The sequence below is a fragment of the Papaver somniferum genome, chromosome 10 (assembly GCF_003573695.1).
Source record: "Papaver somniferum cultivar HN1 chromosome 10, ASM357369v1, whole genome shotgun sequence".
Lineage (NCBI taxonomy): Eukaryota > Viridiplantae > Streptophyta > Magnoliopsida > Ranunculales > Papaveraceae > Papaver > Papaver somniferum.
This window is the reverse complement of record NC_039367.1, coordinates 136,109,343-136,181,431: the sequence shown is the minus strand read 5'-3', so window position 1 is coordinate 136,181,431 and position 72,089 is coordinate 136,109,343. Positions and strand designations below refer to the sequence as shown.

General features: G+C 35.5%; 2 protein-coding genes and 3 long non-coding RNA genes across 19 annotated transcripts in view; 1 reads left to right on the top strand and 4 right to left on the bottom strand.

The window, feature by feature from the left end:
• The first annotated feature begins 25,986 nt into the window (after nt 1-25,986).
• LOC113318915 lies at nt 25,987-32,372 on the top strand. 10 transcript variants are annotated; one of them, XR_003344953.1, is made up of 10 exons: nt 25,987-26,134; nt 26,565-26,629; nt 26,772-27,325; nt 27,849-28,179; nt 28,614-29,324; nt 29,445-29,539; nt 30,044-30,167; nt 30,908-31,095; nt 31,185-31,432; nt 31,712-32,372. It is a non-coding gene; the product is annotated as an uncharacterized LOC113318915 (long non-coding RNA). The 10 variants fall into 10 exon arrangements; XR_003344947.1 differs by having other exon boundaries at nt 30,031-30,167; XR_003344950.1 differs by lacking the exon at nt 28,614-29,324 and having other exon boundaries at nt 26,772-26,968; nt 30,031-30,167.
• Nucleotides 32,373-40,007: 7,635 nt separating this feature from the next.
• On the bottom strand, nt 40,008-40,376 carry LOC113318837. Its single transcript, XR_003344888.1, has 2 exons — nt 40,335-40,376; nt 40,008-40,176 (listed from the first exon to the last, which is right to left on the bottom strand). It is a non-coding gene; the product is annotated as an uncharacterized LOC113318837 (long non-coding RNA).
• A 139-nt stretch (nt 40,377-40,515) lies between these two features.
• LOC113318836 lies at nt 40,516-40,952 on the bottom strand. Its single transcript, XR_003344887.1, has 3 exons — nt 40,891-40,952; nt 40,725-40,815; nt 40,516-40,601 (listed from the first exon to the last, which is right to left on the bottom strand). It is a non-coding gene; the product is annotated as an uncharacterized LOC113318836 (long non-coding RNA).
• Nucleotides 40,953-42,692: 1,740 nt separating this feature from the next.
• Nucleotides 42,693-56,638, bottom strand: LOC113318835. 6 transcript variants are annotated; one of them, XR_003344883.1, is made up of 8 exons: nt 56,240-56,638; nt 56,000-56,052; nt 55,757-55,857; nt 55,177-55,362; nt 54,883-55,066; nt 54,546-54,793; nt 54,019-54,120; nt 42,693-42,826 (listed from the first exon to the last, which is right to left on the bottom strand). XR_003344883.1 is itself a non-coding variant. In XM_026567088.1 (2 exons), the coding sequence occupies exon 2, from the start codon at nt 52,776-52,778 to the stop codon at nt 52,023-52,025; it is 756 nt and encodes a 251-aa protein (XP_026422873.1). In that variant the 5' UTR covers nt 52,779-54,120; nt 54,259-54,275; the 3' UTR covers nt 51,590-52,022. The 6 variants fall into 6 exon arrangements, 1 of the variants encoding a protein (XP_026422873.1); XR_003344885.1 differs by lacking the exon at nt 42,693-42,826 and adding an exon at nt 45,758-46,267; XR_003344884.1 differs by lacking the exon at nt 42,693-42,826 and adding an exon at nt 51,590-52,996.
• A 13,654-nt stretch (nt 56,639-70,292) lies between these two features.
• LOC113316245 overlaps nt 70,293-72,089 on the bottom strand; it is a 2,320-nt gene continuing 523 nt past the window's right edge. The window contains exons 2-4 of the mRNA XM_026564464.1: nt 71,970-72,056; nt 71,474-71,701; nt 70,293-70,673 (exon numbers count right to left, since the gene is read on the bottom strand). Of these exons, the coding sequence (XP_026420249.1) occupies nt 70,293-70,673; nt 71,474-71,701; nt 71,970-72,056 (696 nt within the window). The remainder of the gene's footprint in view (nt 70,674-71,473; nt 71,702-71,969; nt 72,057-72,089) is intronic.

Genomic DNA, 72,089 nt, shown 5'->3' with positions numbered 1-72,089 from the left:
AACTTCCTGTAACTTTCTGGTACGTCGTTAGACTTCTTGCAACTTTCTGGAAATTCTGAAAAGGTTGTAAAACCTTCTGTGACCTCCTTAAAGGTTGTGAAACCTTCTGTAACTTCTGAAAAGATTGTGAAACCCTCTGTAACTTTTTGTTCACAATGATTTTGAAACCCTAGTTTCGAAAATCGTTTGAGAACGACTTCTATCAAATGGGGAGCACGATATTTTCTTCGTATCCCCTTGGTCGGCGCCAAAAGATGTTGGTGTAGGATCAAAATCTTGCAGCAATAATGTCTCAGCGAAATTATCAACAACACAACACAACAGCGTTGCAGAACAATTTAAGAAATGACATAATAAACGACGTCAGCTAAAATCATGAGAAAAATGTGATGGTCTTGCGAAAATTAGAAAGTTTGCGAGAATAACATTTGTAAGTATGCGAGAATGTCGCAAGACATATCCGAAAATAAAGGACAAATTAGTTGTCATCCACTATGTACTTCCCTATAAATAGTCGTTCAGTTGTAAAGGAAAGGGGGAGATCTTTTTCTGGGTGAGAAGCAAGTAAATAGGAGAGAGAAAATCTAGAGAAGTGGTTATTCTTGATTCCTTTATCTTTTCTTGTAAGATTTTTCAAAGATTCATCAATAAAATTAAGATTGTTAATCTAGAATGAGTTGAATGTTAATGAAATCATATCAGGGGTGCAGTGTAGGATTTCCTGCAACTACATAATGGCGCTAGAAACAGGGAGGATGAAGATCGAAAGTTGAAGGTTGTTGTTGAGATTATTCAAATCAAGAAAGTGATTAAACAAATCAGTGAACCCGTTAAAAGAAAAATGATTAGAGTCAATGAAGATGACAAAATATTGGAGTGTAATGTGATTACAAAAACAATGGATAATGAATTCCATGAAAACATCAAAGGAAGAATACATAAACGAAATTTTGAAGGAAGGAAGGTTATGGTGGTAGAAAAGACATCCCCCTTGAAAGATTAGGAAAAGAAAAAAATCACATTCATGGCGGCAGAAATACCAAAAGAAAATTTGAACCACACATCTCCATTGGTTATTACAGTGCCTATTACGCAAAAAGAAAAGGGGACAACAACAAAATCCACAGAAGAATGGATATTAAACATAACTTTAATCGATACAGGAAGTTCAGTGGATATAATATTTTATCATGCGTTCAGGGGAATGGAATTTAAAGATGAAGAAATGTCCAGTTCAACATATCTTGTTCATGCCTTTGGAAAATCCACAACAAAACCTAAAGGAGAAATAGTGGTACGAATTCCACTAGGAGAGATTGAAACACACGTGACACTATACGTGGTGGATATGGAATCGCCATATAATATGTTGCTAGGAAGATCATGGATACATGCGATAAAACATGTAGTATCAACGTTGCATCAATGTATTAAATTCCCCACACCAAATGGAATAGGTGAAATCAGAGGAGATGTTGACAATGCGAAATTATGTAATCAAATTGAAGTAAAGTATTATGAAGGACGAGAAAAAAAGAAACAATTTCGCAGAAAGTTAACAAAGGAGGCAAAGAAAGAAGAAGAATTAAGAGTATACACGATAAGGGAAAAAGAAGGCAGGGGAATACCCAGAAATTTATGAAGAAGGAGAAGGACCTGTGAAAACAATAAAAGAACCAACATCAATGGGAGAACCCAAGTCCAGTTACAATGCCGCAGAACCAACAAAAGAAGTAAACGTTGGGACTATATAAGAAGCTCTAATATTGAGAATTGGAACCAATATGGATGTAGTAGAAGAAGAAAAAACTGTTAACCTTTTGTGAGAATATAAAGACGTTTTTGCAGGGAGCATGGATGAGATACCAGGAATAGATCCATCAATTGCAGGTCACAAGTTGGAGATTAACAAGAATGTAAGACCATTTAAACAAAGAATAAGAAAAATTACAATAGCTTACCATTCCCAAATAGAAGAAGAACTACAAAAAATGATTGATGCAGGAATCATAAGAGAAGCTAAATACTCAGAGTGGATAGCGAATATGGTCATTGTCCCAAAGAAAAACAAAGGAATAAGGATTTGCATAGATTTCACTGATTTAAACAAAGCTTGCCCTAAAGATAGTTTTTCGTTACCAGATATTCCTCAAATGATGGAATCCGCAGCGGGAAATGATAGGGCATCGTCTTTAGATGGGTACAAAGGATATAACCAGATCCCTCTCGCTAAAGAACATCAAGAGCATACTGCTTTCTTCGCCCCTAGAGGTTTATATTGTTACACGAAATTGCCATTTGGTTTGCGAAATGCGGGAGCGACATACATAAGAATAGTAGAGAAGGTGTTCGCGAAATGGATACACAAAACATTAGAAGTATACGTGGACGACATGTTAGTAAAAAGTAAAGAAGCCAAATACCATGTACATGACCTGAGGGAGATTTTTGAACAAATGCGGCAGTATAACATTAAACTGAATCCTGAGAAGTGTACTATTGGAGTTGCATCGGGAAAGTTTGTAGGATACATTGTATCAAAGGAAGGAATACAGGTTGATCCAGAAAAAGTGAAGCAGTTTGTGACATGCCAACACCAACAAAAATAAAAGATGTACAGAAGTTGAATGGAATTTTATCTTCGCTGGGGAGATTCATTTCGCAATCATCTGACAAATGCAAATATTTTTTCGATATACTCAAGAAGGGTGCGAAACACAAATGGACTGATAAATGCGAAAAAGATTTTCAAGGGATCAAAGAACATCTTATGAATACAACTATTTTACAAAAAGCAGAATCAGGAGAAGAATTATTGATCTATCTTGCGACGACGTCGCATGCATTAAGTGCCGTGTTATTGCGAATAGACGCAGGAGTGGAGAAACCCATCTATTACATTAGCAAAACTTTTAATATTGCCGAGAAGAATTACTCAAAGATTGGGAAGCTAATATTAGCATTATTTTATGCATCATTTAAGCTGCGCATATATTTTCAAGCGCACAAGACAAAGGTATTAACAAAAGTACCAATTGAATCAGTGATGAAGAATTAAAAAAGATCAGGAAGAGTGGAGAGATGGAATGCACAAGTAGTCCACTTTGATATTAAATATGAAATTTTGTCTTCACCAAAATCACAAGTTGTTGCAGATTTCTTGGCAGAATTTCCTTTAGAAGAAGATGAAGCGGTAGAAGAAATGATGGATATAGAAGAAGAACACGGAGATCCAAAAGACTTATTAACAGAACCAAATAGATGGGAGATATTGGTAGATGGATCATCAAATGGAGAAGGCAATGGAGTTGTAATTGTTTTAATTTCTCCAGAAGGAGTGAAGATGGCTTTTTCATTCAGATTGGAATTCGCATCCACTAATAACGAAACAGAATATGAAGCTGTGATACATGCCTTAAAGTTCGCAATAGAAATGAAACTAAAAAAATGCCAGGATCACTAGTGATTCGCAGCTAGTTATTCGCCAAATAAAGGGAGAGTACACTACAAATGAACCATCCTTGAAGAAATACAAGAAGGTCGTTGAAGAATTGTCAGCGAAAATCCCAAAAATAAAATGGAGGCACATTTCAAGGAAGGATAACAGACTCGCATACACTTTTGCTTTCATCTCAAGCATGATGACAGATCCAACTGCGAGATGCATAAAAATACAAACACTTCAGTCACCATCAATCAATAAAGAAGAAGAAGAAGTGAACATGATGATAATAGACGGTGAAGAAGAAGAACAAACGAACAATATCGCAGATTGGAGAACAGAACTTCATGCATATTTGGCGAACTGAGAAACACCAAGAAATAGATTGGAAGCACACAAGTTAAAAATCCACGCAACGAATTATGAATTAAGAGATGGGTTGATATACCGAAAATCCTTTGATGGACCATCACTCAGATGTTTGACACGAGAGGAAGGAGAAAAAATGTTAAAAATGTTACATAGTGGGGATGCTGGCAATCATAGCGGGGGAAGATCTTTGGCACATAGAGAAAAAATGCAAGGCTATTACTGGCCATACATGCACGAAGATGCGAAACAAATATCAAGACGTTGCGAAGATTGTCAGCGACATGGAAAGAAAATACATGCACCTGGAGAACCATTATCATCTTCAACCAGTGTGTGGCCTTTTGGAAAGTGGGGCTTAGATATTGTGGGACCATTTTTACCAGGTTCTGGACAAAGAAGATACTTAATAGTCGCAACAGATTATTTGACAAAATGGACAGAAGTGAAGGCAATACAACATATTCGCGACAAAGATATCTTTACATTCATATTCGAAAATATCATTTGTAGATTCGGAATTCCTGCGCAGTTGGTATCTGATAATGGGAAACAGTTTGAAGGACATAACATAGAAATGTTACTTAATGCATTTAAGATAAAATGTGGAAAGTCTACTCCTTTGTATCCACAAGCTAATGGGCAGGTAAAGGCAACAAATAAAACAATTGCAGATATATTAAAGAAGAAATTGGAAGGACATCCTAGAGCATGGTGCGAACAAGTACATAATGCAGTATGGGCTTATAATACAACTAGAAGAGAAGCTACTAGAATGTCACCTTTTTGTTTAACATACGGAGTTGAAGCGGTGTTACCAACAGAAGTTGTTATTCCGACAACAAAGAGAGAAGCTTGGGAGAAAAATCTTAGTGCAATTTTGATCTTAAACAAACTTGATGAATTAGAAGAAACAAAAGAAAGAGCTTTACAACATATGGAGAATTATCAGCGATGATTAGCCCGAGAATATAATAAACGTGTCAAAGTACGAGAATTCCAACCTGGAGATTTAGTTTTGCGAGAGACACCAATATATCAGCGAGAAAATGGTGGAAAAATAGCAAAAAAATGGGATGGACCTTTCATTATTAAGGAGATAGTTGGAACAGGAGCTTATAAATTAATGGATCCAGAAGGTAGATATGTTGGTCACAGACTTGATAGACCATGGAACAGATTGTACTTAAAAATATATTATCCGTAAGAAGCTTTGAGAAGTTATGGATTCTGAAAGAATAATTGCGAGATTATTCGTATCAAAACAAAATCATGATGTGCGAAACTTTCGCAGAGATAATCATAGAACAATGACATAAAAGAAAGAAGCGAACCTTTATGGCGTACACCCTAGTTCGCGAATAAAATTTCGCAAGAGGCAAATGTAAGACCTAAAGTACGTCATATAAGGGGATACCTGTTCCATGGCTCAGGGAAAGGCTACACCGCCACCGGAACCAGAGTCATGGAGATTTGGGGTCAATAAATCCCATCCGGGAGAGGCACCTTGGATTCTCAGCTTAAGCATATGACTTAGGTTGGGCGACTAAGGTAATAAGGACTCTCCCAAGGAGTGCGGAATCTGATCCAGGCGCCGAGGTACACGGTTGAGTCAAGAGTTCCAGGGGCGTTTGAAGCGTACCTTGACATTCTTGACAAGTCTTGGCTTATACTGCACTCGGCCCGAAGAAAACCCCACTTAGGGTGCAGTCTCGTAACCATAATCCATATAGGTAAAAGGGATAAGAGGCTGCGAAAACAACTGGTTGTTGTTAAGACTGGATGGGAGGAGCTAACCTTTTATGGTAGATGTACGCCTCCTTGAAGGGGCAACCAGAGGGGAGATAAGGGCGGCACCCTCCATTAGGGAGCTGATAAGTGTCTTAAGACGCAAATGTCATGAGGATTTTTACTCGCAAGGGTATTAAGGCTTGTCATATTTTTGCAACAATCCTGAAGAGGCAATAATACAAAAGAAAAAGATAAGACGAGATCAATGGGTTTTCGCATGAAAGTGCGAAGACGTCTTGCGCTTTCGTCGCAAGACGACAATGTCATGCGGATTTATTTTCGCAAGAATATTTAGGCCTGTCATATTGTTTGCAGCATTCCTGAAGAGGCCATAATACAAAAGAAAAAGTTAAGGAAAGATCAATGGGTTCTTGCATGAAAGTGTAAGAACGTCCTGCGATTTTGTCGCAATGACAAGAGGTGGCATAATACAACCTTTAATTAGGAAGGAAAAATAAGACCACATGACAAAAAAAAAATATTTATAAGTATTCATAACATATCATTTCTCTCAAGAAAGATAATGAGAGGCAAGTATGGGAATCAATAGACAAGAGGCATTATCTTTCTCACAAGCAAAATACTAAAAGGGAAAATTGATTCCAAAGTTGGTTGAAGAATATTATTCGCAAAAAATAATAAAGATGAGACAATTCAAGAAGATAGAACGAAATAAGAAGCTCATGCTTCAGTATTAATTCCAGTATAAGGAGATAATAGACGTTCTTCGCCAATGTTCTCATTATCGCCAACTTCTCCTTCTTTTCGATTTTGATCTTCACCTTGATTAGCACCTTGATTATCGCCAGCAATTACTTCTTCAGAAGATATTTCTTTTTCGTTTTCATCTTGATTAGCACCAGCAGTTGCTTCCTTAGAAGGAATCTCTTCTCCATCTTCCAAAAGACTATCCTCTGCACCACTTTCATAATCATAATCACTATCAGCAGGACGAGGAACTTCATCATCATCTACTTCCAAAGGTTCGATTGATGTAGGAGGAAGAGATTTAGACAATAAAATATCATTTACAAGGATTTCAGCCCGGAGATGAACTTGACAAAGAAGTGCTCTCTGATGATTCCTATCTTGAATATCCTTAAATTAAGCAACATCATCAAGTCTTCTTTCTGCTCGGTCGCGAGAACCAGTAAGGACAGAGACGAGTAATGCATTTTCTTTGCAAATTTTTGGCATATTTAGCCTCCAAAACAGAAATGGAGGAATGAAGATTTTTCTCAGACTCTGCGAAAAGTAGAATACAAAATTTCAGTAAGATGAAGAACTCAAAAAGATATGACAAAGAAAAGATAGTTAAGGCAGTCAAACTATTATGACTATCTTCCTTTTTGCGAAATAATATGTTGAATCAAGTTCAGCCAACTATTCTCCCAACGGCCCATCGCATCATCAAATTTATCTCCAACTAAACCTTTAAGTCGAGACTGAAGATTTTTCTCTTTAGAAATAAGAAAAGCATTTTTCTTTGCAAGAGAAGAATAAGATTCTTCTAATTTGGAATATTGTTCTTTAAGTTGATTCGCCTTTACACTTAAAGCTATTCTACCTTGAATGAGTGTATCTCTTTCAGCGATAGATGACTTTGTTACTTCTTTAAGTTCATTTTTCAAAGAGAGAAGAGATTGCTCTTGGTCATCACATACCTTTCTGAAGGATGCTAAGTTGTTGCGAAGATATCGCCATCTTATTTAAACAAATTCGTTTCTCTTGAGATAGAGTTTTATTCTCATCTGATAAAGATTTCATCCCAAGATTAGCTTTAGTTAAAGAATAAGAGAGGCGAGACATTTCATTACTTAATAAAGCTTGCCTCCGAATTAATTGGGTATTTTCATTGGTAAGATTATTTATATGATCGACAGAGTATGAATAGAGGTTATCTAATTGGTTATATTGATCCACCAAAATCTCTTTATCAACACGGGCTTCTTCAACAGCAGATTCAAATTGATATCTCTCCATTATTCGTTTCTGGTTTAAGGCTTAACATGCGAAAGAGGGATTTCAAGGATAATTAAATATGGGAAGAATAAAATCATTAGAAAGGAAAATTGAAGACACATATAAGGAAATCATACCTCTCAGTTCATCATTTTTCTTGCGAAGATTGTCGCGATCCAGCGAAACATTCTGAAGCTTTTGATTTTCGAGACGAAGAGCATTACACTCTTTTTCCAAAGCTGTTTGCGAAGCAGCTCTGTCAGAACCGAAATACTTACTCAGAATTTCGCAAATACCAGACTTGACAGGATCAGTGGGAGACTTCTTGCCATTATCCAGGACTTCAAACAAAACTTTGAAAGCAATATCTATTCCTTCCACGGTTTCTTTCGAAAAGGGAAGAGGCTCTGGTAGAGAAATGGCAATGATAGAAGGTTGAGAAACATTATCAATAGGAGGAGAAGAAGTTTCATTCATAGAAGGATCAATAATGGGGGTTTCAATCATTGAAAGGTCAGTTGAAGAAATGAAATCTGAGGCAGCCTTTTCGCGAATTGGAGATAATGGTTTAACTTGCGAAGATGTTGCAGGAGATTTAGAAGAGATAAGTAAGTGGAATGAAACATAGGTTTCAACGGTTTTAAGGTGGCGAGATTTCTTGAGAGGTTTATTGACATCCTTATCACCCTGCGAATTACAATCCAGATAAGAAACAGAGGCAACAATATTGTTATTAAAAAAGAATAATGTTTCTTACTACCTTCTGATTCGCGTACTTTGTTTTGTGTACAACAATCTTATGATGCGATTTGGGAATATTAGGATTCTGAATCGTAAATTTGGTGTTGGAGGCGTTTTTGCTGAAATAACAACAGTATGGGAATCACACAAGCAACATCATTAAATAAAGCAGTAAGTAAGATCAATTTCAGCAAAACCCATAAGAAAGAAAAAAGAAAACTAACCTCGACGAATCCATGGAAAACACCAGCAGGAGGATTAATTCGTAACAATTAAGAAAGTTACGAACAGTGAAGATCTTCAGAGGGAACAATATGGAGATGAACATGAAAATAAAAAGAGTAAAAGAAGAAGAAAGAAGAAAAGTTGCAATGGCAGAATTTACGGAAGAACAACAGAGTTGCAGAGATGAGAGAATAAAAAGACAAGAGAAAGTAAAAAGAAAATGGAAAGAAGAGTAAGAAGAATATATAGAGAGGATTTTCTACTTGAAGAAATAAATACCATTAATACGAAAAGACGTGAGCGGTTAAAAAGCAGCGGTTACAGAAGACGTGTCAAGAAATAGATGGAAGAGAGGATACGTGTGATAAATGCAGAATATGAAGAGATGAATAGTTGCGGCATTTCTCACATCATTCTGTACTTCACAGAGAAGATATGAGAAGAGGCAAGATGTAGGATCAGAATCTCGCAGCAATAATGTCTCAGCGAAATTATCAACAACACAACAACGTCGCAGAAAAATTTCAGAAATGACATAATAAACTACGTCAGCTAAAATCATGAGAAAAATGTGATGGTCCTGCGAAAATTAGAGAGTTTGAGAGAATAACATTTGTAAGTATGCGAGAAAGTCGCAAGACATATCCAAAAATAAAGGACAGATTAGCTGTCATCCACTATGTACTTCCCTATAAATAGTCGTTCAGTTGTAAAGGAAAGGGGAAGATATTTTTCTGGGTGAGCAGCAAGAAAATAGGAGAGATAAAATCTAGAGCAGTGGTTATTCTTGATTCATTTATCTTTTATTGTAAGATTGTTCAAAGATTCATCAATAAAATTAAGATTGTTAATCTAGAATGAGCTGAATGTTAATGAAATCATATGAGGGGTGTAGTGTAGGATTTCCTGCAACTACAGTTGGTACAAAAATGATGACTCCTACAATCTTCGAGATGCGGGAAAGTTGATCCATTCGCTATCATTGATGAAAAATCTCCAAAGAATTGATCAAAAGAGGTGGGGGTACCTGCAAAACATTCTGATGCTAAAATCAGCGGATGTTCCATGCAAGTGTATTACGGTGAAAAGAATAGAATTCTTTACCTTTTGATTTGAGATTTTGCCTCTATATATAGGAAGAAAATAGATGTAGCTTTAGGGTTTTGATAGTTATCCAAATAACCTCCCTCATCTGTATAAATCCCAAATAACAACCAGATTCATGATAAATTATAATATTTATCATAATCTTCACTTATCCCAAATAATTATTATCTTGAATAATAATTATAACTACTTAAGATAAATATCCTCTTTTATCAGGATTTATCTTAAATAATATATAATAATTATCTATAATAACTATTCCGTGAAAATCTTAACCTCTTTTATTAAGATCTTTTAACCCATGGAGTTGTGGGTTTCCATAACAAACCTACCGGTTTCCATAATAAACGAAATCCAGGCTTCCATAATAAACCTTGTGGGTTTCCATAACAAACCCACCGGTTTCCATAATAAACCAACCCCAGGATTCCATAATAAGCCTTGTGGGTTTCCATAACAAACCCACCAGTTTCCTTAATAAACCGACCGGTTTCCATAATAAACCGGATTTAGGCTTCCATTATAAGCCTCATGTGATATGCACGTACGCTATTTTAATAGGGTACAAACAACGGTCTTCTTCCCCGAGTCTGATACTCAGACTCAAATCACTCATCTACATCTTCAATGGAAATACATCATCACTAGCAACTCCAACAATTCATCGTCTCATCTAAGATATATTTCTTCAAACGATTCACCAAACCCATTCATCGTCTCATATGTAATTTACCACCACCAACAATCAAAACCAGACCCACTCTCTAAATTCATCTAATTCAACTCAGAATTGCCATATCTATCATCTAATTCAATTTCTCAATCTCCAATTCGACAAACCCCAGACAGAATCATCAAACCTAGACACCCAAATCAATCTGAGCACCAAACCCTAATTCTTCATATGTAACTTCATGTAACAGTCCATTGAAAAGATAAAAATTGTGAAATTTGATTCCACTATATGCAAAACGATCGAACAAGGGTTTTAATTCGTTCAGTAATTTATATTTGTTTGATGCCATCAATGGTGATTGGAAATAAAGTAGAGATTGGGGAAAGTTTATTCAGATTGATATCGCTGCCGTAATTGAAGATGATTGGTGACGATTAAGAGTGGATTTGATCCGAATCTGAATTTGATAGCAAAACTAAAACGATCTACAAAAATCAACTAACTTCAAATTTGTTACCTTTATTTCGTTAACGAAGTTAATGGATTCATCAAATTCTACAAGTTTCTTAGGTTGTTTCTCGTCCTCAAGTGGGAGGGTTATCTCATAACTTTCAGATAAAAAAGGTACTTAAACCCAAAATAAGGTTTAAATGCTCTTTAAAAAAATCCTCCCCCTAGCTATAGCCCGTGTGTGTGTCAATTCTGAAAGAAATAAACAATAATTAAAGAAAAATAGTAAATTTTCTCCCTTAAAACACGCCAAGAATGAATTTTGTGGAATTTAAAACAAGTATACGGAAAGACAATCATACCTTTGAGCCTTCAAATCTTACATAACTTCCAAGAACTCATCATATTTGTGTTTCCTATCCTAAAAAATGTCCTTTACGTCTTTGAGATAGGCTAGGGAATCGTTGGTTATCAGTGTTTGCGTCCCTACTCCTCCTCTTCCTCCTCTAGGTCCCTGATAAGATGGATTGCTAGAAAATTAAGTTAAGGTTTCAATTAGTGTTCTGAATTGGGGATTTTCGACTGTTGATGGTAAGTTTCAATAACGGTGATTGAAATTTGAGATGAAACAGATGGATATGATCAATTCAGAGTTGCAAGAGATGAAGCTACAACAATCGATATGGGTTTTACAAAGAATAAGGAATTGGAAATAAGCTGAAGGTGGGTTTTTGGTTGATTCTTAGCACCAGTAGATCGAGTTGGTAGATGGTGAGATTAAGTCCAGAATGAGAAGTCTCTGAAGTGGTGATATGAATGGTGAATGGAGGAATTGATGATGGATTCCAGGTTCGGATTTTGAGCTATGAAGAATTAACATATTTTAGTTCTGCTATTGCGACAATGGATGGTATGATTATGAACTGGTTCTTAGTGGAGGGTATTTTGGGTAGGTCAAGAAACACGTGTACAGTTTATGCCACGCGTGCACGGGTGCTGACTCACCTAACCGAGCAATGGACAGAATTCCTAACGATTGGAGGAAACACTAATTTGAATCTATTTGGGGAAGAAACGCTAATTAGCTATCTTTAAAGGGGAGGAAACGCAAAATACCCCTTGAATATATATATATATATATATATATATATATATATATATATATATATATATATGGGATTTAGAGTTCAAAAACGTAGGCCCATAAATCCTTTGATAAGTTTTCCATCAAATCTTAGGGGGGAGGAGTCGGACTCCATATGAAGTATTTGATGGAAAACTTATTCCCGTGAAAAACGTGATTCCAAGGATTTGGATAACCAAACAAATCGAGAAAAACGTAATTCCACCAAATTCGTTGGACCTATAAATCTCACCTTTAAAATCCTATATCCAAACCCACACTTAGTTTTCTTTGAAATCCAAGGTAATTCAGTATATCCAGATGATGTGTTTTTCTGTTCCAACTGTACAACATTCCAAAGCTTCTGATCCAAGTTTATATTATTTAAAGACAAAATTTATATAATTTAAAGACAAAGAATAGTAGTGGCTGGTGGGATCCGATCAAGGTGTTGAAGTGAAATTTCCTATCACTCAAAAAAAGCAGGGACTAAGTCACATTGAGCGGCTACGATCATATTTCTAATCCTTTTTGTCATCATTTTTTGATGCGTTTGTGTGTGGAAGGTCGGATTTTGATAAAGTTGTTATGCTTAATGGTGTTTTGTTTTGGGTTTGTGTCAGAATTGCACAATTGGTTGTCAGATTGATAACTTTGTTTTACTGGTTTTAGGGTGTCAGATTGATACTTGGAACCCACAACTCATTCATGGTGATTCCTTGTGCCATACAGGGGGCAGAAGGCCGTCGAATACTAAAGATTTATCCAAAAACAATTGGGTGGTAAACTTAGTCGGATATGGAGAAGGTTGGCACATCAACCATCACGCCTTTGAGTTCTCAGCTCGGTTAGGGCTCGAATGGTGGAAGCTCGATGTACCTTGGTTTATTATAAAGCTATTCGAGTATCTTGGATTTGCTACAGAAGTCAAAGTCCCAACGGATTCAGAAACTTCAAATGTCTTACAAATTAAACTCATAATGAATTTTTATCAAAGTGAAAATGATTTCCAAATTCGTGGATACCTTTAGTAAGTGACTTGGGTTTTCTTCGATAAGCTACACGATAAATGCAGTATTTATGTTGGGCATAATTTCCTTGTTGACGGGCATCACATGTAGCGACTGTGTAAACTGGGCGCATTGGTTGAAGTGTAATAATGACTAAGAAATGGCTAATTTTATAAGTGTGATGTAAAGTTTTCCTTTGGCCACTGCTGGTGGAAGCTGTTCGCTAGGGACGAACCCAAATTCTATATAGGGTAAGGAAAAAATTTCCCTAATAACAAGTGCGGCCGAATGCCGCGATAATTTTTTTGGAATGAATTCCTTAATAAGGGGCTAACTGGGATTTCTGTATAAAACATACATATATAGACAGGTAAAAGATTAAAATGCACAAAATTAACAATAAAACATTATTAGCATATGAAATTTATGTTTTATAGAACAAAAATGTGAAAATAAATTGTGAAAAAGTTTCGAATTATAAATAAGATTGTGGGATGAAATTATATGGGCTAATCCTAAGTATAAGTGGGCTGAAGCCTAACTTTAATAAATCTACACAAATTTTCTGAGTCAAAAACAGAGACGGGCTTTAGCCCAGCCCCTTGCTAGGCCCGTCCTTGTTGTTCACATTTCAAATTAGTATTCAATAAAGAGGCACATTCCAAGACCAAGTCTGGTTTTTCAGAAGTGGAGAACGATTCTAGTTTGAAGCTCAATCTCATTCTGATCGTGGACAATAGACTGATTGAGCTCGAAGGTACTTCTGCTTGTATGAATGACCAATCACCAACTTAGTATCATCCTTCCATATCATTTGGAAGGCTCTACTGTTGCTCAACTTTTTTGATGTATTTAGTCGGTGGACAGAAAAACTATTGGCCATAATTTCATCTGGTTTTCTTTGTTTCACAGTGGCTGGAACTCTTCAAGAATCATTTTATTCCTTTTTAGAACTCTTCGTTGGCTTGACTTATGAGACTGCACATTTGCCTTTACTGCAGTCTCTTCGGTCAATACATCGAACTAACTTTATTGACTTTCCATGCAAATTAAGTCTTCGACACCCTGACGTGGCGAAAATATTTGTGAATATATAACAACTCAAACGAGGTGTATGTGTACCGAATACATCCCTCTCTTTCTATTTGGCGACATATCCAACGAACTGCATAAGCTACTCCGTTACAAAGTTAGTTAACACGTGTCAGTACCAAATCCAATCTTGCCTTTTGCGGTTTTTAATACCGTTTTGAATAGTAGACATGGAAGAGTGATAAAATTATACTCTGCTTCATCGTTTCTTCCTTTACTTTTTTTTTTGTAATGTTTTCTCAGGGCATTTTATGTTTATTGCAAATTTTAATTTTTAAAGTTGTAAAAAGAGAAATTTTAATGGTATTGCAATTTTAGTACGGGTAATAACATGTTCGATGATGTTGAAACTCCTTTTCTTGGTGGTAATGATTGTAATCTCAAAAACCCAGCTAACTCCATATTTTCAAAATCTAGGCCAACTTTGTTATAATCATATAAACCTTCCATCCTATCTTTTACCTTCAATCTTGATAACATAACAATTACATTAGAAGTCTAATGAATTATATTCCAAAATGATAGAATAAGCAGAAGAATAATATGGAGGAAATTAGAAGAGGTTACAGAGATATATGAGGTTCCACGTTGTGTTGATCGAGTTTGGAATAATATCAACTCTTTAGATGATAGAAATACCCAACGAAATACAATTTGAACTATGAGATTTCTCATGGTTCATATCGAAATTTAGATTTTAACCATGACAAAACTTGTATGTGGAATAAATCACAAACATACCTTGTATTTGAGAATATATTGTAGAAAAGATATGTGAAACATGTGGTATTATATTTGAACATGTAATATGAGTTGTAACAACAAGATATTACATTGAAGAAACTATATGGTATAACACCAAGATTTAATATGAATGAAGTATTTCTAATTTTATTTTAGAGATGACTTTTACATTTTTATTTAACTTGCAAATACATATAATAAGTATTAATTTCCTCTTTTTGGTTTTTGCAAGTTTAATAAGAGATAATATTCATGTATTTACAAGTTTAATAAATAGTATTACCTCATAATCATGAACTTTTTATTACGATAGTTACATATTTACGCACCATCATCTTAATCCTTTTATAAAAGTAAACGTATATGGATTACTGATGCTAGTTTCCCCATTGACTAATTTCTAACATATTTGTTAACTTAGGTTTTTATCATCTTTAATATAATATAAAACTCAAGTTTCCTTTTAACTTATATGGTTACATGGTTATTTATTCTCAATTTGTCTCTGGTCTTGTCTTTTTAAAGGGCCATTGAGGATTTTTTTTTTCTTTTTCCTATCACTCATTTCTAATTTGCATCAATTCTTGTTGTCATATGCTCGAATTTGCAACAAATTGCTCGTTCCCAAGTCTTATTATGTTGTTATTGATCTATGAAAAGGTTGCAAAAAGCTTCATGTAAAACATACATTGTTGTGAATTGTTGATTTAATGTTTATTAGCTCTCAGACTTTATTGATATTTTATTATACAGTTCAAATGGTAGAAATTACTGAAATTGGGGAAGGTGGCAGTTCACTCACTAATGATAACTCTACCGTCATCACAATCGAGGAGTCCCAACCAGCAATTCCAAACATTCAGGGTCATCAAGAAAGATCCCCATGTCGTCGTCCAGTGCAAGAAAAATAAATTCATTAAAATTACGGTAATTACTTGCTACATTTTCTATTTATAGCTAGTAAGATTGAAAGTTGTAGTCTCAAAGGCTTGTGAAATGTTATTTCTTGCCTGAGGTATTTAAGAAATTAATTCTTTGTGATATTGATGGCAGTGCCAGAAGTCTGTTTCATTTTATCTTGTTAGTACATTTATTGATCTTGTTTTATTGATTAAAAAACAAAATTAGTTATTGTTTAAGCAAAAAGAATGAAAAACATGAGAAAAAGTAGTAGTAAGCTTTCGAGAGGTACAAAACGTTTGAAATGGGATTTGTTAATTATAATAAAAGGTAGTTCTCCCATTGATATATGAGAATAGATCCAATTCCTTTTAAACGACTATTTACATTTGATTTAAAATGAAAAAGTGATAGTATCACTTTTTAAAAAACGAAGGTAGTAGTTTTTCCGAAATAATGTACCTACACCATATATCTCATATTCATATATATTACCATATTTGTCACATATATTTTCTCCAATATATTTTAAGATATAAGGTATGTTTGTGGTTTATCCTACATATAGTACTTAATTAGATATGAACCACACGAGAAATATCTCAAAGTTCAAGTTGTATTTCCTAAGGTATTTTAATCTTCTAAGGAGTTGATAATATTCCAAACTCCACCAACACAACCTGGAACCTCATATATCTATATCACCTCTCCTAATTGATTCCATATTATTCTCTTGTTTTTTCATTTTTTAAATCATTTGAAATAGAAATCATTGGATTACCAATGCAGCTGTTATGTTTTTAGGACTAAAAGTAAAAAGAAAATTGATAGTGCTTACATTACAAAAGACTGGATGGAAAGTTTTGATGATTGTAATAAACTCGGCCTAATTTTTGGAAATATGGTGTTAGATGGTGTTTCTTTAACCAACAATGACCAACAGAGTTTAGATATTGAGAAAGTTTCGATACTAGCCCTGATGGTGTGATATTCTTATAATAGAAGGTTTGGGATTATCTTCCTCCCTATCTCTTACACTATTGCAATAACTATTTTGGCCAAAAATCCAATAGTAAAAAGAGAGAAACACCGAAGAAAAGGATTTTTAGGGTTGGGTGGTCTTATTGTCTTTTGCTACCTCGTTAGGGACTATTTTCTTAGGGATATGTTTGTGATTTATTCGACATATAAGTTTTTTCATGATTAATATATATGTCGAAACTATATTTGATTAAATATGAAACTTGAGAAATCTCTCACAATTCAAGTTGTATTTCCCAGAATATTTCTGTCATCTACGGAGTTGATAATATGTCAAACTCCACTAGCACAACATGAAACCTCATATTTATTTTTATGACTTCTCCTAATTGTTTGGTTTTGTTTTTTACTGGATTGATTTGCATCCATGAGATTATTTCATTCTTATTTATTTGTTAGTAATATTACCATTCATTAAGATTTATTTACGGGGCTATTATTATCTGTGTGATTAAGTATGATTTTATGGAACTTAGAAAAAAATGAGTGTTATTAGTTGCACTCCAAAATAACAAGCTCGTAAAATCAGTCAATAGTCTAACATGATTTTGTTTCAGATCTTAAGGTGTTTTCTAATGCGTATTGCTACATCTCATCAACCTATGAAGTATTAATGAACATAATCATTGTCCAAGTCCTTCATAAAATTAACTTGTAGAAATGGATGGTTGAAGGATATTGTTAGATTATAGTTATGAGGGAAAATGGAAACGCTAAGTTTTTGTAAGCAGGTTTGAAGTTTCAAGGTGAAACCAGTAGAGATTTCTTTCATTTTTCCACGATGTACAACGTCACTCGTTGTATTTGGAAATGTTAAGTACGGTTTTGCATTTTTGCTCAGGTTTTACTGAGCTCCTTACTACAATTCCAAGTGCGGTTATAGCAGTACAGACTTGGACCATCTCAAAACCTTGCAATCCAAAAATTCTTCAGGTACCTATCCATGGTTCTGACTAACTCAAATTCTTCAACTTCTAATCATCAAAGAAGTACCTTTGGTAGCGATGGAACGGGAATTTTATGTATGGGTGGGCTAAAAAAAATTTAGGAATATTTAGGGGTAATAATGATAGGTGCAGTGATCCCATATAGGTTCCTGACATTATGCATGGAGCCAGACATTTATTATAATACGCGCGATTTTAATGACAAATGTTTTATATAATACATACTAGACCGTAGGTCGCTTCAAATTTTGGAGATTTCGTCATCTTTTAGAGCTAAATGACACTATCTCACTTGAAAATACGCTTGACTAATATATCTAGCATTATCCTTGTATTAAAGCTAAATAACGAGTAAAGCAAGGAAACAAAACTATATTGTACATGATCAATGTAGGAGAGTAGATCCATGACCAATAAAGCCTTAATACTTGTAGTTTGATGGAATGGTTCTAGATATTAAAAAAAATGAACATGCGTGAATCATCATCTTCAAATAATTCACTCACACCAAAATTAACTTCTCTTGAATTTTCACTTCTAGCTATTAAGAAAAATTACATAGTAGGCAAGCAAGCAACAAGCTGCACCGCAGGCCCTTTTTGAATTGCAAAACCTATTCTTTTAAAAACAAACTCTCTCGAGTCGGGGGTCATGACATTACTATGCATGACTTTCTGAACCCTCGTAAGAAATCCAACCGCCTCTGGAGCCAAATACCCGAAAGTATCAAAAGCAAAAGGGATAAAAGCATGTCCATTATCGACACATGCTTTCTCATATTTTGCTATCTTACCTGAGGCTTCCCTCAAAGCTGCTTGTCCCACCGTGAAAGAACCCTGTCCAATGTCTACTAACGGTGAAACCCCAATAAGATCAACACATGCGTGTTTTCCATTAGCCCACCCAAAAATAAGAACATCCGCCGGCCTGAGTGTCGATCTCCCCTCAAGTGCATGAATCTTTTTTTTTTTTGAAGCATGCACTCTATATACAAATTAGATTGAAATGTTTTTTTTTTGTTCTGTTATCCTAATATACTACTAATTTAAATTTATAGGTGGGCTAAATATAATTATTGTACAAATTGTAAAGGCCCAGAAGAAATTTGTGAAATAATTGGGTCGGTAAAGCCCACATTATCCTTCCCTTATCTCTGTCGCTGGTCTCCTTTGGTCATAGAATGACTTGTACTCCACAAACCTGATGATTGCTTTGTATCAAGAGAGAATAATTGGCAAACATCCTTGACAACACTAATCACTCTTATTTTCTTTTTTTTTGTGCCCATGTTTTAGGCACGGCCAATCTCTCTTTTCTGGAGAACAACCTTAAAAGACCAGCAACATCTTCATAGTAAAGATAACTTCGCAACTAGGATCCATTCCATGAACCGGTAGTGGTTTGCCTTTAATATCCAACGTGATGATCTTTGGAATCAATTTCTTAGGGAACTAATCCGTCATATAAACATTTTCTTGTCTGCTGGTGATGACATGTGAACCATATGACCTCCCATAAGTTGCATAATATGGGTTGGTTGGAAGATGAGAAGCGTCATGAATTCTCACGGCTACATCATAGTTTATCTCTCCATAAACCTCATGTGGATGCCATCTTACACTCTGACCGTTAACCTTACAAGCTTCTAGAAGAACATAAGTTCCATAGATGTGGTTCCTGAGTCTGGGATGCAAAGTGCATATATAATTGTATTTATAAACTTAGTAATAAGAAGGATGATGACTAGATCATCACTTCCAACTTTCCTGGTTCCCCTTCACAAACTTAAAGTTTGTTGATGACCGAGGAGGGAGTAATTAAGTTCTTTGATTTGAACAATAATCTTTTTCTTTTTGAATCAGAAACTCCTATAATTGACAGATGTAAAAACGCAGCACGCCTTTTAAATCCATAATTTTTTTTTATCCTGCCCTAATAATCTAAGTCTAGCTTCTCAAGACTTGAAATTGAATACTCCATCTATAAATGATAGATGTTAAGTTACACATAGAAAGTGCATCTAATGGTTTTTATCATGTTAAAATGAACTGCAACTAAGGGAATAAGAGGAACAAGACAATTCAACTTACATCTGTTAGAAATATGTTAGTATTCCTTACATTACACAAATGTTTGTACACTTACAATACCAACTTTCCAAGATTTACATGAACACACAAGCACCATTATTGAAAAAGAAGATTATAGTGATCAATATTGTCTACAAGCAGTTTAAGAAACTATCTTAAAACATTATGTATTAACCTGTGCATCATATGAAAATTTTATATGCCTAATTTAGGATCCGGAACAGTGCATGCTAAGAACCCAAAGTCTCAATATGTACAATCCTACATATACTTCATATATGTGCATATGTATGTACAGATGTCTGAGACATTTTCTCAAATACTCTGTACACACAAAATTGTAAACTCTATATTATCACAAACAATTACAAATACGTTATAATTCAATCAACAAATAAGAATTGTATAAAAGAATTAATGGAACAAAATAAAAAAAGTAGAGTAAAACCAGATTGATGTTGGTTCATTTTTATTAGACATTTTCATATCCGCTCTCAAGTGAAGCTAGAAATGCAAAAGTAACTCGATAAGGGTAACTCCAACTCTCCAACCCATAAAAACCGCTTAAATTCACTAGAAAAGATGTTATTATATAGGTACTACTCCAAATATTGATTGTATGATTCCATTTCATAAATCTCATTCTGCAAACTTAATGAAAAGATAATTTCTCAATCAAATTTATTTCACGGTGTAAAATCTGAATTGACATTATAACTACTAGTACAACTAGCATCTGCCAAATTCAAAAACTTATACTCCCTGCGTCCCTAAATAGATGATCTATTTGACTTTAAAATTTTCCATCAATAGATGACCTATCTCACCAATCACGTGATATTTCTAAAACTACCCTTTTAATTGATTATAGTTAAGATAAGAAATATGTATAATTCGATATCCATGTTTATATTCATTATGTAGGTCTTTTAAAATGCTTTTCAACGGTATAAAGTTTACGAATATTCGTGGTATAGTTTAAGAAATAAGTTAATTCTAAATTTTACTAGTTAATATCCATAGAGATATAATTGTAAAAAAAATACTTAAACTACTCCCTTCTCCTCCTTTCCTTAAGAATTGTGCAAACATAAACTAGGTCATCTATTTAGGGACGGAGGGAGTGAATCTCCCCTCATTTAAAATGCTAAGTTATATAAGCTCCCACGTTGTACGATGAGTGTGACACCTCCCTCAAAATAAATTAGATAAAAACTTTGACATGGAGCAAGCTGGTGACGACAAGTGGCGGGACTCTATTGGTCGAAACATTAAAACATGAATTACACTTTATTTAAACCTTCTAATATAACTGTCTGTTTATAACACCGTTAGCGAAAATGTTGGTATACAACACTTATCTGAGTATTTACAGCTAACTAATAACTTACACTTGGTTTACACCAAAAACTTAATTGTACCTTACACCAACACTTATAGACCCGTAAGAAACCTAACATATTAGGGCTTTCCTCCTTCCCTACTTCACTTCTTCTTCTATGCTGAAAACCCATCTCTGAATCATACTGTTCTCAAACTCAAATCCATGAACATCTGTGATATTCTTCTCTGCTTTCTCATCTGCTACTCCAAATCAAATAACCATTTCATATTCCTCGTTTTTCAGCTTCTCGGCATAAACAAGTACGTGATTGAAACCCTAACGCTAACTATAAACAAGTGGTAATCAGAAGTAAAGATGGTGTAGCCAACCGCTAGCCTGATATTCTTACGTAAAAGATAAGTGTGAAAGTTATTTCTTTTTAGGGTCTGTACCATAGCTAATGGGCCGGACGGAATGACTACTGAGCTGTGCAGACCAAATTTTGGTATTGACAAAAATTTAAATTTTGAATTTCTTTCACATATCAACATGAAAATTTACATAAACATTAATTGTGTTTTTAATAATTTACATTAACCATTGAGTATAACTCAGGGACTCAGAAGAATCCATAGAATCAGTATATGGTACTATCTTAAGGACTAAAGCAACACTAAGTTTTCCATGTGAAGTGGGCACTTTCTTTCTGACCCACCTACAGCCGTGATGGTTGGGGCTTGTCCACTTACAGGACACGATGTGGCACAACCTGAATGGTAAAGGAGAATGACTCTAGCATTGGGATTCGTAAAGGTGTAGAGAGTGAAATGATCAAAAGTAGGGATATATTGTCTGGACTATAATAGTTGTTCCGGTTATAGAGTTTTCCTTTTCTTATAGATTTTAGGATTATAACAAATCATATAGTATGCACATGCTGTCTTTATGTTGCCCAAGTTCAACTTCCCTTGGAAATGGCTAAAACTTAGACTGGAAGATTCGAACATCCTACCACTAAAGTATGTGATGTTGGATGTAGGCATGTAACCCAATATATTTGCGCAGACCTAGTCCGCCACAACCTTGAGGGTCTTTTGAATAGTTTTGACCGCGCATACTATTGGATACCAAACAGAAAACCCTAGATATATATTCATCCTCTTCTTTTGCTTCATTTTATTTCATTTCCAGAGGGAGTTTTTATTGCAGTCTGTTGTTTTCTTAATGTATTCGATGTTTGTCCTCTATAATAACTGTACCATTACTATATATCATGTTGGGTTCATATATTTATTCTGTAATATTGGTTTAACATTTGTCTCTCGTAATTCTCATCTAATTGTAATATGGTAACTCGTCTTGCATGTTGCGTTACTTATGCAGGAAGGAAACTTGACCATCTCCAATACTCATTTTGCAAAGAGAAGGAAAAATTCTCATTTTTCTCGCATGTTTTCATATTCTGACTTGCTTTCCATCTCGAATACTCCATTATGATACTTCTTCACAATCAACAAACCTTGATGAAAACTTCTTAGGATCACAACGCATATCTCTCATTGATCATTCTTCAAGCTAGCTTAGCTGGCAATGCTTCATTGAATTTAGAAGCATTCTTAAAGCCAAAATCTTCATGTTTGTATGTACGAAAATAAATACCTACGAGATTACATGGCCAAGAGGTTTGTTATAACGAGGACGCCGAGGAGATAACATGGCAGGATGATTAACTCACGGAGAGTTAATTTTTACACTTTAAATATTGTACTCCCTCCGTACCATATATATAGGCGGAGGGACCAAATCTTTTTTTCTTTTTGAATCAGAAGCTCCTGTAATTGACAGATTTAAAAACGCAGCACGCCTTTTAAATCCATAATATTTTTTTTTATCCTGCCCGAATAATCTAAGTCTAGCTTCCCAGACTTGAAATCGAATCCTCCATCTATAAATGATATATGTTAAGTTAAACATAGAAAGTGCATCTAATGGTTTTATGTTAAAATGAACTGCAACTAGGGGAATAAGAGGAACAAGACAATTCAACTTACATATGTTAGAAATATGTTAGTATTCCTTACATTACACAAATGTTTGTATACTTACAATACCAACTTTCCAAGATTTACATGAACACACAAGCACATTATTGAACAAGAAGATTATAGTGATCAATATTGTCTACAAGCAGTTTAAGAAACTATCTTAAAACATTATGTATTAACCTGGGTATCATATGAAAATCTTATATGCCTAATTTAGGATCCGAAACAGTGCATGCTAAGAACCCAAAGTCTCAATATGTACAATCCTACATATACTTCATATATGTGCATATGTATGGACAGATGTTTGAGACGTTTTCTCAAATACTCTGTACACACAAAATTGTAAACTTTATATTATCACAAACAATTACAAATCCGTTGTAATTCAATCAACAAATAAGAATTATATAAAAGAATTAATCAAACAAAATAAAACAAGTAGAGTAAAACCAGATTGATGTTGGTTCATTTTTATTAGACATTTTCATATCCGCTCTCAAGTGAAGCTAGAAACACAAAAGTAACTCGATAAAGGTAACTCCAACTCTTCAACCCATAAAAACCGTTAAATTCACTAGAAAAGATGTTATTATATAGGTACTACTCCAAATATTAATTGTATGATTCCATTTCATAAATCTCATTCTGCAAACTTAACAAAAAGGTTTCTCAATCAAATTTATTCCATGGTGTAAAATCTGAATTGATATTATAACTACGAGGGAAGATCCCCTCACACTTTTATTATCACACTATCTCACACGTTGGGCGTCATTTTGCGAATAAAAACTAAACCGTAATGGATTTGAAGATAATATTTTGGGGATAGATTCCTCTTACCAAGTTCTACCTGCCTGCCAAAATTGAGCACATTCCGAAATATGAAACCTCACAATCTACCGGTCTTAATTTCGACGGTCAGAAATCCATTGATTTTCAACGACTCATTTTCAAAGTAGTAGATGGTGGTGTTATATGTCTCGGAATACACTCATTTTCGGTTGGTATGTAGAACTTTGTAAGAGGAACATATCCCCAAAATATTAACTTCAAATCCGTTACGGTTTGGTTTTTGTTCACAAAAATGACGCTCAATGTGTGAGACAGTGAGATAATAAAAGTGTGAGGGGATCCCTCCTATATACTACTAGTAAACCTATCATCTGCCTTCAAAAAGTTATACTCCCTGCGTCCCTAAATAGATGATCTATTTGACTTTAAATTTTTTTCCCATCAATAGATGACCTATCTCACCAATCACGTGGATATTTCTAAAACTACCCTTTTAATTGATTATAGTTAAGATAAGAAATATGTATAATTCGATATCCATGTTTATATTCATTATGTAGGTCTTTTAAAATGCTTTTCAACGATATAAAGTTTACGAATATTCGTGGTATAGTTTAAGAAATAAGTTAATTCTAAATTTTACTAGTTAATATCCATAGAGATATAATTGTAAAAAAAATACTTAAACTACTCCCTTCTCCTCCTTTCCTTAAGAATTGTGCAAACATAAACTAGGTCATCTATTTAGGGACGGAGGGAGTGAATCTCCCCTCATTTAAAATGCTAAGTTATATAAGCTCCCACGTCGTACGATGAGTGTGACACCTCCCTCAAATTAAATTAGATAAAAACTTTGACATGGAGCAAGCTGGTGATGACAAGTGGCGGGACTCTATTGGTCGAAACATTAAAACATGAACTACACTTTATTTAAACCTTGTAATATAATTGTCTGTTTATACCACCGTTAGAGAAAATGTGGGTATACAACACTTATGTGAGAATTTACAGCTAACTAATAACTTACACTTGGTTTACACCAAAAACTTAATTGTACCTTTCACCAACACTTATAGACCCGTAAGAAATCTTACATATTAGGGTTTCCTCTTGCCCTACTTTACTTCTTCTTCTCTGCTGAAAACCCATCTCTGAATCATACTGTTTTCAAGCTCAAATCCATGAACATCTGTGATATTCTTCTCTGCTTTCTCATCTGCTACTCCAAATCAAATAACCATTTCATATTCCTCGTTTTTCATCTTCTTGGCATAAACAAGTACGTGATTGAAACCCTAACCCTAACCATAGACAAGTGGTAATCAGAAGTAAAAATGGTGTAGCCAACCGCTAGCCTGGTATCCTTACGGGAAAAATAAGTGTGAAAGTTATTTCTTTTTAGGGTATGTACCATAGTTAATGAGCTGTGCAGACCAAATTTTGGTGTTAACAAAAATTTGAGTTTTGAATTTTTTTGACAGATTAACATGAATATCTACATCAACATTAATTGTGTTATTAATAATTTCCATTAACCATTGAGTATAACTCAGGGACTCAGAAGAATCCATAGAATCAGTATATGGTATTATCTTAAGGACTAAAGCAACACTGAGTTTTCCATCTGTAGTGGGCACTCTCTTTCCAACCCTCCTACAGCCGCGACGGTGGGGGCTTGTCCAATTCCGGCACATGATGTAGCACAATCTGAATGTCAAAGGAGAATGACTCTAGCAATGAGATTAGTAAAGGTGGATTCATTGTCTATATTTGGATTATAACAATTGTCCCGATTATAGAGTTTTCCCTTACCTATAGATTTTAGGACTATAACAAATCCTATATTATGCACATGCTATCTTTGTGTTGCCCAAGTTCTACTTCCCTTGGAAATGGCTAAAACTTAGACCGGAAGATTCGAACATCCTACCACTAAAGTATGTGATGATGGATGTAGGCACGTAGCCCAATATATTTGCGCAGACCTAGTCCGCCACAACCTTGAGGGTCTTTGACTAGTTTTGACCGCACATATTATTGGATACCAAACAGAAAACTCTAGATATATATTCATCCTCTTCTTTTACTTCATTTTATTTCATTTCCTTTCTCTCAAACTCTCTCCAGCGCCGTCATAAACCATAAGTGGTCAAATACGAGATCTATAGAAATCCATACCAGGATCAAGCGAAAAACCTTATTTCTAGCTAAAAGATTTCAGTTTACCTGCTTCGTCTTATTCTTCTCCATCTTTGGCCAAGTAAGTAACTGGAGTTCCTCGTTTACTCTATGACATTTCTGTTTGATTAATGTTTACTACCATAGTTATGGATGATTTTATACATAAATTCTAAACAATATCTTGCATGATTTTATATAGCTTGAGAATACCCCTAGTGATGGATGACTGTAGAATACCAGTGGAACTACGCTTTGTTTGTTGTCTAGCTCTAGATCTTGTACTGTGGTGTTACCGGCAGACCAAACGATGAGAAATTGATTTCCCGTCCGTCACAAACAATGTCCAAAACATTTAAGATTATTAAACAAACTGATCACAACTTTCAATTAAATAGAATTCATAGTTGAAATTTATTCAATACATCCATCAGATCCGATTAAATTACATGCCACTGCTACTTCACTAAAATTAAAAACAAATGTGATATTTACACTTGTGTTTGTTGCAGTAGTATTGGCATATCATGTCTAGAAGGGGAAACTAAGCGCTTCATACACTAAACAAATCTAAGAGGTATTGATTGAAACTCCCCTGTCTTCTCATGCTGCAAGTCTCAACTGCTACAGTTTGCAAACTTATGTAGTTTTTCCAACTCAAATTGGGTGGATAAGCAATGTGAAATATCTAGTGTAATCTAACTTGTTTTTCATTACAGGAGTAAAGAAGAGAAAGATGTGGATAATGGACGAAAGATTGGATGGATAATTTAGATGACATAACTAAAATTGGTTTGGGCGGGCTCGGGAATGATGGCACTTTTTGGAATCACACTTACTAATTTCCAAGGTCTTGACGGCAGAGATAAGTGCGATGCCGGGCCAGAGACGGTGAAGAAGATCTTGAAAACTGGAGGTGTGTCCCTAATGCTTCTTACTGCTTCTTCATTTGCTGCTATATGCACAAAAAGTGTTGAAAAATCTTTCGAGAATACGAAGGACAAATTGAAGAAGAAGATTTTGAGGTTTGGATAAAGCATGTGCATCGTCCCAATGGATTAACTCTCCTGTCTGGTTTACGAAGCCCTTAGAATTTCATTTTTCATTCATTCCCCAAAACTCAAAACACTTTGATTTTGTTCAGTGCGAAACCTAAAAACTTCAACAAAAAACATTTTATCCTCCATGGTTCTGTTTTTGACATCACGGCAGAAATAAATTTCTGTTTCCAAATCATCAACATCAGCAGGATTTGGTGGTAAAGATGTTCTAGGTATAATAATCTCATTAACCTTACTTCTCTTTCATTTTGTTCTTTTTAATTGTGTGTGTTCTGTGGGTTTGGTGTTTTTGCTGGGAATCATGATTTGTTCAATTTAACTTATCTATAAGTGTATGTTTTGAAGTTCTGAAATTTTGTTTTTCCATGAATCAAAAGATAATTTTGCCTTTTGTTTTTGCTTTTAATTGTATATATGTGGTTTTTGCTGGTAATCATGAAGATTTGTTACTTACTTGTGTTTGTATGAGTTTTGGGTTCAATTTAATTTGTAAAGAGAATGCCGGATCACTTTTTTGAGCCCAACTGGAGGAAACTTGGTCATGGTTTTCTTTTACTGTAGGCATTCCCTATTCCTGTAATTTGTTTAGTTTGAAAGTGGTTCTTTTTAGATAATAAAACAACTACAGCTTAATGGTGCATCTATCTGCAGTTTCGAATTATGACTTACGATGCCCATGTGTGTGATATATGCTGATTTTTGTTTATTTTTGTCTTTCGTGTTGTTACACATCAGTTAGGAAGATTGTCCTGGATAATCATATTGCTTCGTCACATTTTGATATACAAGGAAAGGATTCAGTGTCAAAGCCATAGACTCGCAGTTCAGGTTCCTATAGCTGTTGGATTGGATATATCACATGTTAGTTGTTGGTATACTCAAAGTGGTGATGTGAGTCCATCTCTCATTGTCAGACTGATCCCTCAGCGACAGACGGCAGTGCCCTGTTGGAAGGCTAATGCAACAGGGAGAAACTACAACTCTACGCATGACATTTTGGAGAAAACCTACAAAAGAAATTTTTGGACGACAAACAGTGAAGCTTGCGCTTTGTGCGTTTCTTGAGGTATTTTTTCTCCTTTTTTCTTATCTTCAGTTGCCTACTTGCCTTTATCGGAAGTCATCTTAGCTAGTCAAGTGCCCTTATGCAAGCTGAACAGAACTGTGTGTATCCTGGTCCAGTTTTGATGACCATAAAACCTGGTGTCTGCTTTCTCTTTGGGTTGTTATTTGGGTAATGCAGTGGAAGACATTAGCTGTAACTGCGACTTAGCATTACACAGGATTCTATTTGGGTTGCTTGACCTTAATTTGCATTTTATTTTAATTACCTGAAAATAGTTATTCAGACAGATGTCAACATGATCTTAATATTTGTAGCAGGTAGATGAAACTGATGGTGCTGTTTAACTTTAGCTTATTATATCAATGCATTATTCAGAACTACTGAATATAGCTGTATAACTGAGCTGACATATGTCTTGTGCACCCTTTCTGAAGGTACAGTATGGATTGCATTTATGGACCTGTCAGTATTTAAGAACCAGTCTTGTCTCCCATGATCAGGAACAATGATATAGATATATCTTGGAATTTAAGTCTTTTGCATAAGGATTTTGGTGGTTTTAGGGGTCCCTATTTGGATCGAATAATATGAACGTATGAAGGAATTTTCTTAAGTTTCTGAATACGTTGTTCAAATTGTTTTGCTGCAGTGTTGTACATTAGAGAAGTGGAAAGATTAATGTTCGAGTTTGTTACCATTCTTGTTGTTGGTCTAAGGAACCGAATTATGGAATTCAAGGTTCTGGAAGAACCTTTTAAAGTGGATCCCAATTTTTGACCTTGTAATAGATGATCGTAATTGCTTTGCTTTTCAGTCTCACATTATGGCCCATCCAACTGTTTGGTCAGTATTGTTGTTGAAAGTCCTCACTTTCTCGGATCTGTCTCTTAAAAGGAATGTCTTTAAATACTGTTCTTGAAATTCTGGTAAAAATCGATGTCAGAATTTTCCTATCTAGCAAACTGATATTGTTAATTTTAAAACAGTGTATGATACTCGCGTAACATGTCCCCAAGTTAGTAACATACGGAAGTAATCCATTTGATGCAGTATAGCACCCTGAAATTTCATTATTTATTGGTTTGTCCTGGTTTCACAAGGTAGCCAAATGGTTTAAGTGGTACTGATAAGAGGCAGAAGTCATGGTATTTACTTCATGCCTATCACTTAATGTTCACCATAGATCTGTATTTGTACAGTTGGATTCAGCGGAAAAGATTTTTCACCCTATTAAACTTATTTCATTACTTGTTGGTTTGATGCAGTACAGCACCCTGGAATATCATTATTTAATGGTTTGTCCTGGTTTCACAAGGTAGCCAAGTGGTTTAAGTGGTAGTGATAAGAGGCAGAAGTCATGGTATTTACTTCACCCCTATCACTTGATGTTCACTATAGATCGATATTTGTATATTTGCATTCAAAGAAAAAGGTTTTTCCACCTTATTTAACTTATCAATAACAACGCGAGTATCTGTCCTTGCACTTGAAGAAGCAAAAGAGCCTTCGTTGAGCATTCCATAGTCATATATTTTTGGTGTCTAGTATTATTTATATAACCTCAGGATTTAAGAAATCAAGGTTATGGGTTTTCTCCAATTCCATTTAGGTAACTCTACTCAATACAAGGCTTGATCTTGGTTTCCTGTTTAGATTCTGGTGCAATTTCTGATGAGAAGCTCTTTATGGATGGATATTTTTTTCAAGTTCTGTTGGATATCAATTTTCCATTTAACTCACCTTTAATTGTACGGTGTATGCTTTGAAGTTCTTAAATTTTGTGGTTGCATGAATCAAAATGCATTTTTTCCTTTTGTGTGACCACTTCTCATTGTGTGACTGATTCCTCAGCTACTGATGATAGTGCCAGCTTGGATGGCTAATGCAACAGGGGGAAACTCCAACTCCATGCATGAATTTTTGGAGAAAACCTACAAAAAACTTTTGGACAAGAAACTGTGAAGCTTGCTATTTGTGCATTACTCGAGGTATGTTTTCTCCTTTTTTTGTTTTGTACTGTTGGCTACTTGCCTTTATTGGAAGCCATCGTAGGATTCCTCGTATGTCGTATATCTAAGTTAGTCAAGGGTCCTGAGCGAATCTTAAGAGCTTATTAAGTTCATATTAGTTAATAGTGAGCTTTCAACAATGATCATATGCACTTTTACTTGACGGAAACCTTATGCTAGCTGTACAAAATGTATTTATCCTTATTTAGTTATGATGACCATATCTGGTTTCTCTTTAAAGACACCTGAATGAAGTAGACAATAAGGTTGAGCTTCTCAAATTAAAACATGAAACTGGGACTTCGCGCTATGCAGGATTGTACTTGGGTTGCTTGAACCTTAATTTGCATGTTATTTTATTATTTTATTTTATTTTTTGCTTTGAAAAATCTTAGTTTGTTTCCAACTGTAATTAACTAGTTAAGAGCATTGTTTTAGTTACCTGAAAAGTTTGTTTGGATGATAGTTGGTGATAAAGGTTGAAGAGATAGATGTCCATGTTCAAGTATAACCGCAGTCTCTGTGTTTTATGTGTTTTGCAGTGAAGATTATCTCTTGTTATTATGTGGTTTTAGTTCTTATTACTAGCTATTTGCCTTGCTAAAGATTTCATCCATGTTTGGCTTTTTGAACGACTCCACTGGTTTTTAATATAGAGAAGCGTGGAAAATAATGTAATTCCTTTATTAATGGCTTTGCAATTGGTTGCACTTTTATAGGTCCTGTTGCTGAAGACATGTACGGTATACCATTGGCAAGTAGCAATATGGGTCCTCCAGACAGTCCGTAAGCAGGAGGAGGCTTTTTAGTTGTGATTCACTTTTCTCCAGATTCCATTTAAACCACCAAAGTACCGTGTACAAGGTGTTGGAAAAACCTGACAAAATCGGCGGGCTGTGAAGCTTATGTAATCTGCTAAGCAAGTTATTCTGTAATAATGATTGGTTAGTTGAGGCACTTTTGGTCGGGTTATTTAACTGTACTTTCTTTATGCAGTTCTGTCGTTACCTTTTTAACTGGGAAAGATTAGGACTAGTACACTGATGTGAAAGAGAAACTCTTGGAAGCTGCTTGTAATTCTCCTGCATTAGCCCTTAGGTTCCGAGTTCAATTCAACAAATGGGCCATCATAGTTCGACTGCTGTTGCCAGAGAGAACTGTCCTCATGCAGAAAGGCATGAAAACGGTATTGAGGCCATACTTTGAGCTTACAAATGTGACTCTTCAAACTTGCACTAAATGAGGTATTGCCTATTCTTCTGCTCACACTGGTTGAATCCCAGCTTGCTTTTTTTTTGTGTTTTTTTTTTCTCTGTATCTTTTTTGTCTTGTAACTATGTATATTTTCTGTGACCTGCCAATATGGAATACCTTTGGATAACTTGACTCAGAGGGTGGGTGCGACTGCTGAGTTATTGCTCCATGTGAGCCCTTCAATTAGTCAAGTAGGAAAAAATCACATTAAATGTTACACATTGTGGAGGGATTTTGACGAGATCATCAAATTTTGTTTTGATTTTCAGGCTTCTCGTATAGGGATGTTGCGGATAAGTTTGCAAGTATTGCCAGCTCAGACAGGACTCCCAATCTGATTGTGATGTTGCGACATATTGTCATCCGGACAGGGCTTTGCAATATAAGCATCTCTTATCCTCGCATTTCACTTGTTCACGTTGCTCACAAGCTGAGGTTAGACTCAACGAACCCTGTGTGGTGCCGAGAGCATTGCAGCCAAGGCAATCCGAGATTGTGCCATCGATGCAACTTTGGACCCTACAAACGGGTGGAGGATGGTACCTAAGGAGACTGGAAATACTCCCTCTGTAAATGAACCTAATCTGCTTTCATCTCGAGGACTGCCTTCTGCCTCAACATGCATAATGAAGCTTGGCGCCTTGGGATTCTCTCCAAAAGAAAAGAGAGGTGAGAGACGACAACAGAAGGAGCTTGTGAAGCATATTGCCGTGGTCTGTGGATGATGACAATGAGTTCTAACTGTCGCCTTCCAGCATTTGTCAAGCTGTTACTATGACAGTACCATTCCTTATATTTATAAAAACTGATCTTGGTGGGTTTTAAAAGAAAATGAAAACGACAAGCATGTTTGCCGAAATGGTTTTTGTTAAAGAAATTTACAAGAATATTTATATCATAATCATTTTCAAATTTTACCAGGTCTTAAAATAGATCCCAATTCCCGATCTTGTGAAGAACTCTTAAATTGACGTAAGTGCTCTGTTTTTGAGGGCCGGCCTTACCAACTGTTTGATGGCTGAAACCAGTTTCAGAGTCGTGGCTTTTCTGGGTCTCGCTCTTAAAAGAACTCTTCCAATACTGCTCCTGAAATTCTCATACACGTGGATGTCGGATTTTTTTCAGAACGGTAGTAACTTATGGCGCACCCTGGACGTGGAGTGCCAGTTTTATTCATTTTTAAATGTGGGTTGAATTCTATACAATCCTAACTTCTTCGGAATGAAAAACTCTATAACCAGGACAACTACATTCTACATAATGATTGGACCCGCCACCAATAAAGTGGGCCCTGTTAATCCCCTTGGGTGATGGGCCCTCAAATGTGTGAGTTCAACAGCTGTGCTTTTAAGTTAGGGAAAATTAGTCGGATGCCCAATTTTTTTTCTTACCGTCGGGTCCGCAATTATTTTTAGATTCCGTCGCACCCAAAATATCTAAAAAATGTTAAAAAACCACGTGAAAACTCAAATATCTAAAAAATGTTAAAAAACCACGTGAAAACTCAAATGTGCTTTAGCGGTTTCATTAATTTCTCAACTTCCCAGTAACCGTACTCCACTAATTTCATTTATTTCCAGCCGTTTCTCCTCTCGGTTATAACATCGGATCTTCTCTGTAGAGAAATTACTTTCTCGATCATTCAAAATCTAGAAATCGATCATTCCCCTGCTTCAATCGATCGAAATCAGTTCAACAAAACCTATAAATTACTTTCCCTACTTCTATTGAAATCAGTTCAACAAACCCTAGAAATTACTTCCCATACTTCAATCGATAGAAATCACTTCAGTAAAAATGGAGGAAACATCAACAAAATAAAAGAATTCTGGTATGAAAAGCTAGTTTATTCGATTTTATTCTTGCATGCATTCACTAGATTCGATTTTTTTTTTCGATTTTAGCTTTTGTTCTTGATGATGATGACCTAAAAAGATGAAGAAGGGGAAACTGATGGTGACCTCCAACTAAGGGAGATGAGAACCAAGTCAAAGCACGACGCTGCCAGGAAGAAAAAGAAAGTCTCCGGCATGACAGGTTGTATAACAATTTATGTTTACCAAAAAACACTGCATGGCACCCTGTCTAACTTACCATTTTTAAGTTTTACTTTTTCATTTTAATCTACCTCAGTTTTAACATCCTTTTTACTTGCTAATGATGATAACCTAAAAGAGGAAAAAGGGGAAACTGATGGTGACCAGCAATCAAAAGAGACGAGAACCAACAAAAAGCACGAAGCTGCCAAAAAGGAAAATCTTTTGTATGCATTTACATTCCTTCATGTGTCTGTGATTCATGTTTGCATAACAAATTCTGTAGTAAAAAGCACATGTTATGCAGAGGAAAAAAATCTGAATAACATGTTATGCAGCATAAATTAAATGTGCATAACTTGTTATGAAGATGCATGACAGGTTATGCTTACCAAAGTTACTGCATAACCTGATACGAATAACTTATTTATTTTTTTGTCAAAAAGATCCTGAAGCAAACCCCCCATCAAGGAAGTCGCAGAGATTGAAAGATCAGGTATCACCTAGTTCACCTAAGCCGAAAGCAGAAAAGAAAAAAAAAACTAAAAAGAAAGCGGGTGCGAACTTAACTTGCCTATATCTTTCATGTTTCCGAACATAACTTGATCTTTTCTGTTATGCATGATTTTGTTCTTGTTTGTTATTAGATTATGATCGGCAAGATGAGGAGCAATTAATTGCGAATACTAGTCCATCTAGAGTTCATGCTGATAAAGATACTAAGGGGAAAAAAAAGCAGAGAAAGCTGCACTAAAGAAAGTTTTGGATAATGATGAAACAAATGATAGGAGAAAGATGGTAAGATTTTTTTGTGATATCTTTTGTGTGATATATTGTTTCTTTGGTGTGATTGATTTGCTTCAATGTTGATTTGGTCTGTTTTAGTCAAGCAAGCTGTTGATAATCAGAAGAAAAGAAAAAGACGTGAACCCAAACAATCAGAAGACCTGAAAAGGAAGAAGAAGGAGAAGCAAAGTGAAAGATCTGAAAGCGAAGGAGAAGATAAAAAAGAAGAAGAACCTGTTCAGCAATGTGTCATCTATAAATAAGGTGCGTTGAATTATTGTTATGCATTAGTTAATAAATTTCTCTTGATCATTTACCTGCTTGTTCTGTAGTTAACAGCTTGTAAAACACATAATGCTTCCTCAAAAAAAAATTGCATAATAGGTTATGCAGAAAAATGGTTGTGTATAATATCTCATTACCCGTCTTTTTACATTTTAAGAAGTAGTGCGTCATAGGTTATCAATGGTAAAAAATATGCATAATACATTTTAAGAAGTAGTGCATTATAGGTTATGCATGGTAAAAATCGTGCATAACAGTTTATGAAGACGTCTGAATAAGCGGCATAGGAGGTTATGCAGTCAAAATAGTAGTTCTAACTTAATAATATGCAAAAAAATTTCTATTGTTTATGCAGCTAAACCTAAACCCAAACCTGCAACTCAGGGAGGTACTTATAGAGCAGGTTTTCTAAGGGTAGGTACCTTGTTCATAAAAATAAGGGAATAGGTGGTTTAACTCCAATGCAGGCTAATATGATGAATGTGTGTCCATTTGGGAAATTCTATAACTGGTTATATATTGCGAAATGTCATACTTGGATGGTAAGATCAACCATCTGATGGATGAGGTCCTTTTATCATATGATCATGATGATTTGAGTCAACATTCATTCAAGGTGTCCGAAAACAAGTCTATACAGTCAACGGGTAGTGAGCTTGCTGTTACTTTTCAGATGCCAAGAGTTAAAGTAAATAGAGGAAGATATATTCTGACTTTTAAGGTAGAGATATCGATGACTCAGTCGCTTGCCCTCATCAAGCAATTCCCATGAAAAACAAAGTCATGTAATGTGAGTACAGATCCCAAAGAACATGTAATAAAGGTGGATGATATTCAAAGGATGGTGTTCGAAAAACTTGATAAGAAAGGTCATGAAGAGGAAGTTGTCTCTTTTGTCTTCCTTTACATGCTAGTCGTCTTGTTCTTTTGTGGGTCAATAGGAGACACTTTGGACGTCTCATATGTTGATTTGGTGAAGAATTGGGAGACTATGGACTCTGTATCATTTCCTGATCTAATTCACGAACACCTGATGGACGTCATCAAGACTATGAAAAAAAGAATCGCCTTATCACAAGTTGCACTTGTTGCACGATATACTCTCTTGTGAGTTTTTTTTAATCTCTATAAATAAACCATTTTTACACAATATCTATTAGTTATTATTATTTTATTTTATTTTGCATCCTTGGTTGGCTGTGCACTCTAACATAGATGAGATATCATCCGAAATCGTGAAGGTCAGTGACGCTGCTACACCAAGAGCTGCGAACAATGAAGAAAGCAATGCTCAAGAAGTATATTACAAACTTAGAGGTACTTGTTTAAAAATATCTTATGCGGCTGCAATTGTGAATGCATGACCAGTTATGCATTATTTAAAAACGATAAAGTGTTAAGCATTGTATGAAATATGAGTGCATAACCCTTAATAAATAATTGCATAACTAGTTCTGCAGCTCTGATGTTTAATGCATGACTATTTATGCATTGTTTAAAATGAGCATTGCTTTCTTGAAGAGAACTTTAGAAAATATGCTTCTTGAGCATAACTTAAAATATTTGCATCCAAAAATGACTAGTTTTAGATGTTATGCATATAAAAAATGTTTTTATATTTGTTATGCATTCCCTGATGAGTATTATTAATCATGTTGCAGTTTCATGAGAACTTTAAAGATGCGTACAATGCAGTGGAGTCGGAACTCTGTGAACCAAGGGAACCAAAAAAAAAGAACTATATATATATATATATGAACTCATCGCAATGAATATTGAAGAGGACAGAGACAAGTATGAAGAAGCATTTCTGGATGCGTTGCAAATCATTGACACAAGAAACGTGTCCCGGTAGTCCTGGAAAAAGGTTGAAGATTGTTCAAGAAATGCTACAAGACTTGAAATAGACTCAGGAAACAAAAATACAGAATGGAGAAGCGTTCGATTTTGACTGGTATGATGATCTGAAGAAGTTTCTCATTGCTTCATGCATAAAAGAGGAGGTGCGAGTGGAATCATCAGGTGGACCTAGCGTCGATGCATCATCAGCTGAGCCTAGCGTACCACTGAGTCAAAATTTTCCAAGGAATGAGAAACTTGTTGAAGTTGTATCTCCAACTGATCAACCTACACAAAAATCATTGCCCCAAGTTATCAGACTTGATAGCCAAGACCAAACGGCTAGTGAAGGACACCAGTCTTCACCTTTAAAGTTCATGAACCTGAAAAAAGTAGTTAATCACTCCAGCGACAAAGAAACAGACACGCCAAAGGAAATGGAGACAATACCAAATCTATTAACAACTCAAGAAAGAATTGAAACACAAGAAAAGAATTTTTGGATGGTGATGATGGTGCTGGAGGAGAAGACGATGACATTCTTCTAGAAACTCAGAAGAAAGCAGAAGCAGGTGAAGGGACCACATTTAATCTCCATATTTCACAAGGAGAAGATGGTGGTGGAGGACCACAACATCAAGCTATTGAGATGCCAGAAGAGCCAGTCGCTGAAAATCCGCAACAACCCGCTGTTGAGATACCAGGACAACCAACTATATATTGAGACGTCCAGTGATGTGTTGAGGTACCTGTAAGAAAATCCTTTAACTCCAGATGAGAACAAAAATGACTCGAATGAAGCCGCACATAACCCTTAACTCCAGCCACACAAGATGCTGAAAACAAAAAGACTCAAATGAAGCTGCAGAGATAATTTCACAGAGCATAATACAGAAAATATAAAATCAGATTATGTCATAATAACATCTTTACATGAACTGCTTATGTTATGCAGAAAAAACAATCTGAATAACGTGTTATAAAGTTAAATGCGCATGACTTGTTATGTTGATGCATGACAGGTTATGCTTACCAAAAGTTACTACATAACCTGATATGAACAACTTATTTATTTATTATGTTGTTGTTTAATCAACTATATACTATTTATTGGTTATATCTAACACATTTTGGTTAATGAATCTCTAGGAAGAAGAACTAGGAGCACTAGTGGAAAATAGCATTTTTGCGACCGACAAAGCAAGTCATAGATACGAGTTAAATGACTTGCTTTGGCGGTCAAGGAAAGGGTCACTGTTTGAGCGTCTTTTTCAGATATGACGTGTCACTGCGGGTCGTTGAAAATCTTATATCAACGACCGATATTAACGGTCAATGCTTTATGACTCACTTCAATCAGTCATAGATATAAATTTTAATATAAAAAAAATAGATTCAGATTGGCTGTCTGGCCTGACTGAATCTGACTAAATATGAAATCAAACACAAATGAGACTCAAATGAAAACCAAATTCAAATGAGAATCAAATGAAACTCAAATTAGAATTCAAATGAGAATCAAATGAGACTCAAATGAAAACCAAATTCAAATCAAATAAAAATGAGAATCAAATTAAACTTGCACACAAATAATCATTCAATTTAACATTCATTGATTCATTGGTTTCAAACTACACAAAAAGGATTAAAATTTGGAGTACATACTAATATAAGTCTAAGTCCTACCGAAAAGTTGCAAGACAAGTGCAGTTAAGCAACAAAATGATTTACTCCCTTCTTATGTGCTGGAAACCATATCGATTGCATAAACTTTCTCTTGAACAGCTTGAGTTGATGGCTGAGTACACCTTCAACAATTTTGCAGTCATACGCAGCAAAAACCTTCTGAAAAGCAGTTTTCAAGAGAACAATTTTCAGTTCCTTGTTGTTTAAAGTTGTGAAATACATTTGTATGCTATGCTATAACGAGTCAGAAAAGCAAGTATTCAAGAGATACGCTTCTACAACTTTGCATTCTTATGAAAAAACTATCTGATATTTAGTCACATAGAAATACGCAACAAATGCCTAAGATTGTAAAATTATGGCAATAAATTACTAGTCTAATCCAATAACAATCAGACAATGAATATATCTATAGTTAGAAGGAAAACGACCTGAACAATTATAACTTCACAAGACTTGTAAGAAAAGTTAGGTTAATAAGATGATATCAAATTCCAGCGAAATGGAGTTGTGCAAAGAAAAAAATTGATGGTAATCATGAATCAACAATAGTTTAAGACATCAATAATCCAAAAATTTAACTCCAAGTTCTTTTTCCTACAAAAGTGGCAAGATTGTGCTAATCACTATATAATTTCTGAACCTTACTTGACTGGAACCAACTGGTGGTACATTAAACCACTACAAGTATTCACACATAAATCACCATTCTGAACCAAGTGCAGGGTTCCGTCACAAAAAACTGACTAAAACGTTTGTTTATGGAATTTCATATTGACAAGGACTTTTAGTTATCTTACTATGGAGCTAATATGATTCGAGTATGGGAGTATTTGGGTGTAGGGCTGTCAATGGAAGAATATCCGTCGGATATTTGGATATCCGATATCCGACAGGTTAAGCATTATCGGATATTCTATATCCGAGAATATCCTATAGGATATCAAAATCAGATATCGATATCCGATAGGTTAAGCTATCGGATATCGGATATTTATCCGATAATATCCTGTAGTGACAAAAAATGAAAAGAACCTGTAATCAGAGATGAAATTCAAGTTACAGACTTACAGTGTAATCTGTAATCTTTAATCTGAGGCGAAATTCTCATACATACCATCTAAATTGTCTTCAAACGCATAAACAGTCTTAAAACGTTACACTTAAGTAGCTATGTCTCTAAGTAAGTCTCTTATTCACACACATGCATGAAAAGAAACACAAGCAAATGCTAAAGAAAGTAAAAACTGGAAACACAAAGTATGATAAGTACTGTGTGTCTCTGTCACTCTCATCTCCATCCTGTGACTCTCTTGTCTTCATTCGTCTTCGGTTTCCAAATTTTCCACATATGCATTATAACAAGTCATTGAAGTCGACATTCATATAAGAATAAGATACTCATCATAAAAATTTAAAATTAATTATTCAAAAGTTAACTGATAAGATTATAACACACATTTATTTTCAAGGATATATAAATTTGTTGCTCGTGTAAGGTGGATCACCGGTCAGCGGAAATACCAGATGTGAATCAATTTGGTTAGTCCAAGTATAACGGCATCAGGTGAATGCAGTTTAATTTAAACTCTATGAGCTAAACACCTCAGTTGAAAAAAATGATGCGTCTCACTAACTCTCATATAAAACTGTAGGAGGAGCAAGAAGGGATGTAGAAGAACCAATTAAGAGGTTTGATGGATATATTCTGCACTGTCAAATGGCTACTGATCATCAAAAGAACAAACTTGGTCTTGGAGTTGGTGGTTTTAGACCATATACAGGTGTTAGTGCTGGTTTTCAACATGAAGATGAGAAGCAATGCATCTCTCAATACCAACTATTCTGTGCAAAGTTAGTGCAGGTTCCTAGAGATACAGGGGACTTTGTTCGGCAGGGAACTTAAAAATTTGTGAAGTTATGCACCACAAAACACAGAAAAATACTAATAATACATGATAAGCTTTTAAGAGACATGAGAATACAACATCTGGCTAAACTTCACATCATTTTTCTAATCAAAATACTAACAACACTTGGAGATTACAACTTACATTCTTCTTCTTTGCTGCTACTGGAGTTTTAACACCTTTCTTGGGAGTCTGCAATAAACATTAACAACAAGAGATCAGTACCTGAGTTCGATTAACCATAAAAGTATCATACGTTATCTCGGCCTTCATAATTATGAGTTTAGAGGCCAAATGAATCTGATTTCATTTCAGGCCTTATTAGTTGAAAACTTGAAATATATCAGTACCTAAACAAATTTTCCTTCACACTAACCATAGAAGACACGTGACGAAAAAGAAACCCAGCACCTGAAAAACCAATTGAGTTGAGATGAGGTTAATGATTATTCTCGGATTTGAAATGAATGCAAAGCCCTGAACAACAAAATTTGTAGATATTAGCCAAGAACAATTATATTGTGGACACACTTGAGCCGTAAGTGGGTTGCAGACAGCTAAAATTTATTCCCCTTGGTGTCAACATTGACCCAAATAAAGAGGAACGTCTCCATCACCTGAAAGCCATCGTTATTTTTACTAAATAACAATTGAAGAACACCTAAAAGGAAGAAATTAATGAATCATATGAAACTAAAGGAAGATCAAGCGTATTTCATTAAGGAGCATTATATACTTACAAAATTTGATTCCGTATTTGAAATTGATGAAACCCCAATTTCTTCTGCAGATTTTTCTTTGATGCTGGCTTAAGCGGAGATAGATAGCTTTCTGTGGAGAGAAAATAGCCCAATGTTACATTTACAAAATCTCACCTTCAATAAGAACTGAACACATACAAAATACCCGTAGATAAATAAAATGGATACGTTGCAAGGTGAGATTGAATCACTCCAAGAGTTCTTGCCTTCATTGAGTTTGAAAACTCATAATTATGAAACCCTAATTTGGAAACTCATAATTATGAAACCCTAATTTCATAAGAATCGGACATAGAAATCGAACATGGAAATAGAAGATAATCAGTACCTGATTGAGCGGGTGAGTGATTGATAAGCAAAGCAACTGAGTGAGTGATTGATCGAGAGTGATCGAGAACTGAGAAGAGAAGAGGAGGAAAAAAAAGAAAAGGAAATGACTCGGTTCTCGACTGAATTGACTGATAATCGATTGAATTGACGAAATTACAATTATACCCCTAATTCTATCGGATATCGGATATTAACCAAACGGATATAGCCCAATCCGATATCGATAGGTTAAGGAAGAAATATCCGATAAATATTTTTATCCGATATCCGATATCCGATAAAACGGATAAAATCCTATAGGATTTCGAATAATCGGAAACGGATTCCGGATATCGGACATATATTGACAGGCCTATTTGGGTGCCATATCTTTTGAATAACATAATCCAATGGCGATTACAAAAAGTCAAAAACTAAAATGTATTGACATATGGATAGGCCTGCAATCAACTGAAAATACAGAATATACAAAACTAAGCTGCGACAAGAGCGGAGAATAGTTACCTGGGTTGTGTTATGCACAGCTAGTCGTTCAACCTTACGTCACCGTACTTCTTCACTATTGCTTTGGTTTACTAGTTTTGCAGACCCGAGTTTAAAACCTGAAGGAGAAACTATAACCTTAATATTTAATAAGATTTGTAATGAGACCTAGAGAAACCGAGTCCAACTAAAATGATAACAAGGAATGATGCTCTAAGACTTGATCAAAAAACATATATTGTAAGAATGGAAAGGTCTAAATCTAACCATGTTGATCTAATTGACCTCCTGCAAATACATTAGAATACTTTGACAAGATGAAAACAGTCACATAGCACTGACGAAATCCCAACCAAGTCTATAAAAAAAAGGAAGCATAACCTCTCAATCAAAAGAAGACATATAGTTAAGCACTTTTAAATAGTAACTAGTAAACCAAATCTTAATACGACTTTGATTAAAAAAAAGATAACTGTGACAGGTATCAACTTCTGTGTTAAATCTCAAATGACTTGTGCAAACATGGCCGCATCCACCATTATGCAGAAATTCTTCGGACCTGGAAACTTGACTTGCATCTCACAACAAAGCAATATAGGCTATAAAAAATAACTTAAAAGAGTAAGTAACCATTAGGAGATGCGAGAGATGCTGGAAACAAATGATCAACATTCAGCTGGCTAACCCATTTGTTTTCTGGATTATGTTATTAGCAAAGAATAAATTTCATCACCTTGAGAGCTAGTAGTCAAAAACACTTCCTTTCTGAACATCATGTTCAAAAGGATTAATTAGGAGCTGATTCAATAGATGTATATGTAAATTCAGATAGCTTCACCTTCATCATGGCTTGAGCTACATGAATAAAACCAAGGAATTTAAATATAGAATTAAAAATACAGAAAATAACAACTTTCTCAGGTAAGTAAACATGAAGGCCTTCAAGCCAATAATCAATTGCTAAACTAGCATGTATCACGTACCAGGTGGTATTTCTTGTTGTTGTTTTTTTTTGATGGAAAAGTTCATTTATTAAAGCTAGCAAATGTAATACAACAGATTTACAAAATCATTTTTGTCAAAAGTATTAGAATCAATGCTAGATCTATGAACTTTTTGATTTAGGTTCTCCGACATGTGCTGTAGTCTTTTGATCCTCGCTTCCTTGGCGATGTAGTCCGCTGCTTTGTTATTTTTTCTCCTTATGTAGTTCACTTTCGCTTGTGGAAGATCTCCCATAAGACTTCTAATCTCCTGCAAAGTATTTTCTGCCGACCAAAAATATTCAGTTGTAACCTTGTTTAAATTATCTTCCAAAACTTTGCAATCTATTACGATGGATACACTCGATAAAATATTTTCTTTTAACCACGTAAGAGCCTTTAGATGGACTTTTGCTTCCGCGTGGAAAGCTGACGTTGCCCACTCCGAACCCGCAGACAGATGCATGAAGGTCTCCTCATTCGTAGATTATAGGACGAAAGCATATCCCATCGAAGAATCTTCGTTTTTGTAGGAAGCATCAATGAATATTATCCAGTCCGAATTTAGGTTGGACCAAGTAGTGTTGGCTGGCATTTTAATTTGATTCATTTTATTGCTTTGAGGAATATCTGACGGGGTATAATTTAAAAAACTATTGATTTGACCTATTAAACTTATTGGGTTTGGGTCGATTTTCTCAAGAACTACCGAACATCTGTATTTCCAAATGAACCAAATCATGGTGGATATCTTCACCTTGTTATGTCTCAAATTATCTTCTGTAATCCACCATCTGGTCCAATCCATAATGGAGTTATGGGATCTTCTGGGTATATTGTTGTGAAGAGAAAGACTAAACCAAACTGCTCTAGTAAACGGACACTCACGGAATATATGAGCTTCCGTTTCTTTCTCTTGGTTGTTACATAAATTGCAGAATGGATCGATTTCCGTATTGTGAGCACCTAGTCTCGCCGTTGTTGGTAGCACTTTTTGAACTAATTTTCAGATTAACAGTCTAATCCTTGGAATGACTGGAATTCTCCAAATCTTGTTCCATGGGAAGTCAATGGGATCATTACTATCCATATCTTGATTGGCTAAGAATGTATAAACATTGTTGGCTGCGAATTTTCCGGATTGATGGTGTCTCCATCTAATAACATCTTATTCTTGATTTTTTGGAGCTAAAGCTTGAATTTTTTCCTTAACCTCCGGATGGAAAAATTGGTTTAGTTTTTCCTGATCCCAGCTATTTTGATCTGTTATTAGCTCTTGAACTCTCATTGGCGCTTTATGTTGAGTATTATGGATTCTATGAATTATATCCACGTTAGGAATCCATATGTCTTCACAGATTTTCACCGAAGCTCCATTTTTGACTTGCCAAATAAAGTTACCTTTTATTAGCTCTAAACCTTTTTTTATGCTGGTCCAGATCCATGAAAGATTTGAAACCTTGGATTTCTCAAGAGGATGAGAATGTGGGAAGTATTTATCTTTTAGAAGTTTGACCCATAGTTGGTGATGTTTTGTTACCAGTCGGCTGGCTAGTTTGGTGAGAAGATCCATGTTGAATTGATGGGGATTTTTAATTCCTAATCCACCTTGAGAAATGGGCTTGCTTATACTTTTCCAAGCCTGTACAAATCCTCCTTGTATCTTTTGTCCATCTTTTTTCCACCAAAAATTTCTCTGAATTCGGTGTAGCTGATCAAGAGTTTCCTTTGGCAGTGCCAGCACTTGCATTTGGTATGTTGGGTAAGATTGAAGAATATATTTTATCAAAACTGTCCTCCCCGCTTGGGACAACAGTTTTGATTTCCAACCTTGTAGCGTAGAGTAATATCGCTGTAACAAAGGCTCAAAGTTGGCTTTTCTGTTTTTGTCAAAGAAAAGTGGTGTACCCAAATATCTATCATTTTTTGTCATCAGTGAAACCTTCAGAATTTTTGCTAGAATTTTTCCATTTCTTGGATGGATTTTTGGGCTGAAGTAGACACTTGATTTTTGAAGATTAACCATTTGACCCATGATGTTCCCAAAAATTTGTAGTATCTCCAATAGGCTTTGTGCTTCCCCCATGTCCGCTTTTGTGAATAAAAAGCAATCGTCCGCAAAGAAGAGGTGTGATATGTTTGGAGCATCTTTGTTTGTTTGACAACCCGATATTCTCTTGTCTTCAATTGCCTTACCAAGGAGTCTAGAGAGAATTTCCATGCATATTAGGAAAAGGTATGGTGATAGAGGATCACCTTGTCTTAAACCCCTAGAAGTGTTGAAAGATGGTCCCGGGGAACCATTCAGAAGGATTGAGAAAGAGGTTGTTGAAATGCATTGCATTATGAGTTTAGTATAGAAATCCAAGAAGCCAAAAGCCAGGATGACTCTTTCAATAAAATTCCACTCAACCCTATCAAAAGCTTTTGAAAGGTCTAACTTTAGTGCTAGAAAACCCCTTTTTTCTTAGATGTTCTCATCAAATGGATAAGTTCGTGAGCAATAATAATGTTGTCGGTAATTTGTCGACCAGGGAGAAAGGCTGATTGATTTGGAGAGATTAATTTTCCAAGGATAGTTTTTAGTGTATTAGCTAAGATTTTCGAGATGATTTTATAGATGGAATTACTTAGGCTAATAGGTCTGAAATCCCCTGGGGTTTGGGGAGTGGAAATTTTGGGGATGAGAGTAATGAAGGAATGATTAAGATCTTTGTCGAGCAAAGCCGAGCGAACGAAATCGTGGACAATATTGATTATATTTGTTCCCAAAAACTCCCAGTTGGCTTTAAGGAAGCCCGATTGGAAACCATCTGGGCCTGGAGCTCCCCATCGATTCATATTGCTGATTGTGTGCCAAATTTCTTCCTTAGAAGGAATAGCTGTCAAAGTGGCATTTTCCTCTGAGTTGATGCAAGGGTCTATGATGGTGGAAAGATCAAAGTCAAAGTTGCTGTTTTAAGATGTGCATATTTGTTGGAAGTGTTTAAACAACAAGGAGTTGATTTTATCTCTATCCGAAAGCCAAATCCCAGAAGGTTCTCTAAGGGAATTAATCGCATTGATTCTTTTTCAATTCGAAGCAGAATCATGAAAGTATTCTGTATTTTGGTCGTATTCTTTGTAAAATTTATCCCTTGAAAGTTGGTTATAGTAATCATTTTTGATTTTATACCATTTTCCTAGCTCCGCTTGCAGATTTTTTAATTTATCAATTTCTTTAGTGATGTTCCTGGATCGATGGATGTTATCCATTCTATTGTTTATGGTTCTAATATTTTTGTGTATGTTCCCAAAACATTTGTGTTCCAATGTGCTAAATCAGTAGAGAGTAACTTTAAGAGCCCAGAGAGAGAGGTCTCACCAGAGTTTCCGAGTGTAATTTCCAAGAGACTTCAACTACCGTAGGTAGTGAAGAATGAGTTAGCCAAGACCGAAGGCACCTAAATGGTTTCTGGAGCCTATAATTTTGTGGGCTCGAGTCTAATAAAATAGGTGTGCGGTCTGAACCAACTTTCGATAAATGAGTTACCTTAGTATCCGGAAAACTTTGTGCCCACATGACGGAAGTTAGCGCTCTGTCAATTCTTTCGCAAATGTTTGCTTCCCCTTTTCGATTGTTAGACCACGTGAACAACGCTCCCTCATATCTTGCGTCTTGTAATCCCATAGAGTCTATAATCTGAATAATAAAGGATTTACTGCTGGAGCTTGTCTGATTGCCACCTTGTTTTTCCGTCGGGTCCAAAATTACATTTAGATCATACAATTAGAATCCACGGTTTACAAATGAGTTTCGCGATTTCTGAAATATGAGTCCACTGATTTATTCTATCATTAGTATTGATAGCACCATAAACATATGTAACTAAAGTTTCGAGATTTCCTATTTTTAATTCGAAATGACACACATTAAATTTTGATGAAACTAGTTTCATTTCAACAATATTATACCACGCTATTGCTAGTCCTTTCGCTATTCCCACCGATGACACAATAAACCAGTCATGGAAGTGAGATTTTTTTAAAAGCAACTCCAACCTAGACAAGGGGGCTTTTGTCTCGGCTAAGAAAACAATATCAGGTTTGTAATATTGGCATACATAGTCTAGATGGTCCTTAGTTAGAGGGTTACCAATACCCTGGACATTCCAGGAGAGTAACCTCATTTAATCTAACAATAGAGGGAACCAAAACAAGGAAGCTCTTAGGCAGGAGGAGATTAAATGGATAAAGGACAAAGTGAAACACAAAGTCAAAGAAAGAAAACAGGAATGCAGAGTGCAACAAATAGCAGGAAAAGTAAACTTGATGAGCAGAGAAAAGGTGGGATGAATTGGTGAGCAAAGAAATGGGGGCCAAAGACAGATGAGGGAAAAGGATCCAGCCAATAAAAAGTATGATTTAAGACTTAAAGGAGTTTCAAAAAACCTATTAAAGGATGCAAACACAGAGGCAAGGTAAAGAACACAAAATAAGTACAAATTATATATTACAGGGCATAAATAACTAAACATGAAAGGGAGATATACAATTTGCGGGAAAGAAAGTAAAAAACACAATAATGCAGTAACTAGGATAAGCGCAGAAACTAAAACCAGATAAGCAGAACTAGCAAAAAAATTAAGAAAAGAGCCATAGACTCTGAAGAGGTCCTGCGCATTAAATATAAGTAGGTTTCTACCTTGTAGGGGTCATATTGGTTCAGTCCATGTGAGCAATTCCTTTGCCTTTAGAATCACCACCACTGTTGCCAGCATTTGCAGAAGATGCTTCACCTTTGAACCATTGGTGAGGAACAGCAATCACTTTGTTATTTTCCTCAACCATTGGAATATCCTTAACTTGTTCAATTAGCTGCTGATTGTGAGGATCCTCGGTAATCTCAGCAGTTATTTGCTTCTTCATAGCAGGTAGTGGAGTATCCCAGTGAAAATAAGACTGCATAAGAGTCCAGTTCCTATAATAGGATGTGTTGCTGATTGATGAATGTTGAGAGGAACTGGACTCATCCCAAGAATCCTGTAGTTGCAAGAAATCCTACACTACACCCCTCATATAATTTCATTGTTAATCAACTCATTTTTAGGTTTACACTCTTAATTTTATTGATCAATCTTTGAATGTTCTTACAAGAAAAGATAAAGAAATCAACAATGATCTCTTCTCTAGACTTTCTCTCTCCTATTTACTTGTTTCTTACTCAAAAAAGATCTCTCTCTCTCTTTACAACTCGAACGACTATTTATAAGGAAATACATAGTGGATGACAACTAATCTGTCCTTTATTTTCGGGTATGGTCTGCGATATTCTCGCAACCTTACAAATGTTAATTTCGCAAACTCTCTAATTTTCGTAGGACTATCATATCTTTCTCGTGATCTTAGCTGACGTCATTTATTTTATCATTTCTGAAATTGTTCTGCGACGCTGTTGTGCTATGTCATTGATAATTTCTTTTGTATTATGGCCTCTTCAGGAATGTTGCGGCAATATGACAGGCATAAATATTCTTGCGAAAATAAAGTCCCATGACATTGCCGTCTTGCGACGAAATCGTAGGACGTCTTCGCATATTCATGCGAAAACCCATTGATCTCGTCTTATCCTTTTCTTTTGTATTATTGCCTCTTCAGGATTGTTGCACAAATATGACAAGACTTAATATCCTTGAGAATAAAAAGCCTCATGACATTTGCGTCTTAAGACACTTATCAGCTCCCTAATGGAGGGTGCCTCCCTTATCTCCCACTGGTTGCCCCTTTAAGGAGGCGTACTTCTACCATACAAGGTTAGCTCCTCCCATCCAGTCTTAACAACAACCAGTTGTTTTCACATCCTCTTATCTCTTTTACCTATAGGGATTATGGTTACGAGACTGCACCCTAAGTGGGGTTTTCTTCAGGATGAGTGCAGTATAAACCAAGACTTGTCAAGAATGGCAAGGTACGCTTCAAACGTCCCTGGTACTGTTGACTCAACCGTGTACCTCGACGCCTTGATCATATCTGCACTCCTTGGGAGAGTCCTTATTACCTTAGTCGCCCAACCAAAGTCATATGCTTAAGCTGAGAATCCAAGGTTCCTCTCCCGGATGGGCTTTATTGACCCCAAATCTTCATGACTCAGGTTCCAGTGGCGGTGTAGCCTTTCCCTGAGTCATGCAATAGGTACCCACTTATATATGACGTACTTTAGGTCTTACATTTGCCTCTTGCGAAATTGTATTCGCGAACTAGGGTGTATGCCATAAAGGTTCGCCTCTTTCTCTTTTGTCATCTTTCTCTGATTACTTTCTGTAAAATTCATTCTCTGCGAGAGTCTCGCAAATCATCATATTGTATCTGAATTTCGCAATCTCAATTGCCATTCAATCAAATGTATTTTTGAGAATTTTACTTACTGCGAGAGTATCGCAACAATTTAATTATTCATACATTTCTTGTTTTTATTACCTTTGTCATCCTCTACTTCTTTATTATTTTCTACTACTGCTTTCCTTTCGATTATATCCACCATCAACCTCTCACTTCTTTGTGTATCTTTGATTTTGTGTCGCCAATTTTCCTTTTTGTTTGCTCTTCCTTCGCAAGATTCTATCTCAGTTTCGTAACACCTCTTTCCTTCAACCCAATCTCCCTTTATGATTCCTACACCACTGGGGTGAGGGAATTTGATGCACTGGTGAAAAGTTGAAGCTACACCTAGAATCCCATGTAGCCAAGGTCGACCAATTAATGCATTGTAGGGTGATTCTACATCAACGACACATAATAATATTTCAGAAGATATTCCCTTCAATGGAATTCGCAGTAACCTCCCCTTTAGGCTTGTTAGCAGTACCATTAAAACCATATATCTTATATGTTGATGATATAAGATCATCATCTCTTCCACCCATGGTTTTATAAACATGATAAAATAAGATGTTCACAGATCTTCCAGTATCGATTAGAATTCTATTGATTGCCCATGAATCTTCAGCTTCATCATCCTCATCTTATTTCGGTTTTGGATTAATTTCTAGTTTTACTACCAATGGATTTTCATGCACCTCTTCTCCTTCGGGAATTTCTTCTGCGGTAAAAGAAATGATTTGTTTCTGCCATTCCTCTAGTGGCGAGATTTTCGCAATATTCATAATTTCTCTTCCATCATTATCTCTTTCGAACACTCTACTCAAAACATTAGCATGAAAATCTTCAATTGTCTTATATGAATGTACGATAGAGTGACATAATAGATTTTTTGCTTTTGCACCAACTTTTATGAAGAATGTTTCTTTCTTTTTCATCGTATTCACTTTGTGATATTCTGGTGGTGGTGGCAGTGGTTGAGATTGTGGATGCCCTACCAGAAAGTCGTTTAGTTTTCCTTGATCTATCATTCTCAAAATAATTCTTTTTACATTTTTGCAATCATTTGTGGTATGTCCATGAAAATGATGATAAGAAAAAAACTCATGACTTCTGTGGTTTGGAGGTGGTTCCATTCCCATGTTCCATGGTGTTGGTATATTCTCCATCAAGATTATAGCTTCCCATATATTCTCCACACTTGCATTTAGAGGTGGCATCTTGATTTCTTCCCATACTACCTTGTGACCTCCTTGTCCTCTATTATGGTTTTGTCTTTGACCTCCATAAGTTTCTTGCGGTTGATCGAGTATTTGAATCTTGTTATTTCCTCCATGATTGTAGAAATTTCTTTCTCTTTCATACTCTTCTTGATCTCGGCTTCCCATAGCTACCAGTTTCTGTTGATTCTTCTTCATTATCCTCATCTCGTCTTTTTCTGCGATTCTCTTCCTCATCTCTATCTTGAATTCGCATATGATGATGCCTTTCATTTTCCCCTCCATTATTTTGTTCATTTTTATCAATTCAATTCGTTGTCTTTCAGCCATCCTCTTTACTTTATCATACTCCTCATTGAGATTACCGTTCTTCCGGTTTTGTGTACGTCTTCTTTCTCGATTGTCATGATTGTTCTGGCGAATTGTCCCCTTAAGCTCTTGTTCTTCCATTTCCGCTCTCAATCTTTCACGTTCGCTGATTAAACGTGCTTGTTCAGCATAATGTCTTTCAATTTCTTCTTCAATTTTCTGTTGATTTCTTTGAGTTTCTCTTACATGTAAAATTCTTCTTCCTTCCTCTCGATTTCCTGCCCTCTTGGTCATTTTGTCTCTGATGTTGTCCGTTCTCTTGATTTCCACCATTTTGCCCATCATTAAAAGTTTCATTTTGTGGAACGTAACGATCATCAGCTCTTTCTATATTTTCGCGATATTCTTCATTTGGATTTGATATTTCTTCTTGAATATTGTTTCCAGCATTGATTGTGGGTGAGTTTCGCCTCATTTCTCTTCTAGTCGATCTTGAATATGATTTTGTAATACTTCTCGATCTTCTATTTTGTAGTCTTATATTATCCATCCTTAATTCGTGATTTTGCCTTGTTAAATTTGCACGTTCTTCTGCCTCAGCTCTTCTTTCTTCATGTATTCTTCGTCTCAACGTTTCTAACGCTCCAATTTCCTCATCTCCATGAATTATTCCTTCATCTGCTTCTTGATTTCTTTCTTTCTGTCTATAATTTCTGTTTTGTTGCTCTTCTTCTACTTCTTCTGCCGAATTTGATTGCCAAGTCTGTATGCTCACCCTATCATAATTTGTATTTCTCCCTTGAACTAGTGCTTGTTCAATTGGTGGTTGAATTTGATTTTCTCTATTACTTCTCATTCTAGTAGATTCTCCCATTTCACTTCTTTCTCTTCCAGCAATTATTTTGCTTCTTCTAATAGTAGTCGGTTGTTCGGATGTATTTCTTCTTCTAGCCATTTCTTCAATGTTAACAATATTGCAAGAAATTATGGAAAATTCTTAATCAATCACTCTAAATTTTCACAAATCTCAATATCAATCTTCCGTTTTTTCTAAAATAATCTTCAACACCTCCCTGTTTCTAGCGCCATTATGTAGTTGCAGGAAATCCTACACTACATCCCTCATATAATTTCATTGTTAATCAACTCATTTTTAGGTTTACACTCTTAATTTTATTGATCAATATTTGAATGTTCTTACAAGAAAAGATAAAGAAATCAAGAATGATCTCTACTCTAGACTTTCTCTCTCCTATTTACTTGTTTTTTACTCAAAAAAATCTCCCTCTCTTTTTACAACTAGAACGACTATTTATAAGGAAATACATAGTGGATGACAGCTACTGTCCTTTATTTTCGGGTATGGTCTGCGATATTCTCGCAACCTTACAAATGTTAATTTCGGAAACTCTCTAATTTTCGCAGGACTATCATATCTTTCTCGTGATCTTAGCTGACGTCATTTATTTTATCATTTCTGAAATTGTTCTGCGACGCTGTTGTGATGTGTCATTGATAATTTCGCTGAAACATTGTCATAGCGAGATTCTGATCCTACAAATCCATATTCAGCCCTTGACCAGGTTTATCCCTTTTTAGACAACCTTCCACATATAAGAATCTTTGTTCCAGTCTGAATTATGGTAAAATGGAAGTGCATCAGCCCTCAGAAGATGGTTACTAGAAGTACCAGCACCAGTCTTGCCCATTGAGATGCCCTTATCACTGTTCTGGCTAGCATCTTCCACCTCCAAATGCTTGAGGTACTCAGTGCAAGTAACCTCAGACAAAGCATGACCTGTCTCTGCACTGTCTAAACTATCTTCATGATAATTTAACCCCTGCTGCTGCATCACTGGAACCTCTGGCTGCTGATTCACAATTGCTTCATGTTGTTGTGCATCAAATAGTTGCATTGCAGCCATAATAGCATCTGCTGCTGCCTGTTGTTGTTCAGCCTGCTGCTGATCAAATAGTTGTTGTTGACGGTTCTGAAACTTATGGCCAATCAATTTGCAATAGTCACAAAAATTGTTTGGAAAATGATGAAATTGAAACCTGATCTCAATAGTAAATCCCATCTCATTTTCAGCCATCGCACTAAAGCATAGTCTTTGTTTGTATCTGATGCTTGCCCTCACAGTTATGGAGTAACTTCCATTTTCCTTCCTAATAGGGTAGGAGAAGGATGAAATGTCTCCCATATAGGCCAAATATCTTCTCAAGTTATCACTGTTTAACTGAGCATGAGTTAAGTTGTGAATGGTTATGAAGAACATCTCAGTTGGAGGACTCCAAGTGGTTAAAGTTTTCAGTTCTCTCCCAGATTTTGATGCAGAATAAGTCTCCATAAACCACTCTTGTTGCAACTACCAACACTTTATGCATCTCATCTTCCCTTTCAAATCTCACTAGAAGAATCCAGTCACTCACCATCTTCACAGATAGACCTCCTTGAATCTTCCACTGGAAAAGCAAGGCATTTCTCACATCCCAACTATTCCTTGCTACAGGTTCAGCAAACCTACCCAACAAAAAGCTTGTCCACAAGTCTTCATTATTCAGGTACCTTGATGGAATGATTTCATTAACATCAAACTGTCTACCTTGACTCAGATTCAAAGAGATTTCAAGTTGATTTGTTAATTGAGACACATAACCATGCCAAACAACATACATGGTGATACAGAAAACTCAGCTAAAAAGCTACACAAATAGGTATTGATGGTTGTGATAAACTGAGAAAAACTATAAGGTTTTGCAGAGAGGGGAGAGCATAACAGGTAAAAAACTACAACTTACAGTGCTTATAAAGGGGAAATTGGGGTTTGGGAGAGTAGTGAGAATTAGGTATTAAAAAATGGAATCCCAAAGGATTGTAAAAAATCACAAATTTCTCAACTCAAATCAAATTAAAAAATTAGGGTTTTAAGGGAAATCTCCAAGTGTAACAAATTGAGAAGAAATTCAACAAATGACAAAGGGTTAAAGATTGGGGAAGAGTAAAGTCGAGCATAATAGCAGAATCGATGAAGAACTAGGATCAAAATCGATGAGATTAAAGGAAATCATTACCTGACAATTTATGTATCGATTAATACTCAAGTGCACTGATAACTGTTGCATCCGGATTATCAGACTGTCACCTCCACTAACCTTGTTCCAAATTAAAAATTAAATCCACTAAACAACCAATAAGACCCCTGTGAGCAGAAACCCTAAAAAACTATGTGATTAACCCCCATCATAGCCTATGAACGGCTTCTTATCCGCTCATGGCGGAGGGAAAACCAGAAGGAGAAGTTGAAGAACGAAGGAAAACTCGAAAAAAAACCGGTTTCGTCGTGGGAAAGCGAAAAGGGCTCTAGTAAAAGGTGGTTCTTAATTGATGTTATTTCTTGTTGATTTAAGCATATTAGAACGAAAAGTGGTGAATACAAATGAGTTTTGGTCGAAAAGCAATTGAGGAAGAAGTACTTGGAGAAGCAAAATATTGGAATGCAGCTAGAACTATAAACATAAATGTGACCATATAGGCAAGGTAAAAAAACTGGAGAAGATACATAGAGGCCGGCATAAATGTTTTTTTACCTTGAATTATCCTGCACGCCTTGGGAAGACAACAAGGTTGGCCTCGTGTGTCTAAGATGCTGGAAATTGTTTTGCACCCCTTCCAATTGACTTGTTATCACCCTAACACGTGAATTTAAAAAAAAAAATTGCTAGTTACATATAGGACTTTTCAGTATGTCGCATTCAACTAATGAAAATCTCAATAAATAATACTATAGATATGTCAAAAGTAAATGGAGGCCAGGGTTCAAGTATAACTAGACTAGGTAAGATTGCACCAAATAAAGCTACTCTGCAAGCTCTTTGAACTGCAGCACCCTTCTTAGGAGGAGGGGGGGGGGGGGGGGGGGGGGGGGGGTGGGGGGGGGGTGCTCAATATTCTCCCGGTAGCAATAAGAATCACATCCTAAAAAAAAGAAATGTAAGTTATCAATCTTTTTCATATATTGGTCTTTCACACCTTCATATCTAAGTAGTATTTTTTTTATAGAATTACTTTTCATTTTGTAGAGCGATTAACAAAAGAAATAAGATAGGCAACACACCTTTCAACTGAACTTATTTTCAAGCTCTTTCACAAGCCTCACATGAATTTTCTTGAAGCCTTTTCATAGTCTATAGGGATCGTGGATGACAACTGCCTTTCGGTTTCCAGACACATCAACTTGACTGAACAAAGACTACAAACAACTGCCTAGGCATAAACATCAGCGATGGACTTGTTTTCTTTCCGGTACAGATTCAATGTATCTAGGAAAGATTTGTAAACCTGGTCATTATCTTTGAATTTTGTCTGGAAATAAAAAAAAAACAGTTTAGATGAAAAACCCCTGATCAAAACTAAAACGATCTACAAAAATCAACGAACTTCAAATTTGTTACCTTTATTTCGTTAACGAAGTTAATGGCTTCATCAAATTCTACAAGTTTCTTAGGTTGTTGCTCGTCCTCAAGTGGGAGGGTTATCTCATAACTTTCAGGTAAAAAAGGTACTGAAACCCAAAATAAGGTTTCAATGCTCTTTAAAAAAATCCTCCCCCTAGCTATAGCCCATGTTGTGTCAATTCTGAAAGCAATAAACAATAACGAAAGGAAAATAGTAAATTTTCGCCCATAAAACACCCCAAGAATGAATTTTGTGGAATTTAAAACAAGTATACGTAAAGACAATCAGACCTTTGAGCCTTCAAATCTTACATAACTTCCAAGAACTCATCATATTTGTCTTTCCTATCCTGAAACATGTCCTTTACATCTTTGATATAGGCTAGGGAATCGTTGGTTATTAGTGTCTGCGTCCCTACTCCTCCTCCTCCTCCTCCTCCTCCTCCTCCTCCTCTAGGTCCCTGAGCTTGTCCAGAGCTGTTGTTAACCAGCATAAAAATTGAAAAATCATATTTCAGTACAACTTCACAAATCAAAATATAGACTACCAATTTGAGTACATATAACCCCCTGTAGCTATAACTCCAGGGGAAATCCACCACCTTTACTACCCACTCCATACTACAACAAATCACAAGCAGGGGAGCCTTCCATAGCTTGTTGATAGGAGTAAAAACATGAAAGAAGTAAGACTACTATGTGATTAAAAGAAACAATCCTATTGTATCATATCCAATCAAATTCTATATGCTCTAAACACAACAATAGCAACAACTTACAAAGAAACTAGTAGCATAAACATTAATGTGAAACCTTCTTCAATTCAGGAAAACCCCTAAATAAAAAGGAGCAGAAAAGTTGAAAACCAAACCTTAGATTTCTTCAACAGAGTTAGTAGACTTGCATCTTATATGAACCCTTTTGTTTATCACACCTTAGTGAACTGGTACAAAAATTTCAGGGGATTTGTACCTCCATAACACGAACGGAAAAAATTCAGTAAACATTTGAAATATGAGCCTTGGATACATCCATAATAACATATCAACACCAGATGAATAACTTTGACAATGAAGAAAAATCCAATCAGATAAAGATGGTGTAGTAGTTATACCTAAAAATGTTGAGAAGTCCAAGTGAGGATGATAATTGCTCTTATAATAATTCCTACGACAAAAATCAGAAGAAATTTTAAAACCCTACAAACCAAATCACAAAGAATAAAAAGAGAAAGGGGCGAAATTAGATTTTCAAAGAAAATGGTTGAGGTGAGTTTAGATTGAGGAAAATAGCATTCAATCAAACATAATACAGACGGATCTGGAGAAATAGAGAAGAAAATGGTTGTTCTTACCTGTTCATATTGAACCTTCAAACCCATACAACATACTAGAGCTGAAGAAAAAATTAGGGTTTTACGAAATTTACTTTTAATTGAATTTTCTTTTTCAAGTGATATGATTGAAACAATTTAGAGCTCGGTTGAGAGAACAATTATGTAAACTTGCAGAGAGAAAAAGAAAGGGGTGAAGTATTACTGCGAAGAAAAAAAAAACAGACGAGTCGAGGTGAGAGATTGAGAGAGAAATAAAATAGAGATGTGAAGATGAAGGGATAAGGATAATGGGCGCCTAGAGAATTGAACGATGGCAAAAGCTAGGTTCACTGATCACAGTGTGGGTAGGTAAGTGAGGAATTAAATAATAATAAAAAATTTCATACAATGACCAACTTAGGCACTCTGGAATGTACTCCTGATATTTTTTTATATCAGTGATTGGTTTGACTGGTCCATGGTCTACTGACTGCCATTGAGTGTCGGGGACGTGATTCATAGAAACCCCCTTTTCCACTAGTGGAGGAAAATTTGTATCAAGAAAAGAATTTTCGAATAATGGAACTGTGAAGAAATACCCAAAAGTGAAGGGAAAATCCACCCAAACAGAAGAGGATAGGAACCAGGAGGTGCAAGTGGGAAGCAAGATAAGAAGAATCAAGGCAAAGAAAATAGATAATGAAAGGACAACAAGTTTATTAATTCCTCAAAGATTGTGACCTATGGAAAAAACACAAACCCGTTGAGAATAAAGTTGAAGAAGGAAATCCTTGTACTTCTGTTGGCAAGACGTTTACCAAATTACCTCCACTAGAACAATACAATGCTTTCAAGATTACAAAGATACGATACAACTTGACTCCATGCAAGTACTGTAGACATACTTAAATGCATTATAGGTTATGCTTCCTAAAAATAAGTGCATAACAAATTATGCTTTAGAAAAAATCCATGCATAACAAGTTATACTTCTTAAAAAAATACAGTTTGTGGGTACATTTTCTTTTCTTATTGGTGGATACATTTGTTGTAACTTAAAAAATATTATTTATGGTTATGTTATGTCTTCTGCAGAAATGCGGCTAGGAGGATCAGAGATGGAGAAGACCCGTACTAATGAGATATTCGGATTCACGGAGATGTAATAAAGCAGCTAATGAACAATGAATACCTGGAAGAACTGGTAATTCGCTTCTACAATTACATGTTGTTCAAAAAGAGAAAAAATGAAGAGAATAATGTGAGTTGGAAACAGAAGTATGTGGAGTCTGCATTCATGAGGCCAGATGCTTGGATAAGTTACATGTTACTTCAACTATCATCATAACTACTTTTTATGAATGACAAGTTAATCATCAATGCATAACTTGTTATGCCCATATTATTTCCTCAGCATAGCATGTTATATATGCACCTAAATTTTAACTAAATAACAAGTTATTTTTTATTGGTTTTTACACCTTTTTGTGCAGCCTTTCAAATGCATCCACTAACTTTTTTTTCCTAAACATATTTCTGTTGCAGTTCTTTGTTAGAAACAAGGACAAAGATGGGATTATCAAATTTGTTAAACAATTCATCTTGAATATCCCTATTACAGTTGAGAGAATCTTAATTCCAATGAACTATATGAAAAAGGAAAAAACTGTCGATACACATTGGTCATTGTTGGAGTATGACTTCGAGGTATAAAATTAAATGCAAGAATCAAGCTTTTTGTAACGGCAAATGCTTGTATGCCTTATTTGATCGAAAGATATGACAAACTGAAGCTATCACCAGATTTCGTGGATATAAACAGGGGAAAACTTGTATACATGGATATTAATGTCCCTACGAACATTGTTGAACAAGGTCATCACCCTAACTGCCTCGTATTTGTCTACTACTATATGAAGATGAGTATGAAGGTTGAAGTTAAAAACAAATGACAAAAGTTTGTAAAAGAAGAATTCAGTAGCAAAAGCCAACAAGTAGAGAGTAAGTTTGGTATTGAAAATGCTGAATGATGGTCCTAACAGTTGGGGGATAAATTCCAACGAATACATCTTTGATGCAGTACAAGACCTTGTTCCTAATGTTGTGCATAGTAGAAAGGTTCAAAAGTAACTTTGTTTTAACAACCTATGTGTTGATAGGTTGAGCAGTTTAACTTGGAAGTGAAAATGAAGTGGTTGGTGTAAAGCTTAACTTCAGTCAGTAGCTATGTGTAATATGTTGGTATGATCCTTGTCTTATGTATTAACTTCAGTCAGTAGCTATGCATTATTTTCAGTGCTTCTATTTGCTGCAATCTTATTTTACAATGCCAACGAATGCATAACCCATTATGCACTTTCAAAAATAATGCATAACCAATTATGCATCTTCAAAACTAATGCATAATAAATTATGCATTAAAAAATAAAAATGAATAACAATATCTGTAGAAGCGAAAAAAACACACAGTAAAAAAAGAAGTACTTGTTCATAAAAACCAATACAAAAACTAATTAAAGAAAAAGTGATACAATTGAAAAATACTGCGAATGAAAATGAATTAGGTTCAAATGTAAAAGTAATAATCTGAAGAAACCAACAAGCTAATTGCTCTCCCTTAACTTCCTTTAGTCCGCTTCGGCGGCTTCTTATAACAGGTAGGCTTTGTACTAGATTGCTTGTTGTGATGACCAATCTCACAATAATTACCACAACTCATAGCTCTCCTGGGAGGCTTCTCATAACTTCTCAAATGTCTGTTAACTGGTGGTCTCCCCGGCGGCCTCCTAGCTTTAGGTACATCGAAAAGGTCATTACCTTCATAAAATTCAGGCATGTTGTAGTTCGGAATATGATGAATGGCATGGATGTAGGCATTATTGAAGTATGAAGTAGTGAAATAAGGTTCAAAAAAATCATACGGATTAGAACCAAACATTGTTATAGAAGCAAAAGCATGCACACCTGGAAACCCATAGACGCACCACCTCTGACAGGCACATGTCTTTGCCTCAAGGTTAACACTATGGGAACTCTCCCCTCCCTCCACTTCATAAACATGAGCATCGGACTGTATAACCAGTACTTCTTGGGATGGATATCTTCAATATAGTCTGCAACTTAACCACAATCGAGACCCCTAATTGTACCGATGGAAGTTTGGAAATCTTCGGGACTAAGAGCATATGTAGCAGCTTGAAATGCATCAAGAACGACACCATACCTTTCTTCAGAAGCATTAATATGTAAGTTCTTCTTAAGATGATAAAAACAGAAACTGTGGAAGGCTCCAGGAAAATTAACTGGGATTGTTCTCTTTAATCCTTACGCACGATCACATAAAAATGTGACTGGCCTTTGATCATGATCGAGAACATTACTCAAATTCCTCATAAACCATTCCCAGTTTTCATTATCCTCACCAGGTACTAGGGCCATGGCTAATGGAAAGAACCCTGCATAGAAGAAAACATGTTTCAGGACTTAAAAAAATATAAAATCAAGCCAACGTCTACATGATGTATTGTGCAGCTAAAACAGAATAATGCATAATGTCTTATGCATCTAAACAAAATAATGCATAAGACAATATGCACTTACATAAAAATAATCCACAATCAAAAAAGTGAAAACAATAATGCATAATACATTATGCAGCTAAAACAAAAATAATGTATAATGTCTTAAGCATTTAAACAAAATGTTACATATGACATTATGCACGTGCATAAAAAGGATGCATAATCAGAAAAGTGAAAACAATAATGTATAATATATTATGCATCTAAACAAAAAAATACATAAGACATTATGAAGCCGAAATAAATAATACAATATACATTATGCACGTATATATAAAGGATGCATTATCTAGAAAAGTGAAAGCTAGTGTCTGAAAAATTACCATTTTCAGCATTGATACCAGTTGCATCCATGAGGCATTCTTTAAATCTCCCTGTGTTAAAGGTTGAACATAAATCATGGGACGAAGGTAACGGTAACCATGGATACATGTCTCGAAAGTAATAAAAAGATGCACAAACATATTTGAAGGTGTTTGAAATTCTAAATCAGTTGAACTCTCATCGTTCAATTCAGTTTCATCCATTTGAACTTGAAAATCAATCCAACTCCCAGGATTTGTGCTGCGAATGGCATCTACATACCATACCAGATGCGAATATGACATGGCATCATCACCAAATATATCCTCATGTCCTTTCTCTCTTCCATTGTAATCTTGGTAATATTTCACATTGATTCAATAGCTAGATTTAAATTTTTTTTTCAAATCAGAAGCTTTGAAACTCGGATCACTTCTGATTTCATCCTTGATGAGACTAGAAACAAATTCACTGTTGAGCATGTGGAAAATCCTTTGACATCCCACAACACAGTGATAACTGCTAACATATTTCTTAACCTTAAGCATCTTGTTTTCAACATCAAAAACACAAACCTTATACTCTCAAGGGCCATTTTTTTGAGCATTTTGCATAAAACCTGCCAGGTTCATTCTTAGTATATAGAAGAACATACCGAGACTTTAGCTCGTATGTCTTCACTGCAGTACGTACCTCTGCTACACCTCCAAAAAAAACTTTACCAAATTCACCAAGTAATTTATCCCAACCCTCAGTCCTAAGAACCTTGTTAACAGGAACATAACCATCTTCAAGGAAATTCACCATATACAGCTTCTTCGAGTTCAGGTTATATTACACGACTACTTGAAGCTCTACTACGACTGCTGGAAGAATTGCAACCAACTTCAACAAGTAAATCAAAGCTCTTCTGACCTTTACAGCGATAACGAGATACAAAACACTGAAGCAGAACATCAGAATCAATCCCTACAAACTAGCTTCCATCATTAAAGGAAAATCTGACATGACGAGGTAATAAACGAGTCCACTTCTGGCAAACGGATGTCTTCAAATTCTCCATAGTTGTGTTAACATCAACATGATATGCTAAGAAGTCACTGAAGTAGTGAATTACAGCTAGTGCACTAACAACAGGAATTTCACCCAGCAAAAACACAAAGAGAAAAACAAAATCAAACATATCTATCCTACATATTACTTCACAAAAATTCTTACTCAAAATTAAAAGATCAAATCAACAACAGGAAAGACAATCTACATTAACCATAATCAGATCAGAAATCAACTAGATATCAAAATCAATAACATCTACATTAACGTAATACAAAACAGATCATAAACCAACTGGAAAACAAAATAAATAAAAAATCGACTAGAACAGAAGCAGAAATTGGTATATAAACATCTGAACATGAAATCAGAACAAAAAGATTGAATAGAAAAGATCTACATTGATCGTAACAATTTCAATACCTAGAAGATAAACAAAAATTCAAAAACAAGCTTAAAAAATCTAAAAAACTCTTTGATAACCTAAATTAAGCTTCGAAAACCTAAAATAATAGATCCTAATTCCACATAAACTAAAACCTAGAATCGAATCAAGATTAAACAAAATCAGAATCAAGATTAGAATGAAAATGAACCAACATGAAGTTTGAATTTCAGATTATCTTTGCTGAGTAAATTTCAATTTGTCAATCACCTCCTTCTCAGCTCTCGATAATTCAATTTCTCAGCTCCAGCTCCGACTTTATTCCTTCTCAATCTCTCAACTCTCAATATCTCAAAACTGAATCTCCCAGCTCCCAATCTCTCACAATAAGCGAGGCCAAACTGAGAAATAAAGCAAAAAAGAAACGTAATTTTGAAAACTCTGGGTGTCGGCATAATTTGCACGGCAATTTTGGGTGCGCGTGTGATTTTTTCCACAAGTGGGTTTCACAGTAAAAATGAGTCTGGGTTTTTAGGTGTGTTGGTCGGTGGTCTAAATACAGTGCGATTCAGATTTTCAAGTTTTGGATTCAGCTCAATTTGATTTCATTTCAGACAAACACTCGAAAATACTACAATATGTAACCTCGTTTATTGGGGCCCCACGAAATAATTAGGAGCCTCCCACTAGTGGACAAAAAAGGTCACCAAACCTAATTTTGAAAATCCCTTATCCAAATATTTTATGTAATGGCTAATCTTCCCTTCTTTAATCAGCGATGCGTTAATCTAACTTAATTAGGTCTTAATAATTTTTTTTATATTTTTTATTTTTGTAATTCCTTTTTTTCAAAAAAATTATTATTATTTCCCAGATTTACATGAAAAGTCGTCACGGTATTGAATTACGACCGTGACTACTCTTCATCCTGTCAGCAAATTATTATGAAAAATCCTCACTCTTTAAATCCATACAATGACGACTTTAAAGAGTCGTCATCTTCTATAAATTAAAAAGCGATTACTTTTCATGATGAATATCAATTTTGAAATTTATAAGAATCGTTATGATTAATATATTGAATTATAACGACTGTAATAACATTTATAGAAGTCTAATTCTGTTTCAAAATTGACAAGAATTGTTATGGTTAAAACTAAAGGAAATTACGACTCTAATTTTTTCATGTAGAGTCGTTTTGATAAATAAATTTATACTATGACGATTTGGTTGAGTCGTTATATATTGTCTATAAATTTGAACCCTGACGACTTTTACGGTTTTAAAATTTACAAGAGTGCTCATTGTTAAAATTTAGAATTTTGGCGACTCGAATTTATGATCAAGAATAATTTTTTAATGGAATTAAAATCCCTTAAAAAAAAAGAAAACTGCAAAAATAGGTATAAAAAAGTTTATTAAAAATTGTCAAAAACATAGTTTTTTCAAACAGAATTATTAATAAAATAAAAATTATAATCTTAAAAAATAATTAATAATTAAATAATATATATTGTCACAATCCTAAAGGTTGGGGTAATCTAGTCTTTTAGTCACCCCTTATCCACCTCCCATGGGTGGGGGTAAAAATCTAGGGCCCCTAATTGTTTCTTGGGGGGAATTATTAAGGGAATTAGTCATTTCTATCCCAAAGATATGGGCCGATACACATTCTTGCCCCGTTTTTTTCGAGACTATTAAATCTATCATGCCGTTTAAAGTAAACAGTCAAAACTGTTAGATAAGTGGGACCTAGTTGTGTTGTCAATTGAAAGTCCAGGTGTTAGTCCAAGTGTTAATATCTTATAATGGGAAAAGACGCATATAGCCTTTCTTTTTCGTTTCAACTCCATCGAATAGGTTAGTATCAGATGTAAGATCTCGTTGTTAGAGAAGATGGCGGGAGAGTGGTGAGAAAGATATGGTTTGGGAAGATTACGTGCATGAATTTAGGATATATCCCAAACAACTGCATCTGATGTATCCTTATCAAGATATTTCCCGCCAGAAATTAGTTAGGGTTTTTCTCATAATTCTGTTACTCTATCAGTATATAAAGAATCAAGGTCTAAGTTTGTTTCTATCCATAAACCAGTTGATAAGAGTGCAGTTTATTGAGAAAACCTAAGTAATTTTAAGCGAGTGATTTCTGTATTTTGAAGAAATGGGGAAGAAGATAATGGTTGATGAAGAGTTACTGAACAAGAACTCTGCTGCATATACTAAAAGGTATGTTTTCATTATCTATGTTTTTCATCTTTGTTATTATGAATTTTTGGTTTTCGATTTAGGGCTTTCTTACTGGTTCAAATTAGGGTTTTCAATTTTTTCAATTTAGCTTTTCAAATCTACTTTAAAATTAGGGTTTTCGATTTAGGGATAATCACAATTAGATATTTATAGTAGTTTATGAAATGTTAAGTGTTATGTTGCTGAACGTTACATGAATTTTGTTACTGAATTGGTCTATTAATGGTACTTTGGTGGTTTTGTATGGATAATATGCCTTTGTGGCTCAGTTTGTGTTTTTGAATTAAAACTAAAATTCAGAGGATGCAGAAATGTGATCATGTCTAGAAGCTGTGCTTGATAGCTTTTTTTTTATCTACTTCTTTTGTAAATAATGGTGTGATAACCTTCATTTGTCCATTCTCCAAAAAAGCATGTACACAGATAAGATGATCCTCTTGCAAGGGCTGTCGTATTTTGTTGTATTGGTTTTTCACAGAAAAAGAAATAATTTCATACAGTCAATTATGTTTGTATATAAGGGTCATAAGAGAATTCTGGTTACACTTAATCTTTGTTTGGGGATGTCTATGAGTGCCATGTGCATAGCCTGTTTGTTATATGTGTACTATGTTTTAGTAGTTTGGTCCAAAATACTCTTTAAAGAATTGTCTAATTTTCGGAAAGGTTCAAAGAAATAATTTTCATTGAGAAGTTATATTCTGAGATTCGTATGCTTATAGCGGAAGGGATATATGTCACTTGATTAATGAGTTTCTGAATCGAATCTATTCTTTTTGTTGCGTGGCTTGAAATATTTAACTGATACATACAGATATTTGAGAAAGTCTACTGATCATATATGTATCTGTTTAGGAGAGTTCTTTGGCATTTTGTGTGTGAATTTTCTAGTGCAAATCTGTTACAACTTATTTTGAATGCTAGTGACTTATTATTTTTGTTCTCTTGCAGTTACATGGGACCTAATTCTGGACATATGGTTGCAAATACTTGGAAACAGGACAAAGAAAATGACAGGTGATTTATCTTATTTGTCATAGTATGCTAGTGAAAGATGATTTTTCTCTATTAGCTGATAGCCCCTATTGTGTAAGGGATCATATTTTGTTGTGCTTAACCATGCCATAAAATAGGTTTTTTATTTAGCATATGATGAATATATGTTACTGATAATACCCCTTTTATTATGTAACATGGTATCTACACCTCAGAAAGGGCCAAGGCCAACTTTATCTCCCAGGAAAAGCCCAAGGTTAATTGAAAAAGCTAAGAAAATGGTTGGAATTAGTTTAGCTAAGATGGTTCTGTATTTGAGAAACATGTAGAGGAATCGACACAGGCTACTCAACCAAATGTTGCTGACAACATCAACCCTGGTGGAAGTCAGGTCATTGTGAATCTAGATGATGATTCATTTGGTACTGAATTCTGGAAGTCAGCCTCGGATAAAGTAGATATTGTTGAAGAAGCAGTCAATGCTACCAAGGAACCAGTGTTTCACCTTGAAAATCTTAATGGAGATGACTGCCATCCTGAAGACCAACCATGGAGCCAACCACTCATATACAGTGAGGGTGAAGATGATACAGACTGGAAGGAATTTTTACACAATTTTAGTATAAAAAGGAACAGTTGTGAGGGTAGCGAGGAAGCGGATGAAGGTAATTTTTATATTTTGTAGTTTCAGATTTCATTAAAAATGTTATGTTTACGGCTTGATGTTAATGTGGACTTTTGTGTGTGTCTGAACATGTAGATGATCATTATGACCAATTGTTGGAGACAGATGATGAAGTTGAAGGTAGTCTCAGTTTTTCGTTGAAACTTTAATTTGTTCATTACGATACTTGACGTGTGGTTTACTTTTTTCTTGTTGGTTGTCATGTGATGCGGCTGTCAAGGAATTTAAGGAACCACTTATTGATTTTGAGAATGAAGAGGGTAAAATATAGGAAATTGGTAACAGATCAGAAGATGATTATGATCCTGAAATGATTGATAGGACATTACCTAATCATGAAGTTAGAGTGGTTGATAATGGTCCTTACAGAAATGTTAATAATGTGCCTGTAAGGAGTGTTGATAACGGGCAACAGTGGTTTGATGACAGTGATTTTGAAGATTTCCTTGCTGCTGCTGATTTAGTGGATCCTGAGTTATTCCCTGAACCAGAACATGAGATACAAGTTGTAGCTGATGACAGAATTGAGGAGGGGATGGAATTTCCTGACAAGACCGCTTTTAAGAAACATCTCAGAAAATATTGTGTATCTACTAGGACAGTATACAGGTTGACGAAGAGTGATAATATTAGAGTCAAGGATGTGTGCAAAGGCTTTGGAGATCCCATTCTATGTCTGTGGTATATATCTTCAAGGAGGATCCCTGGTGAGGCGACTTGGAGCATAAGAGATTTTCACTTGCACCATACTTGTATTGGGGATCCATATGGCAGGATATCATGTGCAAATCCTGAATTTGTAGCTCAACATGTGATCAACAAGCTAAGGGAGTCGCATGGCAAGACCGTACCCAAACCTTATGAGATTGCTGCCGTGTTTTGGACAAGCCACAACACCTTGATCCCGTATCACGTTGCATGGAAGGCTAGAAACAATGTGTTGGAGAGGATAAACGGAATCTTTGATGAGAGTTTTAGACTCATACCACGTCTGTGTGAAATGATCAAAAGGACTATTCCCGGATCAATTGCTACTTTCGCTTACAGAAGGTAATATCAATTCTTTAATTGTTCGTAAAATTGATTAGTTTGAGTTCTAGTTTTTAAACTTTCCTTGTTTCTTCGTGCAAAGACAATCGTTTTGAATCTGTGACCATATATTTTGATGCCCCTATGAGGGTTTTTATAAATGGTTGTAGAAATGTAGTTGGGTTGGATGGATGTCACCTGAAGGGAAAGTATGGTGGCTGCCTACTATCTGCCACTGCTCTTGATGGGAAAAATGGATTGGTTCCTCTGGGTATCATGGAATGTAGAAACGAGTGTGCAGAGAACTGGTTCTTGTTCTTGAATAATCTCAAGCCTAGATTGGCTGATCATCCCGTTGAGCCAATCAACTTCATATCTGATAGACAGAAGGGTCTGAGAGACGCTGTCCAAAAGTTGTTCCCTACTTCACCACATAGGTTCTGCTTCAGGTTACAAACTAACCTCCAACTTTATCATTTTATTGTTACAAAATACATAAAGTATGTCTATACTAACCCTCTAATTCATGGCAGGCACATTATGCAAACTTCAAAACGCACTACAAGGAATCTTAACTGCACACACTTTTCTGGAATGCTGCTAGAGCTTATAAGCCTAAACACTTTCAGGTTTGTGTTAGTCCGTAAATGAAATGAGTGATATTTTTTATTCTTAGAAAGTAAAATTCTTGTAATACTTAATATGTTTCAACTGTAGGCACACATGGATAGTATGATGTCAGAGAATGTTAGTGCTTGTGAGTATTTGATGGGAGAGGATCCTAAAAGATGGTGCAGGGCCTTTTTTGACCACAAGAACGCTTGTGAACACTTGAGTAACAACTTTTATGAAAGTTTCAATAACATGATAAACAACATTAGGGAGAAACCTGTCTGCAAGCTAATTTTGATGTATGGACAGCTGGTGATGGGGCTGTTTTATAAGAGAAGAAATGCTTGTGATGGATGGGATTATGGGGATTTGGTTCCTAATGCCAAAAAATTACTGAAGAAGATGTTTAAGAAAACATGGGAATATAAGGTAGAAGGAGCGGTTGCTGGCAAGATTTATGAAGTCACAAGCATACATAATACAACATTCAATGTTGACCTTGAGAAACATACTTGCAGCTGCATGCAATGGCAGCTGAGGGGTTTCCCCTGTCAACACGCTGTCTATGCTCTGTAGCAAATCAGACCCAATTGGATTGAGTAAGTGTGCATAACACATGTAGTTTTAACCATGATTCTTTCTTTGTTACCAATATGTGAAATGTTAAACTTGTTTGTTTTTCTTGTGTGCATTTTTATAGGTATTGTGCCAGATACTACTCAGTGGATATATGGTACCATTGGAAGGGACTGAGGACTGGGATGAGGTTTTTTCCTAACTCTCAATTATTCATGTTTACTTGTCTTTAATTGGATCTGATTTATGTGCGCACTATGAACTTAGACAATCTTCTACATTACATTATTAGGTTTACCTTAAATATCTGTGTGTATCTACTTAAAGTACAATTATGATACATAAATTCAAAGTACTCTGTGAAATATCTAAACCCAATTCTTGTAAGAATCTTGTACCTAGCTACTTAATGGATTTTAGTGCTTGGAAGTTGGATTCCAGACCCTGCAGTAACATATATAATATAGATATTAGGATGTTTAATCTTTGCGGCGGCTAAGTAATCATTTTTAGTATTTTCATTCATTCTTTGTTTTTTTTGCTATGTCTATTACTTGGGAAGATTATTGTACACCTATTACTTACTAGTTTGTTGATTTCTTTACGCAATATTAACTTTCTCTGTTCTTCTCTTATACAGCCAAGAACAACTATTGTTCCTCCATTACTCATTAGGAAACCAGGCAGGCCTAGGAAGAACAGAAGGAAGGCATATAATGAGACCCTATCCGAGAAGAAAGTCAGGTGCTGCAGCAAATGCAAGCTTCCTAGTCACAACAAGACAACTTGTCCTGGTGGTGCAATTGACTCTAATCCAAAGAGAAAGAGGTCTACATCTGAAGAAGGTGGACTGACGTTTCAATCCCAATCATCATCACAAGCTGGAAGTGCTGGTGGTTCTATGCCTGCAACGAAGAAGCCAAGAAAAGCTACGACTCAGCAGTAGTGTTCTCTCAAGATTTACTTGAAGCTAGTTTTGGTTAGGATGTCTTTTGTTTGCTTTCAAGTGAGACCTATAAAACTTCCTGCATTTGCTTTGTTTATTTGGTTATGTTTTAGTTTAGCTTTTACTTTGTTTGGATATTAGCTATCTCCCAGAGATATTGTTTTTGGATGTTTTGTGTATTGGATCTTTGATTCAATGTTATCAATAAATGGTAGTGTTAGTGTCGTTAGCTTTCCTTGCTCTATTTTGACGATTTTATGATTTTTCTGTCTGGCTTCTAACAGGTGACGAAGACAAAGTTTGTCGATGAGATCCTCCTGAAGAAACGAGGAAACAAGTTTAACTGAAGGGTATATTGGGCATCTCAGGTCACCCTAAATCTGCCACATGTCAGTTAACACCAGTTAACTTGTAACTGGATGGAAATCTTTGTAACGGAACTACTTTGTAAGTTTAAAAAAAAACGAGATTATTTTGTAAACAACTTAAGAAAATGGGACATATGTGTAAATGACCCCAATATTAAACGAGGATATGTAACAAGTCGGGTGATTTTAGGGTGTTCCATCCGAAATATACTACATTTACAGACCATTCCTCCCGCAAAATGCCCCAAAGTAAAATGGATAGACGAGATTAAAGCTTCTCAGCGTTGGGATAGGAAGTGGACAAGTGTGGGCCTGTTTCTATTAGACACGGGATGAAATTCGGTGGGCAGTTGTCGGTCGACCTATTGTTTCTCGTTCCATCTAGGAAGAAAAATCATCTCTCTTGACAAATATTTACACGGCAAAAAATGGAGAAACAATTTTAACCTTTTCGTAATACTACTCTCACTAGGCTGGTGATAGTTTTCTTCTCTCCCACGGGGCAACAGGTGTCAGTTGGAGCAAAAGTTTATGGCGGCACACAAAAGTTTTCAGATCACGCACCGCTTTATGGCGGCACACAAAAGTTTTCTTTAATCCCGTTTTGAGTTTTTAGAAGATATCACTAAAAGGTTTATCTTTGTAAAGAAGCTCCAAAGTCTAAAGCCTTTCTTAAGAAAGTTCAAGGCCTAGATTCCAAATCTTGTTAAAGAAGAAGTGGCTCTCTCTAGGAGTTGCACGGAAGCAAAAACTCTTGCAAGCAATCATAAGGATGTGGCTCGTATTCTCCATCAAAAGTGACAATCCAGAGCTGAATTAATGGAGAATTTACTTTCAAGACTTCGATTGAAGAAGAAGCAAAAAAAAAAAAGTTCGTTATCTCTTTATGGAGGAAAAAGAAGTGCTGGAAGTCATCTCTCACTTGGAGCATTATTAGAGAAGATCTAATGAATTCTACTGCACTTTTATTTGTTTGATAACTAAGGCCGATGATAACAAAGACAAAATGAATTCTACTTTAACCTCATGTTAGATTATGCATGGATGAAAGTATTAGTGAAAAACGTTAAAGACGATTTAACCCAGTTAAATTGCTCGATCAGTATAGAAAGCCTCTTTTTCTTTCCCCTTATTCTAACATGCGCAAATTCAATAGTTATCAAAACCTTGGAGTCGTACAATATATATCAAGCTAAGAGCATATATATCAAGAACACATACCGTGGTAGTTTATTAGTTAAGAATATCAATAACAACAAGAATAAAACTTCTTCGTTCTACTACTGTGAAGTCGAAATAATGCATGATTTAGTCACAATTCCCTCCAGGTCCGCCAAAGAATACGCTAAACCCGTGATCATCATCATAGTTGTTGCGGGTTAGTCTATAACAGTCTTCTCTGTGATCTCTTATTCTGAAATCCTTCCATACGTGCGGCGTTGTGAGGTTATGGTCCTCATCCATGAAATGCATGTCATATATTGCTGCAACCTTTTTGAAGTCGCCATCCAGAAAGTGTCCATTTCCCATGGGCGGGCTTATTTCATGTGGGGTATTTTGAACTAACCCTCCCCATGATATTTTTGTAGCACCAGTACCTAAGTAAGGAACCACCTCCCTTGGCCAATAGCCGAAGTCTGCGTTTATATCCCCGTACATAGTAAACCACCAGTCCCCAGTTCCGCCATCCTAATTAATACAACCAACATTTATATCAAATATCCCACCATTTTTAAAACAATGACAGAAAATGCTGTTAAAAATGAGATCTCATCTAGCTAGTTCATCATTCACTACTAAAAATGTACCATTATTCCCGCGATACCTGGTGGATATAAGCTCCAAAATAGTGCTGCTCCCTATCATATTGAGATGCGGGTTCTATAGCTTCCCCAAGATAATATAGTCTTGGTGTGTTTGCACGAATCCTGGTCCTGTGCATCGGATATTTAGGCATCCTTTATTTGATGCCTATTTGGTGAATACAATTAATGTCAGATTTTAAAGTCTCTAATTCAAAAATACTTAACGGTAGCTAGCAAAAAAAAAAATAAAAAAAAATTGTATAACTCCATGAGGTATATCTTGAAGACTTACCCATCAATACCCGAAAACATGAGTCTTATTATCTCCAAATAATGTTGGCGACACCTAATCAAATCCCAGAACTAAGTCCACAAGAAGCCGTAAAATATAGTAAAAACTGAAAGTAAGCAATCCTGACTGGAAGCGATCTAAGATGATCATATAATCCCACCGATCCGGCCTGTATCGCACTGGGATCATCTTGAGGTCCAGATTCAATCCACAATTGAGATGCGCTAAATTGATCAAGTCCCAAAGACAGATTCTCTACCGTGATGTTGCCCTTTATTCCATAAAATTGTTCATGTACTTGCGAATCAGTTTGCGGACGGTTGTGGTATGCTGCTACCTATATGTATATGAATGAAAGAACTAAAATCTGGAAAATAGTTGCTGGTTATTACATGCCGCCCCGGAGGCACCACTACTTCCTCGTCCGGATTAATAATAATAGGCCTTATTGGCTCAAATGATTCCATGAAAGATTTAGCTCTAATTAAATCTTCTTTACTGGTTCTTCGAATCGGGACGGTTCCTTTCGGGCATTTAACACGTCTTAAGTTAACCATCTTCCGAGATGAAGACGAGGATGCTCCACGGTTTGCATCATTTGGAGGAGAGCTAGGCCTCGACTGAGAATACATTAATCCAAATCAGTAGTAGATAATAAAAAGGAAATCAAAGCGACAAATTTACAACAGTAACAATGTTTCACTTTGACGGGTTCCAAAAGTGATTTTCTGTTTGGTCGACTCAGAGAACACCAATCAACCAACAAATCAAAATAAAGGTCACCTTCATATTTAAGGAGAGAAATACTTAAACGTCTTTCCAAGACAATTACTAGAACTAATAAAGAAAAGCTTTATATTGTGAACGGCTGTAAGTAGTAGTACGTACCCGGATCTTATGATTTTTGAGCATAGGATGGTCAAAGGCAGGTTGCTTATTCTCATCAATGCAGTCGACAATTTCACCATCACTCATCTGTAAAACCATACACTCCGTTATTATATCCAT

Bases quoted from the DNA above. Each gene is read 5' to 3' on its own strand.
- LOC113318835 (XM_026567088.1), bottom strand. From the start codon at position 52,778: ATGGAGACTTATTCTGCATCAAAATCTGGGAGAGAACTGAAAACTTTA.